The sequence below is a fragment of the Engystomops pustulosus genome, chromosome 9 (genome assembly GCF_040894005.1).
Source record: "Engystomops pustulosus chromosome 9, aEngPut4.maternal, whole genome shotgun sequence".
NCBI classification, from domain to species: domain Eukaryota; kingdom Metazoa; phylum Chordata; class Amphibia; order Anura; family Leptodactylidae; genus Engystomops; species Engystomops pustulosus.
The window spans coordinates 16,040,298-16,112,386 of record NC_092419.1 but is presented as its reverse complement, the minus strand read 5'-3'; the positions used below and the strand labels follow the sequence as shown (position 1 = coordinate 16,112,386).

The 72,089-nt window shown below is 44.1% G+C and overlaps 2 protein-coding genes across 2 annotated transcripts in view; one reads left to right on the top strand and one right to left on the bottom strand.

The window, feature by feature from the left end:
* CLIC1 (chloride intracellular channel 1) overlaps nucleotides 1–13,512 on the bottom strand; it is a 24,387-nt gene extending 10,875 nt beyond the window's left edge. The window contains exons 1-2 of the mRNA XM_072125848.1: nucleotides 13,313–13,512; nucleotides 815–924 (exon numbers count right to left, since the gene is read on the bottom strand). Coding sequence (XP_071981949.1) covers nucleotides 815–924; nucleotides 13,313–13,348 — 146 coding nt within the window. The 5' untranslated portion in view covers nucleotides 13,349–13,512. The remainder of the gene's footprint in view (nucleotides 1–814; nucleotides 925–13,312) is intronic.
* A 15,818-nt stretch (nucleotides 13,513–29,330) lies between these two features.
* Nucleotides 29,331–59,880, top strand: MSH5 (mutS homolog 5). Its single transcript, XM_072123222.1, has 25 exons — nucleotides 29,331–29,409; nucleotides 32,911–32,989; nucleotides 34,321–34,444; nucleotides 36,572–36,652; nucleotides 37,361–37,432; nucleotides 38,144–38,265; nucleotides 41,339–41,448; nucleotides 42,027–42,062; nucleotides 43,000–43,082; nucleotides 43,981–44,026; nucleotides 44,189–44,327; nucleotides 45,509–45,571; nucleotides 45,656–45,784; nucleotides 46,554–46,626; nucleotides 47,348–47,457; nucleotides 47,628–47,708; nucleotides 49,034–49,121; nucleotides 50,869–51,055; nucleotides 51,132–51,258; nucleotides 52,255–52,404; nucleotides 53,228–53,302; nucleotides 53,394–53,537; nucleotides 57,800–57,937; nucleotides 58,015–58,088; nucleotides 59,772–59,880. The coding sequence occupies exons 1-25, from the start codon at nucleotides 29,393–29,395 to the stop codon at nucleotides 59,875–59,877; spliced, it is 2,454 nt and encodes an 817-aa protein (XP_071979323.1). The 5' UTR covers nucleotides 29,331–29,392; the 3' UTR covers nucleotides 59,878–59,880.
* The last annotated feature ends 12,209 nt before the right edge of the window (nucleotides 59,881–72,089 follow it).

Genomic DNA, 72,089 nt, shown 5'->3' with positions numbered 1-72,089 from the left:
GAGCAGAACTGTTGCACATGGCAACCAATCAGAGCTCAGCTTTCATTTTCCCACAGCTGTTTATAAAATTAAAGCTGAGCTCTGATTGGTTTCCATGAGCAACTAGAACATTTTTACCTCAGAAACGTAATGATAAATCTCGACCTGTGTATGTATATTACAAAACACAACAATTGTGATTAGATCAGCAGACCAAAATGTGTGTGGTGGTCTCCCAACAGCTTCCCAAGCAGGAATTTTATATTTACATATATTTTATTAATAATAATTTATTTATATAGTACCTATATTATTTCTGTGGCGTTTTTACCTCGTGTTTTTATCAGTGATACATTATCGGGGTAGGACAATTTTTCTGGCCCCCCAATTAACTTGTCCTATCAATGACGCCTTAGAGATGGCCGCCATAGTACACATTTTACATTGAGGCCTAGTAGCTTCACGTTGACGCCTCTTTCCTCAATGGAGAAAGTTATGTGTAATCTTTGCCTCGTGTTTTTATCAGTGTTACATTATCGGGGGTAGGACAATTTTGCTGCCCCCCCCCCCCTTCTACTTGTCCCATCAATGATGGCAGCCATGGTTCAGATTTTACATTGAGGCCTAGTAGCTTCATGTTGACGCCTCTTTCCTCAATGGTGAAAGTTATGCGTAATCTTTGCCTCTGAGTCAAATCACCAAATTGCCATTGGTGATCCTCATTACGGGATCAAAAAAACTAGCCATGGGTAGGAAGGTGAGTGGACATGACCTCTTAGGTCCACAACAATATAAATAATATAGGACGTCCATAAGGATACGGACAGTTTCTCACTTTTTCATATCGACCGTCGTGACGTTGAACGTGACTCCTTTCAACCAGAGGACCATGAAGAGACGCTGGCAAAAGGGGCAATTTCCAATGGTCTGTCCATCAGAGCCCGCCTAAAAAAGAGAAATGAAAAAAGTGGGGTTTACAATAGGTATATATATATATATATATATATATATATATATATATATATATATAGAGCACATCATGGACATCTCAGCTTTACCTTACATCAATGACAATAACCCCCGTTGTGGAGAAGAGGAAAGGAGCCAAAGACAAAGCAAATAACGTATAGGATTCATGAAGAATAAGGAGCGGAGAAGTGGATTATTAAGTGGTGCTGAGATGTCAGGAGGGGCTATGGAGGATGAAGGGGGTGACGTGGAGGAGTAGGTGAGCTCTAGTCCCGTCTCCATTTCTTGGCACATCCATTTAGTGAATTCCGTAGTTTTAATGGGGGCACACCCATGTCTTACTAAGCCTGGCACGGAGAATACAATGTGTGTACTGTGAGTATTGGTAGAGGCCCCCGGGCTCCATCGGACAGTGAGAAGAAGAGGTAGGAAGGTGTTAATTCAGTTAGCGTGTAGAGCAAAGAGGAGCTGCAGGATCTAGGCAGAGCAGGACTAAACAGAGAATAACACCATGGGTGTGGAGAGGCAGGAGAGAATACACATTCATTGGACAAACATTAACCCGAGAGAGAATAAACCTGAGACGCCCGACAGGTCAAGACTGCGTCTTTGTTAGGTTTAATTCACACATTGCATTTGGGGAGGGTTAAAAATTGCATAAAATTCACAATGGGATCAAAGAACATAACTTTTTGTCATGGTTCCTAAACGAAAAAACTTTATTAAAATAAACAACGCCCACACACAAACACAAAAAAAATTTAAAACAATAATCAATCACCAACATCCACAATCGGCACAACAAAACAAAAAGGAAAATACAGAAATAATACTGGGGGGAAAAAAAAACTTTTTTAATTTGAAGACAAATTAGATTACTAAGCGGAAATGGAATATTCTTAAGAAATGCATAAAAAAAAGGAATATTTCAGCACATTGTAAGGAGAACCCTTGTGTGTCCGGGTCAATAATCTCCTAGGAAGGAATGTTATTTTTAGATGGCCACACCTGTGGTAAATGACGGGATTAGGTTTTGTTGCGTGACACACACAGTGGTGACCTAAGTCGGCCAAAATCACATCCGTCTGTCGGAGATCTGTGAAGCCATGGGTGATGGGGAGGAGGGGTGTTAGAAGTGATGGTCATATGATAGATACACGATATCAGTCTCAAACGTGTTGGCCATCAGCAAGTTCAGTCCCATAAACCTGGAGCATGTCCATTCAGTTTGGTGTTTCTAGGTTTCATACGGGATATCTGGACTGCGCAGGGAGCAAGGTTTTTGGACCAAATTCAGTGGACAACAGGGTTTACATTAAAAACTACCCATAAATACTTTCCCAAATGGTCTTAGGCCTGGTACCACCATGGCTTTTCCAAATGTACCATTGGTTGCACTTTATAGGTCACTGCACATGTATTACGTGATAAATTTAGGTCCTACGCAGCTATCGAGGTGTGACTGTTGCAGCAGAGGAGAATTAACAACTCTGTACAAATGGCACAAGCTTAGATGTAATATTATATGGCACACGTTTATATGTAATATTATATGGCAAACAAAGGAATTTTAAGAGGACCTTATTATGGCTCCGGGGCATGGAACCTGATTAATTTAGTGTTTATTAGAAAAATCTGTGCACAGAAATAGCTATGAGCAAGAAGGTACACATACACCGCACCCAGACCCTACAAAGAGATGAGGTCATTGAGTAAATCTTGTAAAAGGGTGGCGGCCCACCAAATCACCCGGTTCCTCCCAGAGGAAAAGGCAAGTCAGTGCCAAACGTTTTTTTCTTATAAGGGGCAGGATTACTTGCAAGTATGGCCTTCCCGACAGACAGAGAATTATTACACCTTTCCTGACAAAATTTGGCCTTCAAGCCAAAAACGTGCACCATCGCATTAAGGAGAAGAGAGGAAGGAAAGAAAGAAAAAGATGCTTCTCACAGAACAAGAAGAACGTGGAGAAGAGAGAGGGGTTATGACGGACAGTAGAACATATAGGTCTCATCTCCTTAAACTACGAGTTGGGTCACTGGTCAACTCATCTCAAAATCAGCATCTTTGGATGAAGAAGTCAACATTATCTCAAGATCAAAAGAAAGGGTTTGGAAAAGATTTGGACAGTAGAAATAAGTTATGGATTCTATTCAATTTATTAACAAATGTAGGAACCAAAGATTTCTTCACACAAGTAGTTAAGTCTTTTTCAAGTCCTACAAAGTCACCAAACAACCCATAGGTCATGGAGAAGTCATGTTCTCAGTCTCTGGACCTCAGTTATCATCAATATACGAAAGTTGGGGGATTCTATAAAAGCAAAGGGATTGGAACATTGGAAGCCACCATGATTGATGTCATATTGAGATCCCAAAAATAACATGAAGAAATAAGAGGAACATTCGGTGGAAAAAACCTTTTAAAGAAGAGAAAGTCGTCTGAAGGAACTTGAGAACAGCATCTGCATTCTGTAACGCAACATGTTCCGAAACCACAGACTAAGAAGGCATGGACTACAGTCATAAACCACCAGTATGGCTGTCAGGAAGTGATGAAACCTCACTCATGAAACAGAAGTATAACCAATGGTCAGCTGGACATTAGTTTCTTTGGCTGTCAATACAGGATGACCGGTATGGACCAACAGAGTCAATGGAACCTACTTTCTCCCCAAGGTTCTCATCAAAAACTTGCACCATTTTCTGTGCCATGAATGTTTGGCGACATCCCTACGGTATAACCGTGTCATAGAACTACAACATCACTACTAGAGAAGCCCATTTTAGCTTTCCAAGATCCTACCCTGTCAACCCAGACCCACAAGATTTTGGGGCAACAGTTATACAACCATGGCGGTGCAAGGCACTGAAAGGGTTCCAAAAAAAAAAAAAAAAGAGAATGGGCAAATAATTACCAACAGAAACTGCATCATCCAATAATCACATTGCATTTGACAGTATCAGGAGTTTAAGTAATACAAGTTTCACTTTGAATAATTTTTTGGAGACTTCCCCATCTGACCAATTACTACACAACAATGATGAGTGGTGGAGGATGGGGCAGAGGTATAAGAGTCTAGTGTTCTGCCTGGGCGATGGGTCAGGAAATGAACTGCAGACAGGGAAAGCAGAGCCACTTCACCAAGTAATAACCATACTTTAATATTAAGATAAAATATTAGAATTCTTTAATATTTTAGTTGGCAATATGGTCCAGAACAAACCATGACCTTAAAAGGGTTGAATAATTATTTTCTAAATTAAAAAAAAAAATAATAATGATTTTTCTATGCTTCGGACAGCTGTCTCAGTCTCTGATCTGATGGGTCCCAACTAGAAATGAGCAGATCCAATGGTCAGGTGTGAGTTTGGCCACGTAGCTGGATTGGCGGGCGAACATCAAATTGACGCCCTTAGCAACTAACCATGGCTATGATTGGCCATGGCTAGTTGCTAGGGGTGTCACCCAACCAATCCGGCTATATGTCCGCGTCAGGCGGCTGAGCCCGAGCACTCATCGAGTTCTGACAGCGATTTGAAACAGTAATGCCCATTTTTGGGCGTCACTTCCATGTTTCAGGCCAGTGACCTCATTCATTTTATTCATACTTCAGTAATCTTCATGTTAATGAGCTGCAATACTAAACTCATCCACTATACAACTTAGGGTGCTGTGCTTCATAAACTGAAAAGACTGATTCTTAAGGATGGTGGGTGCCATGCCAGCTCCTTGTTGACTGGATATTGAAAAAGTCCCCTGAGGGTAGGTGTTGAATTTAAAAATCTGAATCTTTGACCAAAATATTTTTAAAAGTAAAAAATAATAAATATATATAAAAAAATATTATTTTTTTTTTTGGGGGGGGGGCAGCATTTGATGCCCCCCCCCCCCCCATAAAATTTGATAATTGACAAGGATGAGGTATGGAAAATTAAAAATCTGAAAGGCTGATATTGGAGCAGGTTTGGCGCCCTGCCCTTATGTGACATTCCTCTAAGTAACCAATGATGAGGTTTAGTAAACATTGGTGCATGGCGGCAGGCGATGGGCCGTTTCTGTGTAAACACAGGGAGCGTTAATATCACCCAAGGGCTTCTTCCTAGACAAGATGCTGGCCACAAGTAGAGAGTTCCAGTTCACGAGAGCAGTTGAAGGTGGCTCAGGAATTTTTTTTTTACAAATTTTTTTTCTCGAAATGTCCTTGAAGAGGGGGATGAAAGCCTTTGCGGCTTTACATTTTATCCGTAAATATAAGGACGGGATCACTCACGTTTATGAATTAAACATATAAGAGAAACTGAAAGTAGCACAACAGTAAACTCACACATGATCGGCCATGTTTGTGTTGTGGTCGTCTCCAACAACCTGGTCTACAGACTTCAATCGGGATTGTTGTAAGTCAGTAAAACCACATGTACACGTGTTATGTGGAAGGGTTACAGCTTTTGTGGAGAACCACAGGCACCGCCAACCTAAGAGAAAAAAGAAAAACCAAGGCCTAAAGGCTTATAACTAGGGCCCCAGTCTTTGTGGAGTATCACAAGTGGGACTCAAACCCCCCCCATGGACACAACATTTTTGGAAAAAACAAACAAAAAGAAAAAAACACTTTATGCAAATTAGTTTCTTGGTACAGAGGGGGATATAGCAATGCCTACTCCTAGTACCAAAAGGGGTGTACCAAACTACACAAAAGAGGCTACAGTTTCCTTCCCTTAATACAAAGAAGAGCGGCCAAAACCACAGAACATTAGTCGTTGAGTCAAGGGGAGTTTCCACATTTCCAAAACCTTGTCACAATGCTGAAGTTATGAAGTTAAATGCGATCATGAAGAGTCCAAATTATGGAGGACCTGGACATCACCCAGCAAGCACATAACTGTTATAAATTCGCAATTGTGTAATACTGAGATTCTCCTGTGGGGGCACTGCTGGGAAATGGAATACCCTAGATCAGTGATGGTGAACCTTTTAGAGGCCGAGTGCCCAAACTGCAACCCAAAACCCCCCTTATTTATTGCGAGGTGCCAACCAAAAATTAAAGCAGTAACTTATTGCTCCCTGTTCTTCAACAATGTTCGATCATATTGGCCTCCTGAGGACAAGATGGAAAATTTGCATCATTTTAGCTTCCTTCCAGTGTCCCTCTGTACATAGAGAATCGTGGGGCCAGCAGGAGGTCTTCCAAAGATAATTCGCCCCTGTCTAATTCTCCCTCTTCCTACAGTCCCAAGTAGCCAAGTAATTATCACTTAAATATATGACTGAAAGCAGCATCTTTTAAGTTGCTTGTAACTGCAGGAAGAGTCTTTGAGTCTTGTCTGGTGTGCTGGGGGTGATGGTCTGGGTGCCCACAGAAAGGGCTCTGAGTGCCGCCTCTGGCACCCGTGCCATAGGTTCACCACCACTGGCCTAGATGGAGGATCGCTTCAATGATCAGCTTGTTTATGAAACATTCTAAAGTCCAAGTCCAACACAGTTGTCTACTGGGTGAAATCCTTGTTGCCAGGTACATGTACTTGGACCACCAGCAGAAGGCTTGTTTGTTAAGTGACCCATGCATGGTAAGACCTCACTCAACAAGTAAAGCGCGGCCCACTATGTGCCTACAAATGCCAATATCTCACAGAGCCATAAAGAGTGTCATAGTAGTCCAAGTAAGAGGGAACTCGGGCGTACGGGTTGAGTCCATCCTCATGAATGCGTCAGGAGTAGACGCCCACACTTACGGTGAGATTAGACTTAAGGCAGGGACTACCCATTAATGGAGGTAAAGTAATTACAGAGGTATTTATGATGGTGCGAGGAATGCGGTTTCTATTTCAATGACAGACACTGATAACGGTTTGTCACAGACATGAGTCAATCAAGTCCATCACAATTACGTATTTAGGGCTTTCACGAGAGAGAGACTTTAAGGACATCTTTAGGCACGGAGATGCTGGAACGAGTGACCAGTCATCAATTTACGATGCAACTAAGGATAATATGTCAGTCAATCATACTGAGGAAGGATCGAAATTTACAGGGTTTGACCACCTAGTACAGCACACAGACTACTTCTATGTTATGTCCTGCACACACAGGAGCCAGCATCTCCAAGGAGACTCCTCGTACCTGGAATTTACGATCAATACGGCAAGAAAATAGCGAGCGTCCCTCTTATCAACCGTCATTAAGTGGATTTTCAGGATCTACAAATAGATTTATCCAAGAGCAGAGGATATTTACAGAAACGTGCCCGGAGGAATTTGCCGTGCAAACACAAAACTGCTCCAAATATGGAGACAAGAAGAAGCTCAACGTCAAAGAGATGTAACACTCCCATAAAGCACCAGGAAAATCTACTGAAATCAGGAGACTAATATACTCACTGGGGGTTTCTGAGTGCTAAATATTACTAAATTATTCATAGAATCGGTCGTCAATATGAAACTTGTGGGTAAGCCCAGCACCCAGACATATCAGCCATGCTCACCAGTCGGGAAAAGAGGAAGGAGACAGCAGATGGGCTCCGATTCATTGGAATGGGAGCTAAGCTGTAGTGGCTTAATTCAGCCACCAAACAGAGAATGGCGCAGTTTGCTTCTCATTTCATTCTCTGTTTATAACCTAAGAACCACTGATCTGAAGGTGCTCCTGGAGTTGGACCACTACCAATCTACTACGTTAAGCCAGAAAACCCTGTTAAAGGCCCAACTATGTTACAAATTCACCCACCCCTGAGGTCTTGTACAAGATAAACTCCAGCCCAAGTTTTGGAACAGCATTAATTGGTCAGCAGTCATTCCAAATAAACCCTCTAGTCAAATTCAGATGCCTATAAGGTGGCTGCAGCTTCATCATCCAGGCAGAATTAAGCCGTCCTTGTATTACATGGATAGTTGTTTATTGAACTAGCCACCATGTAATACCTCATTTATCCTATAGGAGCCACTGAATGGAAAACGTGCGGTTGACTGACGGTGAGCCGATCGCCTCCAGGCATGATCCTTTCAATCATAGGAACATTATGGGATCTTTTGTGATTTTCCATACTGGAAGGTGCCATAGCCAAGCTCAACGTTTACCCGTTTTTCGGTTTACCACGAAGCCCTTCGGAAACCCCCAGATGTTGAACCTGGTTTCAAGCACCACCTATAAAACTCCTGTGGCCTGTGTCCAAAGTAAAATTTATGACTAATATCTAGACTGACATTATTACTGTATCAGTGCAGGCCTGGTGCCAAGAGAAACTCCCAGCTGTCTCTAACAAATCTGGTTGCCATGAATAATAGATAACAAGAACCACAGTTAAGACTGTTACTTCATGGGAGAAGCCGAAGCCTCACAAGAATAACACCAAATTACAGGTGGTCCCCGACTTACGGACACCCGACTTGGTGAAGCCCTCTGCAGGCGTAACTTGATGGGGTGCAGAGGTTGCGGTTGCACCTGGGCCCAAGAGGTTTAGGGGGCCCTTACCGTGTCACTTTCCCATATGAGAAGACTATTACTACAAACCATACATTATAGTCGGGGGCCTGGCACAGACTTTGCACTGGGGCCCATCAGCTTCTAGTTATGTCACTGACTCTCTGGATGCTTTGCTTTAGTCCCAGGCTGCAATCATCAGCTGTAAGGTGTCTGTAATGAAGCTTTTTAGATCATCCATGTTCCCATGACGGCACAAAAGTAAAAAATCCAATTGACAGAGGGACAAAAAAAAATTTATATCTGGAATTACAGCTATAAAATATACCAGCTCCGACTTACATACAAATTTAACTTAAAGATCCTATCTTATACGTAACCTGGGAACTGCCTGTAACCATATCATGCAGTGGTTTTTTTGCTTTTGTTTTTTTTTATTAGCGTCCAACTGTGGTTCCTAAAATTATTCTTTAGGCCAACCTTCTAACAACCCCATTTGAAATATACATTAGTACTTCCCGAATTGGATTCCCTTCGGTTGTGCCTCTGGAATCAAGTAATGGGTTAGAGGAATGGCCCACCGGAGGATTCTCCGATTCTCTGGTGGGCCAGTCCGTCACCTACGGTAAATTAATAATGATATAGTATTTAGTTAAATTTTGTCTGCTTCCTCAACTATGATATTGTATAATCAGAGTTTCCAGCTCTGATGGAAACATCCAACAGGTGGATATAGATGATCTATCAGACAGCCTGACACCACCGCCAGCCTTCCCAATCAGCTGTTCTGATGCCTGTTCTTACTAGTGCTCTGGGGGCAATTTCATCAGGGGGCAAATTTATGAAAACAGGGCCTCCTACCACGGTATGCAGCTATAGGACGGAGGGCTGAGGCTGGAGAATTTAGCGTGGACAGTGGTCTTGGTATGCGAGAGCAGGATGTTTATAGATAAATCTCACTTCCTGCAGGATTCAGGCAGTGGTTCTCACAGGAAGAGCTCCCATTATCTCACTATAGCCCACCATTACTCACGAGACCCCCCCTTACATATAAACTAGTATGTGTCATTCAAGAACAATGGGTCCAGAAGTTCCCCTAACACCCACATTACTTCCATATCAGAACGTAACAGTAACGCCTTGTTGTAATGTATGACAAGGCCGGAACCATCACTAGAGTTGGGCAATAACAAGATTTGGTGACCACAACAGCTCTTATGGAGCAGCCTCTTGTAATGTGACCTTCCCTGCTCTATACGATGCTCTGCCCGTAGGGTTTCTAAGTCAATATTTGATGAAGGGGAGTAGGCCCGATACACAGCGACATATCCTGTGTGCACAGAGCGTGATATTGGTGGGGATACAGAGTCCAAAATCCATGTGCCCTTTGTAACACAGAGAAACTGTGCAAAGCCACGAGCATTGTATATACACACACAAACACAACTGGAACATGTCCATGTTATTTTATGACATGCTGGGAGTTTATCAGGAACAGGAAAGCCAGTAAATAAAAAAAATTAGACTGGGTATCAGGCAGGTCTGCCAAAAATAGGTGGTCATCATCCAGTGATCGACTGTCATCCAGAAAGGATCGTAGCAGCAGGTATTCAATCTCCCCACAGTGCCTCCGGAGGGGAAATTAAGTATTACATGCCGTTTATTCAAATAAATGTGCCCAGTATGTAATGTAAAGACATGGCGGGTCCTCCAGGGTGACAGATGATCATGGTCATCCCCTCTACTCTGGATAACAGATGGAGGTCCATCTATTCACAGTCAACACCCCATGTCACAGGCAGCAGGGTGCACAAAGGGGAATAAACTAAAAACTGCTGCAAAATTTAAATCACTGGGTTTCAAAACCACTTGGATCAGTCGTAGTGCAAAAAAAAAAGTTGCTGAAAAAAAAAACATTTGTGTGAATTCAGCCTTATATGGCCGTGACACAACCTCCGCTGTCAGAAGGGAACGAAGAACATCATGTGGTGGGTTTTACACCCCCTACAATAACATTACAAAGCGTTGAGACTAGAATAGCGATTGGTTTGCAGACATTTACACCGTACGTTGCTATCGGTGCATTCGTATTGCTGCAGAATGATTTTTACGGATTTTGTACTACACTTGTATCCACCCCAAATGATCCTGGAATAATGGGCTCCTCAGATATCAGGAATCTACAGCTCCCTAGCCTGGATATAAATTATTCCCTAGACAGAAAGCAGAGATGTGGATCTCAGATTATATCACTGGACCTTAACAACGTCCCTTTAATTTCATATTAAGTCCCTGACTCACCCTTCTGGGAGATCATACGGATCTCCATCGTGAACCTTGCCTTTCTGGACTGCACGACCTCATCCTTACTCATTTTGCAAAAATGCTTTGTCCGTCATTATTTGCCCCTTCTCTAGTCTGACTCATCGCAGGTCATCTCACAAGTGGGTAAAGCAAAATTCTTAAGCTCTCAAAAAGGAAATTGGAAACATTGGAGACCCAGATGGAAACTACATAAGTCAGCCAAACCCACCAGCCGACTAGCTCATGGGAATGGTGGCCTCAACACTATGCTGACAGGTGAAGAAAAAAGATAAGGTATGATCAATTCTATCAAACCCAATCTTCTGATGCCTTAGGAGATACCTCCAGGTACTTGTCAGCAACTTACTTTCCATGTCCTTCAAAAAAACAAAACAAATTAAATGCTCCTCACACTTCTTGGCCGTTCATCTCACGACCATTACTTTGTTTAGGTTATCAGTACAATCGTTTCGGTGTGCCAGGAGCTATTCTTGCATGGTTGGCCTTAAAGTATGGTTCATGAGGGCTTCAGAGAAGTTCTTTTTTTACCACGAGCATAACCATGGGACCCAGAAGCAAGTTGGAAGAAGGCCCTACTGCATAATGACGACCATCAGCCATGACATAGTTCCCTGCCCTGTGTGCTTATGTACACAGTCTTCTTCTCATGCCCACCATGGACTTCCTTAGTTACTGGACTCTTGTTGGCTACCCTGGTAGATACTAGCTATGTGAAGAATGAGGCTTGGTTGGATCTGTTGCTAGGATTCTGGACTTCAGTCAAGTATTTGAAGAAGTAAGATGGGACAAAAAGTAAGCTGGCTTGGTTCCTGACTGTTGTGACCTACTTGAGGTCCTCCTACAGCACCTTTTTTCTTACCACCATGTTTTTGTGATCTATTAAAAGGGGCGATCCACTAAAATAAAGTGTCCCCACCAGAATTACTGAGCTGCAACTTCCAGACAAAGTTTGTCAACAGGTCATATGTTCAGCAGCTTTCACTGCCCTCCGACATCCATGCATTGGGTCCCCTGGTGCCTCCATACAATACCAAAGCAAGCATGGAGGTAGCCAGCCCCCTACAAGAACGTCATGGATGCAAAGATGGAGGGTTGTAAAGTTCTGTGGTCCTTTGTCAGAACCAGCTAAAAAGTTGCGATTCAGTTTAGATCAAGTCCTGGTCTTGAATTAGGATATTTTGGTTGCCCTTACAACACCAGACACAGTCTGGGGACAATTGTAGCTAGTTCTTCTTCAAGGTCTAGAACTTTTGAGTATGTATGTACAAATCAGTCACAGCAAGACATGCAAACGCCCTGAACATCTGTCTCTGCGCTTCCTAAATTGTCTACTAACCTTTACGACCCATACTATAAAACCTAACAAGGTCCCCTGTAAATCTAGCCAGACAATATGACAGCAGCTCAGTGCACGAGGCCTTCAACCTGACCTTCTAGGTCATCGGTGAAAAAAGTGCACTGTACACCCGAGTCCCTCCATTGGTGACTGTAATCTACATCCCATCCCCCTCCACCAACAACCAAAACCTGTTCTGGTACAGAGCGACTCCTACTAATGCACAGGATCCGTATAGATTGATCCGGCTACTTACATAATACTTTTGACCTGTTTTTGGTTCTATTTTACATAGAAAAGAAATCATTTGCATGTTAGTTTGCTTCTCACCGGAGCGACGGATACAAACACGCATAAAAGTTCTACCAAATATATATGTACTGTTAAATAAAACTACACAAAAACTTTGAAATGGGTATTTTTGGTTTCAACGAACTTCAGGTGCCATCACCAGTGTCGGACTGGCCCACCGGAGAAGCACAGGATCTAGTAAGGAGCCCGAGAAATCCAGAAGAAGACAACCACATTTGGAGATTACAAGGATCTATTTTGGATTTTTTCTTCCAAAAACAGCGCCACACCTGACTGTGGGCAGTAAATGGTATTGCGGCTTAGTTCTATTGCATACCATACAGATGTGTTGCAATACCAGGACAAACCATGGTCAGGTGTGGAGCTGTTTTTGGGGTAAAAACCATATTTCATCTGTCGGAACAAACCCTTAATTTTGGACCTACAGAACTCCAGTCCGACGCTCACACAGCCAAGGTTATTCAGATACAATTTAGGGGCTGAAAATTAAGGATAGGGGTACATTATAGCAAAATCAATGCACAAAAACCTGACGCCAAAGCCTATAGCAACAAGACATGCAGTAAATAGATCTCCGAGATAACATCTCATAGGGAGAGTCACTCCCACACCGGACATACATGACAGAGGATCATTCATCCGAAACGTTATTGGTTGCAATTTAAAAAAATAAAAATAAATAAAAAATAATAATTGGATGCAAAGATATTAATTCGCCTTCCAAAAAGTTTACTACTGCTGGAAAAGCTGGGTGATCAGAAACGCAGCCACCATTACAGCTTCTCCAGATCAGGAGGTTAAGTGGAAAAAAAAAAAAAAAGCAGGAATCTTTTTGGCCCGATCGCCTTGCAGGAGTCTAGGAGAGTTGGGTTGTAACCAGCAACACCGATCGCCACCCAGCTTTCCCCCTAACCTACCACCTGTTGTAGAACAATGACTATAGAAACATCAGATGAGATATTTAGCAGCGCTCACCTTCACAAAGAGCTCCACATCAGCCTGCTCTGACATCTTGGCCGCTTCTTGGGGGGGGTCTCTGGATTTGGGGGTGCGCTCAGTCCAGTAATATAGAAAAGTTTTGTAGCAGGGAAAGATCCAGAGAGTGCGGAGTGAATGGGTGCTGGCTAGTGCTTTAGAGACGGGTGGGGTGGGAAGTGGCTGCGGGAGGCTGGCCCTGGGGCTGAGGCAGGAAGAGACAACAGGGAGGCTGCGGATTGGAGAGGGGGTAGAGCTGGGGGGTGTCTGGGGTGAGGCACAGTCACAGCACAGTTTGGGCTGCGGCTACGCACACACTTTCTGTACAGGCCCATAAGGTTACGCCTCGTTGTACGTACGACTTTCACGCTACTTAGATTACGGTTTAGAGGATCGCTCTTGGTGGTTCAAAAAGTACAAGAGCGGCTTCACATACGAAACGTTTTATTTTATTTTTTTTTTAATTTTTCTGGAATTTTTTTGATGCTATTTATTTTTAGAAAGAAAAAGCAAAGTTTTTCTCCTTCCTGCCGAATCCACGTAGAAAGAAAGCTGCAGTACTTTTCTTGCAAAATTTAAAAAATCAAGAAAAATCTATCAAGACTTATGTTTTTATTGCGTTTTTGCATCCTTGAAAAATGCATCATATTTGCATATTGGCTTTTTCGATGGGTTTTTGGATAAAGTGTCTTAACTTAGCGTTTTCTCCCCTGCGTTTTTTTTTTGTCTGCGTTTTTTGAGGTGCATTTTCATTGTGCTCTGAAAACGCGTGCAATTACTTGTGTTTTTGCAAATACAAGCAAACATTTGAAAAACGCATGTGCAAAAATGCCTCCGTTTTCAATGCGTTTGAAATCACAACAGAAACGCAACAAGAACGCCACGTGTTTCACCGGCCTAATGGCGTTTATACATGCCCCTCACTCATGAAAAATACATGAAAAATACACATTTAGGTTTATTTATAAAGGCTGCGGTCACACATGGTTTTTTGAAAACGTTTTTGCTCCGTTTTTAAGCAGTCCGTTAAAAAAACGCATGCGTAAAAAATAACATTTTTTACTGCGCAAATTCGGAAAATCTGTCAAAAACGGATTCGTTTTGCATTGCTTAAAAATGGACCAAAAACGGTTTCAAAACGCCGTGTGTGGCATCACCCTTCGGCTTATTTATAAAACAGTCTAAGGGTGGTGACACACGTGGCGTTTTTAGTAGTGCGTTTTCAGATTGGGAAAAACGCATGCGTTTACACGTGGCGTTTTTAGGCCATTTTTGGACCGTTTGGACGAAAACGCAGACAAAGCCGCACCCACCAGGGCCTGATCGCATCAATGTTTCTATGTTTCATTGACATTCGCAAACGCAGACAAAGCGTTACGTGTGGCAACAGCCTAAGGCTGCGGTCACACATGGCGTTTTGGACCGATTTTTCGGACGTTTTTAAGCAGTCCGTTAAAAGCAAGCGTTTTCTGAAAAGGCATCCGTTTTTGACCAGTTTTAATTAAGATAATTGGTAAAACCGGTCAAAAACGGACGGCTTTTCAAAAAACCTATGTGTTCAAAACACCACATGTGCTGCCGGCCTCAAACAGCTTATCATAGGCTGCTGACAGGTTTCCTCTGTTCTGATATCATAATGATAGGTCTAGTCCTAGTACATATCAGATAGAGGCGCGTGCGTGTGTTATGCCGCCATATCGTCCCCTGTAATACCGCAGCTTGTGTAGGCAACAATGTATTTGTGTAAGTTCTGGTGATGCCTATAAATGGCGGCTTCCTGTGTGAATAGGAGCCTGGCAGAGGGAAGGAATCCCATCTGTTACATCACATGCCCAGGAATTAGGAGCCAAGCCCTGAATAATAGGGTCCAAGCATCACTCAGGAGGAATGGGAGCTGCAGAGCGGGCGGGGGAGGTGCTGGAGGATCTGTCTAATACACACCTCAGCTGCTGCAGAACCTCATAATACAAACCGCAGCTGCTGCAGAACCTCTTAATACAAAACTCAGCTGGTGCAGAACCTCATATTACACACCTCAGCTGCTGCAGAATCTCTTAATACACACCTCAGCAGCTGCAGAACCTTATAATACACACCTCAGCAGCTGCAGAACCTTATAATACACACCTCAGCAGCTGCAGAACCTTATAATACACACCTCAGCAGCTGCAGAACCTTATAATACACACCTCAGCAGCTGCAGAACCTTATAATACACACCTCAGCAGCTGCAGAACCTTATAATACACACCTCAGAAGTTGCAGAACCTCATATTACACACCTCAGCTGCTGCAGAACCTCATAATACACACCTCAGCTGCTGCAGAACCTCATAATACACACCTCAGCTGCTGCAGAACCTCATAACACACACCTCAGAAGCTGCAGAACCTCATATTACACACCTCAGCTGCTGCAGAACCTCATACTACACACCTCAGCTGCTGCAGAACCTCATACTACACACCTCAGCTGCTGCAGAACCCTATCATACACACCTTAGATACAGCAGAACATTATGATACACGCCTCAGTTGCTGCAGATCCTCATAATACACACCTCAGCTGCTGCAGAACCTCATAATATACACCTCAGCTTCTACAAAACCTCATAATACACACCTCAGCTGCTGCAGAACCTCATAATACACACCTCAGCTGATGCAGAACCTCATGATACATAACTCAGATTCTACAGCTGCTCACCATTCACACCTCAGTTGCTGCAGAACCTCTTAATACATACCTCAGCTCCTGCAGAACTGCAAGATACACCCCTCAACTGCTGCAGAACCTCATGATATACACCTCAGCTGCTGCAGTGCCTCATAATACATACCTCAGTTTCTGCAGAACACTATTCACACTTCAGCTACTACAGAACCTCATAATTCACAGACTGTTGAGTTTATTCAGGAAAAAGAGGCAAACGTTTAAAATCAATCAATAGAATAAAAGAATTTCCCTCTTTCACACCATCAAGAGGTTCTGCAGCAGCCATTGTAGATATTATGAGACATACTGTATCCTCTGCTACAAATTCTGAATAGTATTACGAGTCATCTATGATTCCATGTCCTGGGCTCCCCCTATATGTGACGGTGCGGCCCATGCTCCGTGCTATTATACAGGGAGATTCCAAGTCTCTACAAGAAGCGAGAGGAAGGAAGGAGGGGGGGGGGGGGTATAAGACGGATATAGAAAAAATACCCCTGACATGTGGGAGGGTTAGGAGGGGGTCTCTTCCTCCCCACTTCAATTTGGGCCTTGAGACACTTTCTCTGTATGGAGACAGTTCTGGTGGCACTACAAGTCCCAGCATAGTGTGATCTGCACATACATTACCTTGTGTGATCCGATTACTTCATGTAGTCATTACCATATATACAATATTGCTGGACATAATGGGGAGTGATGTGTCCCTGGTGTCACTCCATATATAACACCTTATGCAAGATCAGTATACATCATCACTGTATGGATCTATAGGTCATCACTATATGGAGATATAGGCCTTGACTATATGGACCTGTAGGCCATCCCTGTAAGGATCTATACATCATCAGTATATGGAACCATTGTCCATCATTATATGGAGCTATAGGTCATCACTATATGGATCTACAAATTACCACTATATAGGGCCATTGTTTACCACTATCTGTACTTATAGGCCATCACTATATGGATTTACAAGTCACCACTATATGGAGCTATAGGTCATCACTATATAAGAACTATAGGTTATCACTATATGGAGCTATAGGTTTACCACTATATAAGAACGATATGTTATCACTATATGGAGCTATAGGTTATCACTATATAGAGCTATAGGTTATCACTATATAGAACTATAGGTCATCACTAAATAAGAACTATAGGTTATCACTATATGGAGCTATAGGTTATCACTATTTAAGAACTATATGTTATCGCTATATGGAGCTACAGGTCATCACTATATGGAGCTATAGGTCATCACTATATGGAGCTATAGGTCATCACTATATAGAGCTATAGGTCATCACTATATGGAGCTATAGGTTATCACTATATGGAGCTACAGGTCATCACTATATGGAGCTATAGGTCATCACTATATGGAGCTATAGGTTATCACTATATAGAGCTATAGTTCATCACTATAGAGAGCTATAGGTCACCACTATATCGAGCTATATGTCATCACTATATGGAGCTATAGGTTATCACTACATGGAGCTATAGGTCACCACTATATGGAGCTATAGGTCATCACTATATGGAGCTATAGGTCACCACTATATGAGGCTATAGGTCATCACTATATGGAGCTATATGTCATCACTATATGGAGCTATAGGTTATCACTACATGGAGCTATAGGTCACCACTATATGGAGCTATAGGTCATCACTATATGGAGCTATAGGTCACCATTATATGGAGCTATGGGTCATCACTATATGGAGCTATAGTAATCACTATATGGAGCTATAGGTCATCACTATATGAAGCTATAGGTCATCACTATATGGAGCTATAGTAATCACTATATGGAGCTATAGTAATCACTATATGGAGCTATAGGTCACCATTATATGGATCTATAGGCCCTGTAGTTCTCTGTGCCATGTGTGGTCACCATCCACATTATCCTCACCTCCACAATCAGGGTTTTGCCTGTGAAAATCGATGCTCAGGAGGTTACGGTGACCAAAGTCTGAAGGTCTGAAGCCTATCGAGAGGTCATTAGCTTCTCCTCTGCTTGTGCACAAATTATTCATGAAATCGCTTACACCTCTTCTATCCCATGAAATTTTCAATAATTAAAATGTGACTGGATGCACATACAATGGTCACAAAAAATATCTAAAAATGAGCAGAGACGAGTCATATTTTGTTTGAAATGAGTCAAGTTTAGAGGCTTCAGGGTGGTGTCACTTGGGACGCCCCTATCTCTGGTTCTATAGTGAGCTGCATAACTGTAAATACAGGCAGTTAAAATGTAATTGGAAATCCAAGCTGCAGATACACATCCGATTCCTGCCTTTTTATTAACTGTCTGCATCTCCGATTCTGTAGCTCAGAGTCCGATGGAACTCCAAAAGATGAAAGCATGTTTCGAGTTACTAAAAAAAACGAAGATATTGGCAGTTGACCCTCTGAAGCCTCGAAAAGTGACTCATCTTAGGAAAAATATGACTCTTTTCTGATCGTTTTCACTTGACTTTGGAGGTTTCAATAGGTGAATGGTTGAGATTTCACATAAAAGAGGGAATTCTAGAAATGACATTTCATACCCTACCTGAGGGTACTAGTAGATGAATGAGATAAAATCAGGTGACATGCTTCTTTTCATGCCTATAAGGAAATATCTTCAGAAACATCCTTGAGTCAAGAACAAATTAACATTCTGTTGCACTGTGCAGCAGCACTTCCCCTCAGGCAGCAGGGTGGAAGGGCAGACAATGTAACAGCTTGTGAAGCTACAGTACGGAGGAGCTCTGGTAACACCCTAGAGCCCTTCTGGTACATTAGCATAATTGTAAAAGTTGATTTTAGAAGGAAGGAGGCCATTGATAACAAAAATAAGAAGATTCCCACAGTCATGGTGCTGGTAAGTGTCCCTGGTTTATCATGATCGAATGTGCTGGTTGATTTCTTCAAATGCCAATTCAGGAGACGTTACTTCAATTTCCAAAATTGTTGAGCATCCCCGGCCTCAACCCCTGCAAAATTAAATGGAATAGATGTACCAATATTAGAAGATGGGTGGAGCGGCTCTATAATTCTGTGTGATTGTGGCCTCCGCCCTTTGGCATCACTGCTGGACCTTGCATCATATTATCCGTGTCATCTGCACCATCAATAGCCGGAGACTTTCCAGTTATGCCCCAAACACATGAATGAACCAAAAGTTTCTTGGAATCTCTACCTAAACTTTATGTGAGTGCCAGGCAAACTTAATCAGAACAGAACCAAGTCAAGCTGGTGGATTTTGTCAGCATTCTGAATGATTTCAGTACTTTATACAAGTTTATTTCATATTACCGGGCTCCCTGCCAGCTGCGTGTGGTGAGTTCCCGGGGAGGGGCAGCTACAGCCTGTATCTCCTCATGCATTCTTCTTCTCCTCCTCTCTATCCCCCGTTACCCCCTGCTTGCTCAATGCACATGACAGGAAGTGGGGAGGGAGTTGGATGAGTGTAAAGGAGAGGAGACTGACACAGGCACACACAGGCTGCAGCTGCTCACCCCCCATCTCAGGAACTCACCGCACGCTGCTGGCGGGGATCCAGGTTATGTGAATTAAACTTATATTAACTACTTGAATGATGCAGAATGCTGACAAGGGCATCACGGCTATCAGAACCTGTCAGCAGCTAAAAGCGAATTCCTGCTATCAGGTTCACTTTAAGCCTAAATTGTGTGATAAATATCTGAGGGTTTTTTACTTGGGAGGGAGCCGGAAGCAGAAGGCTCTGTTGAAAGTATATCAGGGGTACCGGGAAACTGCTTCTATAGGGGATGAGCTGACTCTGCATGCTGTGACCATATAGTAGAAGAAGCAACAAGAGGCTTCCGAAATAGCTGAAAGTTTTTTCACTTTTATGTTAATACCACGGGTTTTAGGTTGTGTGCACATGTGGCGTTTACATTGTGTTTTGAAACTCAATACAGCAAATGTTTACAAAATGCAACTGTTATCACACTGTTGACACACGTTAGTGATTTGTTAACTAAATACATATGCATTAACATTGCGTTAACAGTGTGTTTTCTAAACTCAAATGTTAACAGCAATTATGTTTTAACTTTTTAAAACGCCACTTGTGATCGCAGCCTTAGGGCACATTCACGCAATGCGTTGCTTCACGTTTTTTGTTGCGTTTTTGTTACTGGGGTTACATTCCGTTTTAGCAAAACGCATTGTAGCCAAACACATTGCAAAATGTAAAAATGCATGCGTTTCAATGCACTTGTTTTGACGCAACCGAAACGCCACATGTAAACGCACCCTTAGCATGTGATCAAGGCTGAAGCCTTTAGAATGCTTAGAGAACTCAAAAACCGTGATGCAACGCATGGTGTGAACACGCCCTTAAGTAGCCAGGAACACTACTATATTATAGTGATATAAGATGCAAGGAGGCCCTTCTTTTCTGCAGATCAGCAGCGCCATTCACTAATCATGATTACAGTTAGGCCCTGCATTTTCGCAGGGAAGCAGGGACTCCTTGCATCAGATATACAGTCACCGGCCATTTTATTAGGTACCCCATGCTAGTAACGGGTTGGACCCCCTTTTGCCTTCAGAACTGCCTCAATTCTTCATGGCATAGATACAACAAGGTGCTGGAAGCTCCTCAGAGATTTTGGTCCATATTGACATGATGGCATCACACAGTTGCCGCAGATTTGTCGGCTGCACGTCCATGATGCGAATCTCCCGTTCCACCACATCCCAAAGATGCTTCTATTGGATTGAGATCTGGTGACTGTGGAGGCCATTTGAGTCCAGTGACCTCATTGTCATGTTCAAGAAACCAGTCTGAGATGATTCCAGCTTTATGACATGGCGCATTATCCTGCTGAAAGTAGCCATCAGATGTTACAGGGTACATTGTGCTCATAAAGGGATGGACATGGTCAGCAACAATACTCAGGTAGGCTGTGGCGTTGTACCAAGGGGCCCAAAGAGTGCCAAGAAAATATTCCCCACACCATGACACCACCACCACCAGCCTGAGCCGCTGATACAAGGCAGGATGGATCCATGCTTTCATGTTGTTGACGCCAAATTCTGACCCTACCATCCGAATGTCGCAGCAGAAATCGAGACTCTTCAGACCAGGCTAAGTTTTTCCAATCTTCTACTGTCCAATTTCGATGAGCTTGTGCAAATTGTAGCCTCAGTTTCCTGTTCTTAGCTGAAAGGAGTGGCACCCGGTGTGGTCTTCTGCTGCTGTAGCCCATCTGCCTCAAAGTTCGACGTACTGTGCGTTCAGAGATGCTCTTCTGCCTACCTTGGTTGTAACGGGTGGCGATTTGAGTCAATGTTGCCTTTCTATCAGCTCGAACCAGTCTGCCCATTCTCCTCTGACCTCTGGCATCAACAAGGCATTTCCGCCCACAGAACTGCCGCTCACTGGATGTTTTTTCTTTTTTTTCGGACCATTCTCTGTAAACCCTAGAGATGGTTGTGTGTGAAAATCCCAGTAGATCAGCAGTTTCTGAAATACTCAGACCAGCCCTTCTGGCACCTACAACGATGCCACGTTCAAAGGCCTCAAATCACCTTTCTTCCCCATACTGATGCTCGGTTTGAACTGCAGGAGATTGTCTTGACCATGTCTACATGCCTAAATGCACTGAGTTGCCGCCATGTGATTGGCTGATTAGAAATTAAGTGTTAACGAGCAGTTGGACAGGTGTACCTAATAAAGTGGCCGGTGAGTGTAACTATAAAGACTTCGGGGGACATTAATCATAGTCTGTTAGACTGTTTTGAGCGTCTTTTAGCGCAAAAATCTGGCGCATCTCATTAATTAGGCACATTTATGCACCATTTTCTGGTGCACAGCAAAGTTCTGCACTTAGTGGTTTTGAGTCCTTGCGCCTTATCTGACATAGTGAGCGGCTGCTATACAGATGTTTGCACGGGATCTATCACTATTTTGCGCCTAAAAAGGCACAAAATAGGCGCAGAAAATGCACCTCCTCTGAGTAGGTGCACTTCCCTTTTCATTGCTAAAAACATACATTTTAGGTTCCCAAATGAAGAATTCCCTCTATACAACATGGAAAATTCTTCGGAGCAGTTTTAAAATGTAAAATTTCCCCAGTAACGACTCCATCATTGTCTATGGGATCATCTCTGGGAGTGATTATTGTCTTATTGTACAGATCTGAGAATATTATCCGTCTCCATTTACTGTAAATTATAATAAAAAAGGCAAAGACTCATTTCAGCAAGAATTTTTTTTTTTTTTTACATCTCTGTAACTTTTAGTCCCTGCAGTTACATCACAATGATAGTTTTTTAGAGCAGAGATGACGCCCTGAACATTCTCAGTCTCCTTTCATTATTGCTCACAAATGAGATCTAACAATTGCGCCAAATTTGGCGCTAATTTAGGCGCAAATGAATGGGACATGCGACAAATCCAAAGTGCATTTACTAAGGCAGAACTAGATCCATCATAGATCAGGAGCCAAAAAGAAGAGCAAACCAGGCGCAAAAATAGGCGAATCTGAGACCCCACTATTATTAATGTCCCCCTTCAAGTTCTTGTGCGCAGGGGCGTCACTCCTATTGTTCCATATGACTGTTTATACTCTGCAGTGTCTTATTTTATTTGTTGTATGTTCTCTCCGTGTTTGCATGGGTTTCCTCCGGGTCCTCCGGTTTCCTCCCGCAGTCCGAAACATACTGGTAGGTTGATTAGATTGTGAGCCCCATGAGGACAGGGACCGAAATGGCAAGCTCTGTGCAGCGCTGCGTCATCTGTGTGCACTATATACATAAAGAATTATTATTATATGTCCCCTATGACTTGTAAAACGTAACGGAATATGATGGCGCCATATAGATAAAGATTATTATTATGAAGCAAGGAGTCCCATCCTTGACTCATGGACTCTTGGTTCATGAAACATCGAACTGCATTGTCTGAAATGCACGGACCAACCACAGCAGTGTAAAACAGCCCTCTCTCTGCTGATTGCTTCAGTGTATGCTCCGTGAGTGTATGCTCCATGAGTGTATGCTCCGTGAGTGCTCGCTCAGGTTATCAGTAACCACTGGTGACTATGTGTAGGGCAGAGCAGCTGCACAAGAGGCTGACGTCTCAGCGCGCTCCTTATATACAGCTATAACATACCTCCCAACCGTCCCGTTTTGGGCGGGACAGTCCCGTTTTTTAACCCTTGTCCCGCCTGCACGGACTGTTAAGTGAAAGTCCCGGTTTTTTTGCGGTTTCACGGATTTTTCCGTTTTGTCCCGCCCCCGAGTCCCGCCCCCCCGAGTCCCGCCCCCGAGTCCCGCCCCCGAGTCCCGCCCCCGTCCTGCTCAGGATACAGAGAAGCCAGGGGGCGGGGTGCAGCGTCCTCCTCCTCTCCAGCTCCCGGCTGTCTGCTGCAGAGCCGGCACCTCCCCCATCCCCTCCCCTGGGAGGCAGAGCCCTCCCTGTCCTCAGGCTGCCACTTGCAGGCACATGGATGGATGGATGGATGGAGCAGTGCAGAGTGTCATGTTCTCTGCACTGCCCCTGCACAGCAGCCCCAGGGGATCATCCTCCGTGCAGGCAGGAACTCTCCAGCTCTGCTACATCAATGGCTCCCTGCCCCCACCTCCTCCTCCTGCTCCTCACTGAAGTTCCTCTGATGAAGCAGAGCCGAGTGTGTGCAGCTGCTGCAGTGTGATAACAGGTACTCTACAGTGACTGCAGGCAGCAGCTAAAGGGTTAAACACTTCACTTTCCTCCATAGACCCCCTGCCCCCATCCCTAACCCCCCCAGTGCCCTTCTATTCTGCTTTTATTGTACCATATACTTAATCCCTTAACCCCTTAAGGACACAGGGTTTTTCCTCTCATTTCTCGCTCTCCAACTTCAAAAATCCATAACTTTTTCATGTTTCCGTGTACAGACCTGTGTGAGGGCTTATTTTGTGCGTAACAAATTTTACTTTCCCGTAATGTTATTTATTTTAACATGCCGTGTACTGCGAAGCTGCAAAAAATTCCAAATGTGGAAATTTTTTTTTAAAAAACCGCACGTGTCACGTTCTTGTGGGCTCAGTTTTTTCGACTTTGACTGTGCACTCAAAATAACACCTCATCTTTATTCTTTGGTTTGGTGCGATCGCGGTGATACCGGATTTATAGGTTTTATTGTGTTTTAATACATTTTCAAAAATTAAACGAATGTGTGCAAAAAAAAAAATAAAAAAATTTTGCCATCTTCTGACGCTAATAACTTTTTCATATTTCGGTGCACGGAGCTGGGGGTGGGGTCATTTTTGGCGAAATGAGCCGACGTTTTCATTGCTACCATTTTGAGGTCTGTGCAACATTTTGATCATTTTTAATTTCATTTTTTATGTGATGTAAAAAGGTGTAAAAGTCGCATTTCGGACATTTGGGCGCCATTTCCCGCCTCGGAGGTCACCGCCGCCCGTAACCGTTTTTATATTTTGATAGATCGGGCATTTTGGGACGCGGCGATACCTAATGTGTTTGTGATTTTTACTGTTCATTATGTTTTATATCCGTTCTAGGGAAAGGGAGGTGATTAGAATTTTTAATATTTTATAAATTTTTTTTATTTTTAAAACCTGTTTTTTCTTTTTTTTCCACTATTTCTTAGACCATCTACGGTACATTAACCCTAGATGGTCAGATCGCTCCTACCATATACTGCAATACTTCTGGCTCATTGTAACGAACCTGCAGAAGCCATGTAGCCTCGTGTCAAAAGAAGACCCGAGGCTACCACGGCAAACGATCGCCGCCCCCGATGACGTTCGGGGGCACAGCGATCGTAAAAAAGACTTTGCCGGCGACAATGACCGACTGCGGTTATTAGCGGTGGGGGTTTTCTGCAACATGCAAAACCCCCCACCTTGTATGAAGAGGACTCAGCCCGTGAGCTATACTCCTTATACTCTCTGCGTCGTAGAGCTACGGCGCAGAGCGTTAAGGGGTTAAAGGGGTTTTCCCACAAATACAAGTTAGGCTCTATCCATAGGACAGGGCTTAACCTGCTGATGTGTGGGGGTTTCAGTGATGTGACCCCCATAGATCATGAAAACGAGGGGTCTGTTGGGGTCCACATAAGGTCCATGTCATCGCTCTATGACAGTAATGGAGCAGAATGGTCATACACGGCCGTCTGCTCCATTACTCTGACGGAACGATTTTTGCGTTTCCATATTTCACTCCCCACTTTCAAAAATCAATAACTTTTTTATTTTTCCATGTACAGAGCTGTGTGCGGCCTGTTTCTGCGTAACAAATTATACTTCCTAGTGACAGTATTAAATATTCCAGGCCCTGTACTGGGAAGCGGGAAGGAAAATATCAAATGTGTTTTTTATGGCTTTCACTGCGCGCTCAATAGGACTCCTCCCCTTTACTGCGCTCCATAGGACCCCTCCCCTTTACTGCGCTCCATAGGACCCCTCCCCTTTACTGCGCTCCATAGGACCCCTCCCCTTTACTGCGCTCCATAGGACCCCTCCCCTTTACTGCGCTCCATAGGACCCCTCCCCTTTACTGCGCTCCATAGGACCCCTACCCTTTACTGCGACAACGAGCATGTCTCCCCCCCCTAGACAACAAGCATGTCCCCCCCCTAGACAACGAGGATTTCCCCCCCTAGACAACGAGCATTTCCCCCTGCTAGACAACGAGCATGTCTCCCCCTGACCCCTAGACAACGAGCATGTCCCCCCCCAAGACAACGAGCATGCCCCCCCCTAGACAACGAGCATGTCCCCCCCCCCAGACAACGAGCATTCCCCCCCCCCCTAGACAACGAGCATGTCTCCCCCCGACTCCTAGACAACGAGCATGTCCCCCCCCTAGACAACTAGCATTTCCCCCCCCCCCTAGACAACGAGCATGTCTACCCCTGACCCCTAGACAACGAGCATGTCCTCCCCTGTGGCTGCGTGCCCTTTTTTGTGTGTTTGTGTTATTTTTGTCTTCCAGGACCGTGCCTGCTGTGGACTGCTTCGGATTCGAAGGATTACGTCTATGACCGACATTTCTAACAAATAAAATGGTCAACGAGGGTGTGTCTGCGTCTTTTGTTCAATAAAATTTTCTGAAAACGGTGTGATTATTTATTTTTTTGCGACACTCTTCATAGTTTGCCGTAGTAGTGGTGCCGGCTAGGTGACGGTGCTCATTACTAAGGGCTGGCCTTAGTGTTTGCCTTAATTTTTTTGGCAAATTTACACTAACGCCCATACCATTACCCTGGTACCCACCGCCACCAGGGGTGCCGGGAGGAGCCGGGTACAAACCAGTACCTGACCGTCTATAGATGGTCAGGTGTTGGGGCGGCTGCAGGCTGTTATTGTTGCGCTGGGATAGCCCCCTAACAGTGGCCTATCCCAGCTCAGTAATGGCGGCTGCTGCTGCTTTTTTGTATCAGGCTGATTTGAACAATAGGGGCACCCCATGCCGTTTTTCCCCCCCATTTTTTTGTAAAAATGGGGGAAACAGCCTGGGAGCCCCCTTTAAAGGGGGGACCCCACGCATATTTTTGTCAAAAATTTGAAGAAAAAACGGCATGGGGTGCCCCCTATTTTTCAAATCAGCCTGATACAAAAAAGCAGCAGCAGCCTGCCATTACTGAGCTGGGATAGGCCACTGTTAGGGGGCTATTCCAGCGCAACAATAACAGCCTGCAGCCGCCCCAGCACCTGACCATCTATAGACGGTCAGGTACTGGTTTGTACCCGGCTCTTCCCGGCACCCCTGGTGGCGGTGGGTACCGGGGTAATGGTATGGGCGTTAGTGTGAATTTGCCAAAAAAATTAAGGCAAACACTAAGGCCAGCCCTTAGTAATGAGCACCGTCATCTAGCCGGCACCACCACTACGGCAAACTATGAAGAGTGTCGCAAAAAAATAAATAATCACACCGTTTTCAGAAAATTTTATTGAACAAAAAACGCAGACACACCCTCGTTGACCATTTTATTTGTTAGAACTGTCGGTCATCGATGTAATCCTTCGAATCCGAAGCAGTCCACAGCAGGCACGGTCCTGGAAGACAAAAATAACACAAACACACAAAAAAGGGCACGCAGGGGGGGACAGGCTTGTTGTCTAGGTGGGGGACATGCTCGTTGTCTAGGGGGGGGGACATGCTCGTTGTCTAGGGGGGGACATGGTCGTTGTCTAGGTGGGGGTACATTCTCGTTGTCTAGGTGGGGGTACATGCTCGTTGTCTAGGGGGGGTACATGCTCGTTGTCTAGGGGGGGTACATGCTCGTTGTCTAGGGGGGGGCATGCTCGTTGTCTAGGGGACATGCTCGTTGTCTAGGGGGGGCATGCTTGTTGTCTAGGGGGGGCATGCTTGTTGTCTAGGGGGGGCATGCTTGTTGTCTAGGGGGGGCATGCTCGTTGTCTAGGGGGGGGCATGCTCGTTGTCTGGGGGCGGACATGCCCGTTGTCTGGGGGGGACATGCTCGTTGTCTAGGGGGGGACATGCTCGTTGTCTAGGGGGGGACATGCTCGTTGTCTAGGGGAGGACATGCCCGTTGTCTGGGGGGGCATGCTCGTTGTCTAGGGGAGGACATGCTCGTTGTCTAGGGGAGGACATGCTCGTTGTCTGGGGGGGCATGCTTGTTGTCTAGGGGGGGCATGCTCGTTGTCTGGGGGGGACATGCTCGTTGTCTAGGGGGGGGCATGCTCGTTGTCTGGGGGCGGACATGCCCGTTGTCTGGGGGGGACATGCTCGTTGTCTAGGGGGGGACATGCTCGTTGTCTAGGGGAGGACATGCTCGTTGTCTGGGGGGGCATGCTCGTTGTCTAGGGGAGGACATGCTCGTTGTCTAGGAGGGCATGCTCGTTGTCTGGGGGGGGCATGCTCGTTGTCTAGGGGGAGTGGAATATGCCCCCCAATTATATACATAAATATACATTGGTGCCAGTGGATGCGTTGAAGGTATGAGCAGTGGCGTGGCCAGGGGGTGTGGTTAGGGGGCGTGGCTAGGGTGTGGCTTCTGTGGGTAAAAAAATCGCCGCGGCGCGCTTCGCGCGCCGCCATTTTGTCCCTCTTTCTCCTCCACAAAAGTTGGGAGGTATGCTATAAATAGGCACATCCTTCACGCATACGTCACATCTGGCCAACATCATCGCCCCATCTGATAGGGAGATAAGCAGAACTCCATTACTAAGGTGCACGGCACAAGAAGACGTACTAGACTCTGCCTTCTATGTAGTGAATGAAGTATATAAGATCTAACAGAACTTCTTCTTCTTCTCAATGAACAATATCAGATGACATATGGCCGATTTGATGTTTGAAGAGACTCCTTCAGCATCGTAGTCTCTTACAGTTTACGGAGCAGCACAGCGCCATACACTGTACAGTGGCTATGTTTGGTATTGCATTCATTTGGATGGCACATGACGGACAGACGCTATCCAACAAGAATTCCGATCCAGCGAAAGTGGTAGAAAATCTTTTCCGACTTTGACTGACTCCAATGAAGACAGTACAACATCACATACGCAAGAGCGCTGCGTCCACAGCGAGGGCTACAGATCTACGCATTTCGAGCGCGTTATATGCTCTTACTCATGGACAGGTGCGATGCCACAGACCTATGAACTGCTGGACCCCCCCACAAATCTGATTATCATGGTCTATTTTAAGTTCTTTGAAACCCCATTTATATCTTCAGGATATTTGTTGCCCGTAACAACAATTACAAATGCGTCGTATAGTTCATATTCTTTGACTGGAAAATGAAAGCTGTGCCGTGATTGCTGGCTATTGGTTTTTGTAACTCTGCTTCAAAATATTTAGTTTAAGAATAGGACATCAAAAAATTTTTTTTAATATCCGTGTAATTAAAATATACCAGTGCAGTCCCTCCCCCCCTTAACACAGTATAATGGTACGGTCCTGTGTAGTTTATATATGACTAGAAGAACATGCCCCAAACTGTGTCAGTCACATGACCTCCCTCCTATGTCATGTGACCTCTGTCAGTCAGCCACAGTTTTTTTTTACACAGGATTTGGGCTGTTTGGTCATGTGACCTGAGCCATCTTAGCAGAAGTTATATAAGGTATATATTATATCTTCTCTGGGAATGTGTGGTATTTTTTTTTCTTCTTCAATTAACTTTATTAGCAACATTTTTTCAGAGACAGACAGCCATGTTACATAGATTTGGGGTAACATATATCAAAAGTTTCTGAGAGGAGAACTGTTATAGAGCATTCAGAGCTCAGCTTTCATTTTATAAACAGCTGTGGGAAAATGAAAGCTGAGCTCTGATTGGTTGCCACGGGCAGCTATAACAGTTCTGCTCTCAGACACTTCTTGATGAATCCCCCCATAATAAATGAAGACTGTATTTGGGTCAGTGAGAAAAGAAGGGACATAGGGGGAGGAAGCCATCTGCTCTGTTACAGTAAGTGTGTGAATATCTGTCAGTTTGTATATGACTCAGTTTCATCCCTTTAAGACTCTGCTGCCTTAAAGGGGTTCTCCAGAAAGTCTACGGTATGAAAATAATCGAGAAAATTCATTTCCTCTAAATGTATTCAGCGATGGATGAAGGATATCATGGGTCCAGGCTGCCCCTACATGTCACCTGCACCTATAGTAATAACAATGATGCCCCCAGTGTGACCCGCATAGGCAATAGTACAATGTCTAGTGTCACCCTCATAGCTAACGGTGCCCCCAGTGTGACCTTCATTGTCATTAGTGACCCCACAGTAATATTGATCCTCAAGTATTAGCTGAGTAATAGCGCCCCCTGTAATAACAATGCAGTGCAGTGTGACCCTCCATGATAATAGTGCCCCCTGTAATAACAATGCAGTGTAGTGTGACCCCCCATGATAATAGTGCCCCCTGTAATAACAATGCATTGTAGTGTGACCCTCCATGATAATAGTGCCCCCTGTAATAACAATGCATTGTAGTGTGACCCTCCATGATAATAGCGCCCCCTGTAATAACAATGCATTGTATTGTGACCCTCCATGATAATAGTGCCCCCTGTAATAACAATGCATTGTAGTGTGACCCTCCATGATAATAGTGCCCCCTGTAATAACAATACATTGTAGTGTGACCCTCCATGATAATAGTGCCCCCTGTAATAACAATGCAGTGTAGTGTGACCCTCCATGATAATAGTGCCCCCTGTAATAACAATGCATTGTAGTGTGACCCTCCATGATAATAGCGCCCCCTGTAATAACAATGCATTGTAGCGTGACCCTCCATGATAATAGCGCCCCCTGTAATAACAATGCAGTGTAGTGTGACCCATGATAATAGTGCCCCCTGTAATAACAATGCAGTGTAGCGTGACCCTCCATGATAATAGTGCCCCCTGTAATAACAATGCAGTGTAGCGTGACCCTCCATGATAATAGTGCCCCCTGTAATAACAATGCATTGTAGTGTGACCCCCCATGATAATAGTGCCCCCTGTAATAACAATGCATTGTAGTGTGACCCCCCATGATAATAGTGCCCCCTGTAATAACAATGCAGTGTAGTGTGACCCCCCATGATAATAGTGCCCCCTGTAATAACAATGCAGTGTAGTGTGACCCTCCATGATAATAGGGCCCCCTGTAATAGCAATGCATTGTAGTGTGACCCTCCATGATAATAGCGCCCCCTGTAATAGCAATGCATTGTAGTGTGACCCTCCATGATAATAGTGCCCCCTGTAATAACAATGCATTGTAGTGTGACCCCCCATGATAATAGTGCCCCCTGTAATAACAATGCAGTGTAGTGTGACCCTCCATGATAATAGTGCCCCCTGTAATAACAATGCATTGTAGTGTGACCCCCCATGATAATAGTGCCCCCTGTAATAACAATGCAGTGTAGTGTGACCCTCCATGATAATAGCGCCCCCTGTAATAGCAATGCATTGTAGTGTGACCCTCCATGATAATAGTGCCCCCTGTAATAACAATGCATTGTAGTGTGACCCTTCATGATAATAGTGCCCCCTGTAATAACAATGCATTGTAGTGTGACCCCCCATGATAATAGTGCCCCCTGTAATAACAATGCAGTGTAGTGTGACCCTCCATGATAATAGTGCCCCCTGTAATAACAATGCATTGTAGTGTGACCCCCCATGATAATAGTGCCCCCTGTAATAACAATGCAGTGTAGTGTGACCCTCCATGATAATAGTGCCCCCTGTAATAACAATGCAGTGTAGTGTGACCCTCCATGATAATAGTGCCCCCTGTAATAACAATGCATTGTAGTGTGACCCCCCATGATAATAGTGCCCCCTGTAATAACAATGCATTGTAGTGTGACCCCCCATGATAATAGTGCCCCCTGTAATAACAATGCAGTGTAGTGTGACCCTCCATGATAATAGTGCCCCCTGTAATAACAATGCATTGTAGTGTGACCCTCCATGATAATAGCGCCCCCTGTAATAACAATGCATTGTAGCGTGACCCTCCATGATAATAGCGCCCCCTGTAATAACAATGCAGTGTAGTGTGACCCTCCATGATAATAGTGCCCCCTGTAATAACAATGCATTGTAGTGTGACCCCCCATGATAATAGTGCCCCCTGTAATAACAATGCAGTGTAGTGTGACCCTCCATGATAATAGTGCCCCCTGTAATAACAATGCATTGTAGTGTGACCCCCCATGATAATAGTGCCCCCTGTAATAACAATGCAGTGTAGTGTGACCCTCCATGATAATAGTGCCCCCTGTAATAACAATGCAGTGTAGTGTGACCCTCCATGATAATAGTGCCCCCTGTAATAACAATGCATTGTAGTGTGACCCCCCATGATAATAGTGCCCCCTGTAATAACAATGCAGTGTAGTGTGACCCTCCATGATAATAGCGCCCCCTGTAATAGCAATGCAGACCCAGTCTGAGTCTCCATGATAATAGCGCCCATTTTAATGACAAAGTGCCCCATAGTTTGCTCCTTATTGCTAATAGTGCCCCCAATATGATAAAACCAAGAAGTAAAGAAAAAAACACTCATAGATCCAGGCACCAGGACTGTGATATCTTCTTATATTTGTTATCCATGGCCTCATTCCTTCTAAAATCAACTGTTATAATTATGCTAATGAGCATCAAGGCCTCTGGGGGTGTAATCAGAGACCCTCCCTCTTTAGATGCTGTTACACTGTGCAGGAGGATTTCCCCTTCGAGCATGGAGGGGGTCTGGTAACACCCCCACCAGAGGAGCGCTCCTGGATCATTAGCATCATTTTCAAAGTTGATATTAGAAGGAAGATGGCCATGGATAACCAATATAAGAAGATGCCGCAGTCACACTACCTGGATCTATGAGCAATGTCCCTGGTTTATCCATTCTTGATCTAGATGGTAGATTTTGTACATTGTGTATTACATAAACGCCAGGTTGTTGCCTAATTTTAGGTAGGGCTGCCCGGGGGTGATGTGCAGTACAGTTGTAAAACTTTAATAGTATGAAATGTAGAGAGAAATTATATATTTTATACTTTAATGACATTTTATGTAAAGTCTGATGACCGTGTAGTGAATTAATGCAGGAAATATTAGGAAATCTAAGGGAAGGGAGCCTAAGATTAGGTCATGTCTCCAGCACTAATGGTCCCCAGCAGTGTTACACAGTGTACTCTGTGCTCCAGTTCCAACAGAGCCCCTTGGGTCTGGAGAGTAGTCCCGAGAGTCACATGACCATTTTCAGCCAATCAGTGGCCTCCTTGGACCACCGGACGTTATCTCCCTGATGCAAATACGCGATGATTTGGGGAATATCTGATAAGATTTAATAAATTTACGACCCCCTTGAAGTCCTCCTGGTCACACTTTTTACTATTTCATATATTTTTTTTATTCTTCAGGCGACACATGGATCCCCTGCAGACGCCGCAGGAGATTATCATTGCTGATTCCCAAGAAGATGAGGAGTCCCCAACAGAGGTTCCTAACTATATATCATTTTTTTCCTCTTTTACTTCCATAGTTAAGTAATAGGAGTTGAATGGAGTATGACTGCAAAATCAGACTACACAGGATTCCTTTGTTGCCATGGAGACACATAAGTTTTGCAAAAATGCTATTTGTTTTTTAATAACTATATCAGTGGTAGTGCGGTGTCCCAGTCATTAAATCAAATAAGCCTGTGATGCTTGGACTCGTGTCCCTGGCATAGTGCTCAGTCCGTGAATCACAGACCGCGTAGTGACCTGGGGTTCAATGACCAAACACAGTGTCGGGGATGGGACTCCAAGCGTCATAGTGATATATGATACAAGGCGTCCCTGTAACCCCTGCCCTATTGAGAACAGAATTACAGTACTGCGGTAGTGCAGGGTTTCCTTGTGTCATATATCACTATGATGCTTGGATCCACATGGTCTGAGATTCATGAACTGAGCACAGTCAAGGGTTTAAGCACCTAAAACAGGATCATTCTTCTCTTAGTGACTCTGGTAATCTGGAGGGGGTCACTGGCTGCTGTTATACAGTGAGATCCTTCACATTATTACATTTTTGCTAACCTTGCCCTAGTGTAAGCCTCATCCACGTCTGTCAGGGGCAGCAGGATGAAGCAGGTAGAGGGAGAGGACGAGGAAAGTTCCCCCTGGGGCACTCCCACTGTAGGTGACTAGTCACTGGCAGATGATAAGAGCGAGGCTCCTGATGGTAGCAGCAGGCAAGGGACGCACACAGCAAATGGAGATCTTGTAAATTCATGGTTCCTCTTTTAGGAGAACTTCTCATGGAACGGTCTAGCAGAAGCGGGTAACAGGCTGGTTATAACTTAAGGCTGTGGTAGGATAATAGTCATCTGGGCAGCAGGAACCAGTAGTACATCAGCCTGGACCAGTGGTCAGCTAAGCTGGCAGCAATCTCCAGTGAGTCGACTCGGCTCTGCTGCATTAGTCGCTTTGTCGTTCGGTAGTATCAAGAGACCAAGCTGAGCTTATATTTATAGACTTTGTTCAGTTTTGGGACTGCCAACCAATCACAACCTGCTCTGCCTCAGGAAAGTTACCAAAAATTACATTTATAACATAAATACAAAGCATTAACTCTTTGGTGCCAAATATATTGAAATGCACGTGCAAATACTCTCTTCAGACAGTAGGTGACAGCAGTATATTAATATTTGATAGCTGAGCAGGTAGATAATGGGGACAATGGCTCTTAAAGGGGTGACACAGTCTTAAAGGAGCTAGTAGCAGGGGTCCGTCCATTGGAACATCACCTACCTCCTGCACATTGAGCTCATGTGATCTCCTCCCTAGATCTACCTGTCTGTGTTATGGCAGTCCGGACAGCTTGCTGCTGCGTTTTACAACACCGGGGACTGCTCCGTCCACTTTATGCCGGATACTCCAGAGTCGGAACAGCTCCGTCTTCTGGCCAGAGGTGAGTGGTATAACCAGCACTGCCGCGGACCACCCCCCGTGCAACTCTGTATGAGGGTCACACAAATTTACTGCTCCTTTATACACAGGAAGGAGATATTGGCATTCTGTTGCCATTGTGTTGGGCCCCCCTGATCATGGGGCCCCATAACAGATGCATGAGTTGTGGCCCTGGAATTCATACAATCCTTCTGTAAGGGGAATATCAGCAGCGGCCATTCCTGTGGGGACATTCCCTTAAAGTTATGTATAGAATTTGTCTCGTATAGGACACAGCACCCGTGAGTAGATATTCACATGACAGGAACTCATTCTTGTGGTTATGACCATGTAGAACATAGAAGGAAGAGGCTTGTGGATGTTTCAGTACATTAGATACAGTGCCCCCTCCTTACCTGCCACAATAGATGGGGGTCAGTGACATCCCAGGACGAGGAGAAGAGGTGTAACCCGAGGACACGGGCCGCATCAATGACCTCCTTGTCCGCTCAGGACACATCCCTGCACATACTCCTTACTTGTAGGAAATTTTGTTTACTTAATAAAAGAATAATGAATTGTGTCATGGAACTAAAAGTTAGGACCAAATTCCGACCCCAACTGCTTGGAGCAACATAAACTTCTGTCACCTACATATCTGATATCTATCTATCTATCTCATATCTATCTATCTATCTATCTATCTATCTATCTATCTCATATCTATATATCTATCTATCTCATATCTATCTATCTATCTATCTATCTATCTATCTATCTATCTATCTATCTACATATCATCTATCTATCTATCTCATACCTATCTATCTATCTATCTATCTCATATCTATCTATCTATCTATCTATCTATCTCTCTCATTATTATCTATCTATCTATCTACATATCATCCACCTATCTATCTCCTATCTATCTCATATCTAACTATCTATCATCTATCTATCTATCTATCTATCTATCTATCTATCTATCTATCTATCTGTCTATCTATCTATCTCATATCTATCTATCTATCTATCTATCTATCTATCTATCTATCTATCTCCTATCTATCTATCTACATATCATCTATCTATCTATCTATCTATCTATCTATCTATCTATCTATCTATCTATCTATCTCATATCTATCTATCTATCTCATATCTATCTATCTATCTCATATCTATCTATCTATCTATCTCATATCTATCTATCTATCTATCTATCTATCTATCTATCTATCTCATATCTATCTATCTGTCTATCTATCTATCTCATATCTATCTATCTATCTATCTATCTATCTATCTACATATCATCTATCTATCTATCTATCTCATATCTATCTATCTCCTATCTACCTACCTCATATCTACCAACCTTAACCCTCTAAGGACCATGCCCCTTTAAGCGAAATGACGACACACACCACAGCTGAAGTTTTAATTTGTGGTATGGTGACAGGGAGTCGGCCACAGCTGTAGTAAAGATAATTAACATTAAACTCCTACTCCTAGAGAAGCAACCTACCTAAAGGGCATGTAGGTACAAAGCCACTAACATAACTTCCCGCTGTGACCATAGAAAACCAAAGAAGCAGATATAAAATGGGGAGGGAGGGCGGGTAGATTTCCAGAAAGAGGGCGAGTAACACCACCAACCCCTAAAGCTCTTCCCCAGGCGGGACCACCGTTAAAGGACATCTACCACCAGGATGAAGGATTGTAAACCCAGCACACTGACATACTGGTGTGTGCCCCCTCTGGCAGCATCTGCTCTTCTTCTAGCTTATGTCATGGTTTGCAGAAAAAAGGCTTTAAAAATTATGAAAATGAGCCTTTTTGGGCTCATTTGCATAATTTTAAAAGCCTTTTTTATAAAAAAAAAAATGGAATAAGAAGCTAAAAGAAGAGCAGATCCTACCAGATGGGGCGCACACCAGTTTGTCAGTGTGCTGGGTTTACAATCCTTTATCCTGGTGGTAGATGTCCTTTGAGCACTAGCCCACTGTCACGTAGTCCACATCCTGCCCTTGCATCCATCCTAGACCTTAAAGGGGCCTAACCCCTCTATCCTCTGCTACGACCTACGGGCCATCAGGTTTATAGGATGCAATTCACTACTGATAACCTTTCATATCTTCTCCAGTGATCGCGGATCTGCAGCCCAGATGTTTGGTGACGAGCGCAAAGCAGGACCAGAATCTCAGCGACTTCCTCCGGACTCTCAGTAATGTCCCTTCCTTCTTACCGTACATTGTCTCCTGTCATTCCTCAGCATTCGGCCTCACACAGGAAGGGGACATATGTTACTGGAGGCTTCTGTACCCCTATACACATATCTGGCCTACATTACTGTATTGATGGGTATGACCAGTATATAGACACAAACAATGGGAGGCTGTCCCCCCCCCCCCAATTTCTAAGAATAAATAATCCTTTTTCTTCACCCATATCATAACCTTGGCTTAAGCACCCCCCCTCTCTCAGACCACCTCATATGTAGGGCACTTCCACATGTACCTTTTCTGTTTCCCAGGGATCTGCCATCATATAGAAATTTCCATTTTTCTATAATTGAAAAATGAGTTTATAAGTGCCCTGGGGGCGGGGCTTACCGGCCAGTGCACTTGTTGTTATCTTTCTTACACAGTTTTTGACATCATCCATTAATAATAATGCAGAGAAGTGAGAGAATGGAACAGCCCCGCCCCCATTGCACCAAGGAGCTCATTTGCATACATCTAAAAAAAATGTATTTACTCTTAAATGATGTATCTTTGGAAAACGGAAAAGATCGGCCTGGGAGGCTTAGACAGCGCCCTACATGATTATGTTTTTACATGTGCGGTGATCTGGGGGGTGGGAGACCCCCTTTAAAGGGGTTGTCCCACACATTTATAGTGAAGTGCATTACCTCCCTGTTCTCTTATTCCAGACCCCGGTCCAGATGGAGCAGCCGATGGGAGATTCACAGCCGAGATCTGCCTCTTCCCACGTGTGGACTTTGGTAATCAGTCCTAACATTGTGCGTCCTGTCCCGGAGCTGCTCATGCTCAGTCACCTACACCCTACCCCTCTGTGTACCCCGCGGTCATGGCTGGCCACTCTTAAAGGGGCATCATAACTAGAACGCATCCCCTATCTAACAGCATCATTAACCCCTTAATGACGAGGCCTAAGAAGGCTTCACTGACTGGCTCGTATTTCGTGACACATAGGGCTAGTCAAAAGTTCACAAAGGTTAAAGGATTTTTATTTTTTTTTTAGTTTTTTGGAGGTTTAAAGTTATAAAAATTGGATAATAAGGCTTTATTTGTATTGTACGTTACATTTTTTTAAATGAATTCCTTATTGTGTGAAGGTCAGTTTTATATATAATACAGGCGGTCCCCTACTTAAGGACACTCGACTTACAGACGACCCCTAGTTACAAACAGAACTCTGGATGATGGAAATTTACTGTAGTTTAGCCCCAGGCTTCAATGATCAGCCGTAACAGCTATCACAGGTGTCTACAACTAAGATTTATTGTTGATCCTGGTTCTTGTAACAACCAAAAAGTTTTAAAATCCAATTGTCACAGAGACTAACAAAAATTCTGTTCACTGATCGTCAGTCTTAGCGGGTTTGGGACCCCTTCGTGGCGTACCAGCAATCACTGATGGAGGTCGGACCCTTCTGTGCTCCTGATGTTTTTTGGTGTTTTTCTCTCGCTTAGCGCTCCCCATCTGTAAGCAGAGGGTCCTATCCGGGAATTTCTCCTTCCTGCCATCCAACCTGAGCGATCCCGAGAAGATCCTGCATCTCTCCTCTATAATACCCTTTGACTGCCCTCTAATGGTGAGAACTGAAATTACACTTCATTTTCTAATTCTCCCAATTATTCTCGCTTTATAGAAGTCATTTGTCGCTCTGTTTTCAACCCGATCCAGATCACAGGCTATTCACAGGCCAGGATTAGACATGAAATCCCAGTCCTAGGTTCCTGGATGACCTACATAGCTAGTAATGTCACCGGCGGGGGACGTGCCAGGCGCTGAACTAGTGAATTTTTTTATAAATCCAGACAGATTTGTAGGTCATGGACTTTGTAAAAGGCACAAAGTGGGCAAGAAGCCACAACGAAAATACTACTTATTAGATGTAGATCAGAAATGATCATTCAGTCCTGTTGGGATTATGAGCCTAAAGGGGTGTCCAGGGTTAGGAGTCGAAGTTAATAATCTATAGGATATCAAGTTACCAACCGATGAGGGTCTCACTGATCACGAGGACAGGGGTCTTGTGCTGCTGTATAAATGGAGTGGCTGAGGGGCACTCAGGTCTCTCAATCCATGAGACAATCCATGTATCTGTGTCTTTGCCTCCTTTAAGATCTTCAGCCTATCCCTGCTCTCACCATGCTGCCCTCTGCATATATACACAGCTCCTTTCTCACTGCTTCAGCCTGTTTTCATGGATTCTCCCACTGTAATCATGTCCCTGTCCATTCCCACTGACAAAGACAGGAAGAGGGGAGGGGCAGGGAGCAGGATAAGTCATACCTCTCCTGCTACAGCTCCTCCTGTTCATCAGAGCTCAGGCATGTAAAGATAGAAGAATGGAGGGTCTGCACACCGAACAAAAGTAAGCAACAGGACTGCTGAATCAATTGATGAACCTTCAGGGATTATCCACAAGGCAGTAAAGGCACATGGGGAACTAAGAACATTCTGACTTTTAGACAGCTTGATAAATCTGCCTCATTGCTAAAACCAGGAGTATCGGAGCGATGCAGGAACCAGGATTTGATCCAAATGTTGAGAAATCTGCAATATTTTAAATGCACATCAGTAACGAGGTAATAAGATAACGCAGCTCCGGCTTCACCTTATATCATCATCATCCTGCAGTCACATAAAACATCCTGCGTCTTCAGTAAGAGACATAAAAATGAAAACAGAGAGGCTGCCTCTAAATCCTGGAAGGGTTAATCAGCGGATTTGTAGCTCGTTCTTCGCTTCCACATATTTCAATAATCCTGTTTTTCTGGTTTTTCCATCACCTTACTTGGTTTAATTGTTTGAGGATCGGTAAACAATTAAGGCAGCGTTTGTTTTTTTTGCATTTTGAAAAACAATTTCAGTGGGGAGGAGTTACTCCTGTATACAGATGGTTTGGTGCTTTTAGACCTAAATGTTTGCATTCGGGAACTAGCAACAAGTTTTTTTTTTCTCGTTGTTAAAGGGGTTGGACACTCTTTTACATAATGTGCCTTTACTGCCTTGTAGATAATCCCTGAATGTTCATCAAGTGAATCTGGGTGCAGATTCTCCATGATTCTTTGTTTACATGTCTGAGCACTAATGAATAGGAGGAGCTGTAGCTGGAGGTCTTGACTCATCCTGCTCCCTTCCCCTCCCCTCATCCTGTCTCTGTCTTTGAGGACGGACTGTGAGGAGAGAGAAACACAGTGGAAGATGCCATGAGAACTTCCAAGAGCAGTGAGGGAGTGAAAGCTGTATATATATATATATATATATATATATATATATATATATATATATATATATATATATATGTTGGTGGCAGATTCGGACCCTTAGTAAATGTGCCCCTCTGTGTTTGCGTGGGTTTCCTCCGGGTCCTCTGGTTTTCTCCCACACTCCAAAACATACTGTTACTTTCTAACGCTCAGAATGGGACCAAAAAGGGAATTTTATTGAGTTGGCGGCTCCTATCACTATATATGGGGGACACGGTGGTTCTTATATACTCGAGACAATGTGGCTGTTAGTGATTTTAGGGTCACTTAAAATTTGTTTAGTCGAGTGGAGACAATTTCAAGTGTGCAGGTAATTGACCCATGCTGCATGCTGAATGAGATCCCTGTATGAGCAGTATTTGTAGGGTATTATTTAGTGCAGGGGAGAGGCCGCGTGTCCTCAGATGGATAATAAGAGGATTAACCACCGGACCATGACCCAAAGTATTCACCTCACTGGTATGAGGAAACAAGCCCCACATTGTTGTAGGATTTACATGTCACCCTTTGAACTCACTACTTACTAGTTTTCCTTGAAGAGATTTAGACTCAGTAGAATATCTTACAGGCAATGCCCTCTGGGAAAAAGTATGCAAATTAGCTCATCTCCAGCAAATTCTCTCTCTAGTGCCCCCTATATGTAGCTACCATATACACAGGCAAGGGGCAAATTTTTTTCTGTATGTTATAAATATATTTTTTACAGTGTAAGATGGGGAAGTGCTTCCATCAGAGGAATATATATAGGCGTTCCCCTACTTAAGGACACCCGACTTACTGACGACCCCTAGTTACAGACGGACCCCTCCGCCCACTGTGACCTCTGGTGACCTCTCTGGATGTTACTATAGTCCCAGGCTGCAATGATCAGCTGTAAGGTGTCTGTAATGAAGCTTTATGGATAATCCTTGGTCTCATTACAGCAAAAAATTTGGAAACTCCAATTGTCACTGGGGCAAAAAAAAAATGTTGTCTGGAGCTACAATTATAAAATAAACAGTTTTGACTTACATACAAACTCAACTTAAGAACAATCCTACAGAACCTATCTTGTATGTAACTCGGGGACTGCCTGTATACATATATTGGTTATTAGTCCTGAAATATGCTGCCAGTGAAAGCGTAAAAAAAACAATACTTTTCACATTAAAAAGCCAAAAAAGTTTAAAGGGGATGTCCGGCTAACAAGACTCTTTGATCATTCTCTCCTCACTGTTCACTTTTCGCTGTTCCTTCCCGGATCGTCTATTGCTTTCTACTTCCTGTTGCCTCTCGACATACAGGAAGTCACTGCCCGGCCAATCACCTCCCTCAGAAAGGAACGATCAGTTATACTGAAGTGTATTGTGATGTAATTGTAATCACACGTGATTTTCTCTTCTTTTTTAGGTCAGTGCATTGGGCGGACTCTTGAAATTTCTTGACCGGAGGCGGATCGGCGTTGAACTGGAGAACAGCAATGTGGCGGTCCCTATCCTAAGCATAAAAAAATATGTCATGTATGAAGTCATATGATATGACTACGCTCCTAAAAATTTATATTATAAATTAGAGGTAGTAATAGTCATACTGACAATGTAGAGGGTGTTATACCCGAATATGAAGTAGAATCAGATGTTGTTTTACTAGATAATGTACATGTATCATGTAAACCACCATCCTATCATTTAAAGGGAGAGAAATATACAATGGTCTATGGCCCTGCTACTTAAAGGGGTAGAGGTTATGTGGAAATAGAAGACTCTATACTTACCCCTCCAGGGGGTGAACCTGCCTCCTGCGGAGACCATCCGCTCCCGATTGCCCATTGGTGATGAGGCTTGTCCAATCCTGGCCCAAAATTACTAGCCCATATGTGTACAGGTGTAAGGGAGCCCTCCGGGGGCGGGGGGGGGGGGATAGTTTTCATTTATCCCCCTCTAAATTTTGCCCCATTAAGTGATTTCTAGGAATCAATTTTCCCCATAGACTATCTAGGGTGGGTTTAGGACTTCAGAATTGGGAACAGGGACCCAAAATACGTTCCTTTTGTGTGACGAAAATGATGTAACTGATTCTGCTAGTTTTCTGTGCCTAGGACCGACATTCTGGATGTGGACAAGGATACATTTAGGTAAGAAAATCATCTCCCACAATGCTGTATTCTGCTTTGTATATAATGGAAGGGTTTTTTTTAACTTTAACTCAAATTGAATTAATAATTAATGAAAAATAATTAAAGATAATTATACAGTGCATGTATAATATACAGGCAGTCCCCGGGTTACATACAATATAGGGTCCGGAGATTTGTTCTTAAGTTGAATTTGTATGTAAGTCGGAACTGTATATTTTATAATTGAAGTTCTAGACAAATTTTTTTCTTTTGCCCCAGTGACAATTGGAGTTTCAAAATTTTTGGTGTAATTGGACCAAAAATCATCAATAAAGCTTCATTACAGACACCTTACAGCTGATCATTGCAGCCTGGGACTATAGTAACATCCAGAGAGGTCACAGGGGGCAGAGGGGTCCGTCTGTAACTATGGGTTGTCTGTAAGTCGGGTGTCCTTAAGTAGGGGACCGCCTGTACTATGGTTTAGGATCATGGGAGGGGGACATGTATCTTTATTTTGATCTTTTTTTCTCTTCTTTTTGCAGTTTTTAAAAAAAAATTTGGGGACTTTTTAGGTGCATTTTTGCGACTATCCCCGGGTCTGAAGATGTTAGCCGGTGGTTGTGTCTGTTGCAGTGTTCCTAAATGTATCTTTCCAGATAAATTCTTTGTTTTGCAACTTTTTAGCTGCAAATTAGAGACTTTTCAGGTGGAAAATGAAGTACAACTGACCCCATGCTTAGCTCCATACATGCACCTAAAAAGTTGGGAAATAAAAGAAAAAAAACTGCAACTCAGAGGCAAAGAAAAAAACAGACATGTATCACAACGGCAAATTTAGAAAGATACATAGCATTGCTAAAGTATCCCGACTGCAGCAAACTTTAAAAAGTCGCTAAGGAAAACAGATGATACATGTGGCCCCATAATGAGACTTTATGATCTTCTTTTTCAGAGTTTTGCAAATATTCAAAAGTGAGAGCCACCCATCTGTGTACAAGATGTGCTCCGGCGGAAAAGAAGGACTGAGTCTTTTTGGTAAGGCTCAACAATATACAAACTTTCCCATCGTCTGTGTTATGTAAAGCAGGGGTCCCCAACTTTTTTGTACTCGGGGACCGGCTGCACCCAAGTTTTTTTTCCAGGGACCGGAACTATGATCCGGAACTATGAAATGAAAAAAATTTGGGTGCCCATCAAATACCCCATAGCTATCCCCAACCAATGTCACCTTTTCTGAAAATTTCCTATTGCTTCAATTCTACTATATAAACTTTGTGTATACATGGTAACAGACAACAAATGTATTCTCTGTAGTCTGATGCAGCATTTTCTGAAAATTTTTCTGTGTCCCCTCGGATTGTGTCGCATCGGCGCCGGCTTTCAAGTGACAGAAATCGGGGGGGCTGCTGTGCCGAGGTCCGCCGGAATTCACCTTCTTCTTCCTGGTGCATGTAAGTGCTTGATCTTGCAACACAAATCGTTTTTTAAATTCATCGGGTTGTCCGAAGGCGACACCCCCGATTTCTGTCGTGTGAAAGCCGGTGCGCCATAATCTGATCGCGTGTGCCAAAAACCCAGGGCAATTCAGCGCAAAACAGAAATATTCTGGAAACCCGACGAAATTGCGGTGTTCGGACCATTAGTAAATGAGCCCCCCTATGTTTAAAATGCACCACAAAAAAGATGGTGAACTCCGGCGGACCTGAGCGGGGAAGCGACACATGCACACGTGCACGATCTTAGTGAATCGCGGCACAGCGCATTATACACGGACAATGCACTTTCTATGAACTCCAGTGACCCTGTAAGTAAATTTGCCCCAATCTTTTTAGTACCTGAATACGCAAAATTTTAGAAAATTTAGTTTAGGGGAGCATTGCATGTGTGTAATATGCAGAAGTCTCATAGTTCTCCATTAATTGTCATATTTTAGGTCTCCTGAACCGCTGCCAGTGTAAGTGGGGAGAAAACCGGATGAGGTAAGTGGCAATTATTGTTATGGAGAATTATAATGCGAAACATAATGCGTTTACGTCTATTTTAAGTTTGTGGCCCTTTAGTTAACTTGCGGACCCTTTGCCAGCTATGGCAGCTTTGCATTTCCCCCAGTTTTATCCATGGCATCTTTCCTTTCTGATAAGGTTGTGGTTCCTGAGGCCGACATGCAACCAGGCGGAGCTAAAATCTCGTCTCGATGTGATCGAGTTCTTTATGGCCCCCCTCAACCAGGAAACAACCGGCAATATTAAAGGCTGCCTCCGGAATATCAAAAACATCCCTGTGAGTGCACACTCCACTACTCACTCATAACATTGGTTTAGACTTGAAATGAGCTGTATCTCCCAATAAACAGATTGTCCAGGTGTGTATGTTTATTTAACCAGGGAGATGAGGTGTTCCCGGGCCTAGAGGACAATGTACAACATCTTGTAATTTAAGCATCGTAAATCCTTCACTCTAACTCTGTGCACTGAGATTTATGACAAAAAAACACCGGATCCACCCCTTCCCTATGGAGATCATCAAGTTTTTAATTTCAGAAGCAGAATACAGTCAAGCAGCTTAGGCTATAGAGAAATATGCAGCTGACGGGTCATAGTCTTCTCATTTTACTCTATGGTACCTACCATAAATAAAGCTGAGATGTTGTATCTAAGAGCTGAGCCAAGGTATCTAAGCAGCCATTATATAGGCATCCACTTTATATAGAGCTGATCTGCTGTATCTAAGTTTCTATTATATAGATATCCAATTCACATAGAGCTGGGCTGCTGTATATAAGTTGCCAATATATAGACTCCATTTCACATAGAGCTGAACTGCTGTATCTAAGCTGCCATTATATAGGTATCCACCTTACATAGATCTGTGCTTCTGTATGTAAGCTGCCATTATATAGGCATCCACCTTACATAGAGCTGAGCTGCAGTTTCTAAGCTGTCATTATATAGGCATCCACCTTACATAGGGCTGAGCTGTTGTATCTAAGCTGTCATTATATAGACATCCACCTTACATAGAGCTGAGCTGCTGTATCTAAGCTGCTATTATACAGGCATCCACCTTACATAGAGCTGAGCTGCTGTATCTAAGCTGCCATTATACAGGCATCCACCTTACATAGAGCTGAGCTGCTGTATCTAAGCTGCCATTATATTGGCATCCACCTTACATAGAGCTGAGCTGCTGTATCTAAGCTGCCATTATATAGGCATCCACCTTACATAGAGCTGAGCTGCTGTATCTAAGCTGCCATTATATTGGCATCCACCTTACATAGAGCTGAGCTGCTGTATCTAAGCTGCCATTATATAGGCATCCACCTTACATAGAGCTGAGCTGCTGTATCTAAGCTGCCTTGTTAGACAAGATGTATTATTTTATGGTCTGGATCGTGGTTCCGTCCTATGGATAATGGGTCTTCAGAACAATGTGACCTGACCCGGTGACTTTCTCCTCAGCTAATACTGAAACACATGACCCTGTTTAACACCAAAGTGTCTGATTGGCAGTCGCTGTACAAGGTAAGTGGCTCCCATTGCTGGTGTATATCCATCTCGGCTGTACGTCTTCTTCACGTCTCTCCCTCCGCCCCTTTGTGTCCGCAGACTGTCTACAATGCGGTTTGCATAGGAGAAATTTGTCGCTTACTTCCGCAGAGCGTGACGCTGTTCAGCCGCATCGCGTCCGCCTTCAGCAGTGACTTGCACTACATCGCCTGCATCATCAGTAAAGTGGTTTGTATCCCAACTTTCTAGATCATTGATGACATTGAAAGCCTTTACTTATCCACATCAGATAAATGGGGGCCTGACATCTGTCACCCCGACAATCAGCTGCTGATAGTAGCAGAAGTAAAGCTCCATCATCAACATCAAAGAGAGTTGAGCCTCTTGCCTCAGACAGCACCACCTGCACCAAGATGGGGGAGCAGCATCAGGGTCACAGTTATCCGCTACAAAGCAGGACCTGCCTCTTAAAAATAGTGTCTCTCCACACCTGATATCAGCATGGGTGCGAAACACTGCATGGAGAACCCACAAAAAAAAAAAACTGATGCATTACTATCGTATGGGGCAGAGAGGGCGCCGTTCTATAGCTCGCCTGTAGGTTCACCTCTGGTCAGGGGATCCATAGCAGTAGCCAATATAAGGTTTATATTTAGGGGGTAGGTTCTGGAGATAATCAGTCTCCTTCTCCATCTGGCAGCTGACATTATAATGAGCATCTATATTACCTGTTCCATGTATTATTTTTTTTTATCAAAATACCAAAATATTCACTATAAACTATCTAGCTGCCAGAGAGGGGAAGGAGACTGATTCTTTCTAAAGCCTGTCCCTACATATACACCTTATATATCCTCCTGCTGCTATGGATCCCCTGGCCTACGACATTCAGACACTGACCTGCTCTTCACTCTCCAGGCAAAGTTTTTTTTCTTATTGTTATAGTTATGCCAGTTTTATGTTACAGTTTTTCTTTCTCATTTATTTGTTTTCGCAGGTGGATTTTGAAGAAAGCGTCCGAGAGAAGCGATTCAGTATCAAGCCACAAGTAGATCCAACCGTAGATGACAGTAAGTGATGTTCAACCATGTGTACAGCTCTCAGAAGGGGCTGAAGCATCAATATGGGATCTAATTGATTTTACCTTGTTGTGAAATAGAGGTAAAGTGAATACATCCTCACCCATAGAATTCTAGGGTCAAAAAGTTGCAAAAGTTTTATTATTTTTAAAAAAGTTGCAAACAAATATGTAGCAGTCTCTTCCCAGTGGTGTAGGAAGTTGAGTCATATCTCAGTACACAAGTGTTAACTTAAAAAATAGGACAAATGTATCAAATGTTCAATATGTGATAACATGGGCACAAATTACAGCAACATAAAATTTCCATTGTGCTCCGCCTCTTTCCCTGCAGCCATGCCTATGCATGATCATCTGCACAACGTATTGGATGCACGAAATCCGTCTCCATCCGCTTCTGGCAGCTGCCAATGTAGTTTCTTTTTAGTTCCTTACAGAAGAAGTCCAGATTATGAAATGAGCCTCAGGGGCTCTATAGATGTAAATGAAGCCTGGAGCCCCTCAGGCTAATTTACATATTTTTAAAGCCTTTTTTTTCTTATAAACAAGGTCCTAAGAGGCTTAAAGATGAGTTGATCCTACCAGAGGGGGCACACACCAGTATGTCAGTGCTTGGTTTACAATCCTGCACACTGGTGGTAGACGTCCTTTAAGGTATTGCTAAATTCCACCATCATGTGACATTGTGACTCGTTTTGTGTCCACCCTGATAGAGAAACGTCGGATGCAGGGACTGTCAGACCTACTAACAGAGGTCGCCCGTAGGGAATTGGAGACCTTGGACTCTCAGATACCGTCCTGCTCTGTGGTCTACATCCCACTGGTGAGAAAGATAGATGGCACCAATGCAATAGATAAGGAAGCCTGATGGCATGGGACGGGCACAGAGTAGCGGAGGGGAAGAGGAACCCAGGGGCAGTAACAGGCACAGTAATAAGTTCTGCCTTTATACCATGAGAAATGTCTATAACACACCAATCCCTCCCGCCCTAGATAGGATACCTGCTGTCTATAGAGCGCCTCCCTTACATGCACGACAAGAAGGACTTTGAGATTGAAGGTCTGGATTTTATGGTGAGCAATTTATCCCTTAATTTTTTTTTTTTTACTAATCCATGATCTCCTGTTTTAGTAGTTTATATTTAGTAGATGCCTTGCTGTATTTTTTGGACTATAAGGCGCACAAAAAATCCTTCGATTTTCTCAGAAATAAAAGGTGTGCCTTATAGTCCAGTGCGCCTTATATACGAACCGCACTTACAGACACCAGATGCCTTGAACTGTGCACAGGTCTGCCACCTGCTGGTCATTCATCATTATAATCAGGTGCACCTTATATATGAATCTAGATGTTTTAGCAGGCATTTATTGATGGTGCGCCTTATAGTCTGAAAAATACGGTATTAGGATGATCCAACTGTGCCTGGGTATAAAGCCTTCATATTATGAGAACACCCACCTTACATGACTATTGCTGGAGAGAAGTGATGTGTTAGCAAGAATCACCCCGACGCATCATGTATACAAAAGGATCTGGCAATTGGGACTGAGCTACTGAGCATGTGCGACCACCCACACTGGACACGTATGCCCACATTTATGAAAGCGTTTGCGCCCGTTATCTGTCCGACTTTGCACTAAAAAGGACGTGCGACTCAAAAGAATTGTGCCACATGCTCCATATCAAAGGTGCACCAAAAAAAAAGTTGGTGCCCACTTCCTGAGCAGTGCAGGGGGTGCCAAATTCATGGAGACCGTGCCCCACTTTTCATGAAACTGGTCCACCCTGCACACTACTCAGGTAACTGCACATAGCACAGACAGCACTAGTTTCTGTAAATGTGGCCCATAGAGTTGTTATTTCCAGCGGGAAACAAAATCACAGCAGGGGGTGCTATATCATGAATGTAACCCCAATAATTAGAGAAAGAAGCCTCTTTGATACATAATCCCTATTAAAAAAGTCTTACATTTTGTGTGACCTACCAAAGTGAGTTAATAGATATTTCTGCTACTGAGCATGTGCGACCACCAGCACCGGACACATAAGGTGGATATTTTCAGAGGGAATCAAAATCACAGCAGGGGACGCTGTGATTTTCCTAAATTTATAGAAGCTTCTCACATTTTGTGTGATCTAACAGAGTAAATGAATAGATACTAACTTCTTTAACCAGTTTCTGTATTAATACGGTCCCTGCTCCACATCTTCCAGGACAGAGATTCCAAATCTTTTGAGCGTTTCTTATTTGTAAAAAGTTTCAAAACTTTTCCACTTACCTCTTAAATAGAGATCCCCTTTATTACACTTGCAGGTTGGATCCACATTCGATGTGTTGTAGACTTTGTGATAGATTTTTATTACACTCTAGATTATTTATGTCTATTTTTTTGAGCAGTTCCTGTCAAATAATCGACTCCATTACAGAAGTGAAAGGACCAAAGAACTGGACGCAGTCCTGGGGGATCTTCTATGTGAGATAAGAGGTCAGACATGTCATCAACATTTACATGGTTCTCAATGTTCACATGGTATTAGGATTCCAGTGAAACTTCCACAGAAGCCCGCCCCTTAGAGAAGCCCTGCCCCTTAGAGAAGCCCTGCCCCCTTTTCAAGACCGTTGTTATTTCCGTCTACTGTCTTATCCAACCATGGTGAATATATAAGCACCGCCTTCCAAAATGTTGTTTTTAAAAACTTTTGGAGGCCATTTTAACTAACCCACACTAACCCCCAAACATATCTTTGGGATGTTCTATTATACAGCAGTACAACTATCCCTATATTGTTTCACCCCATGCCTGAACAATGTCAATCTGTTTGTAACTCACCATCTATGCATATTCATGTTGTTCTAGCTCAGCCACGCCTCCAGCTTTGTGATTGACAAGGAGCATGCTTTCTCTTTAGCTCAGTGAACTCAGCTTTTCTACATCATTCATGCTGGCGGTGTGACTCACTGAAGAGAATTCCTATGGGAGCGGTGTATGAGGGAGTTAAAAGAGATGCTGGCTGATTGACTCACTGAAGAGAATTCCAGAGGGAGGGTTGAATGAGGGAGTTAAGAGAGATGCTGGCTGACTCACTGAAGAGAATTCCTGAGGGAGGGATAAATGCGGGGGTTCATAGAGATGCTGGCTGTATGTGACTCGCTAAAGAGAGAATTCCTGAGGCAGGAGTGAATGAGGGAGTTGAGAGAGATACTGGCTGACTCACTGAAGATCATTTTTGAGGTAAGAGTGAATGCGGGGGTTAAGAGAGATGCTGGCTGTATGTGACTCTCTGCAGAGAATTCCTTAGGGATGGGTGAATGAGGGGGTTCAAAGAGATGCTGGCTGTATGTGACTCACTGAAGAGAATTCCTGAGGGAGCAGTTAGTGAGGGTTGAGAGACACTTTCTGTATGTGACTGGCTGAACAGAAATCAGCTCACCCATCCCTGGGGAATTCTCTTCAGCATGGGGACTGAAGCGGAGACGGGAATGACATGAATATGCTGGACACAGCTCAGAGGAAAGACGATATTGGATAGATAGTGGGGCAGATTTACTTACCCGGCCCATTCGCGATCCAGTGGCGTGTTCTATGCGATGGATTCGGGTCTTCCAGCGATTCACTAAGGTAGTTCCTCCGCCGTACACCAGATGTCGCTGCTGCGCTGAAGTTCCCCGAGGTCCGCCGGAATATGCACGAGCCTATACCTGGTGAAGCTAAAGCGCGAGTCCCGCGACACAATTTTTTAAAAAAATGCGGCGGTTTTTCCTAATCCGTCGGGTTTTCGTTCGACCACGCCCCCCCCCCATTTCCGTCGCGTGCATGCCGGCGCCGATGCACCACAATCCGATCGCGTGCGCCAATCATGGGGCAATACAGGGAAAATCGGCGCAAATCGGAAATATTCGGGTAACACGTTGGGAAAACGCGAATCGGGCCCTTAGTAAATGACCCCCAGTTAGTCAACTTTACAAACAGGCTGTGGAACTTTGCAGGCATGGGGAAGCACAATATAGGGATAGTTGTACTACTGTATAATAGCAGTTTTCAAAGATATTTTTAGTTAGTGTGGGTAAGTTTAACTGACTGGTTCCCTTTAAGGCACACCTTTTATATAGCGTTACCTGACAACTACCTGATGGTCTCTAGTGACGCGCAGCAGAATTGTGCTGCCAGTGTCAGTATGTAAAGAGCACAAGCCATTAAATAACTGAGGCTAATGTGTATCAGTCCTCCACAGACCATGAGATCATAATTATGCATGAGCTGCAGAAGACCATCCTGGAGAAATCACCCGTCTTACACGAGGTCATCGAGTACATCGGGCAGCTGGACGCTCTCCTTGCCATGGCCATCTCTGCACGGGAGAACGGGTACGTGCGCCCGTGTTACACGTCCAACAACATCATTCGGATACAGGAGGGCAGGTGAGGAGGGGACAGACCCATCATATCTCACATTCCTTATGTCCCGCACGCCTTTATGCTATATTTTCTCTTCCAGACACCCCCTTATGGTATTTTGCTCTGCAACTTTTGTTCCTAACTCTGCCACGACCGAAGAGCAAGAGAAGAGGATAAAAATTCTGACCGGGCCCAACTCATGCGGGAAGAGCTTATATCTGAAACAGGTAATGGCTACTACATACTCAGGTCAGATCATGGATACCAGAGGGTACCACCGGGGGGCAGTATTGAGCCTTGGTCCTTCTGATGTACGATTATTATTTCATTCATCTGTAAAATATCACAGTATCTCATACTCAAACAAGTAATGGGTGACAGGTCGATCTTTTAGGCTCACTCCAGAACATGACCGCCAAGTTTTTGCAATAGGAAGTGGGTTATGTAGCAGATGAAAGCAGAGACCAGAAATGTATAAGAACTCGATCGCTGCAATCACAGCCGTAAGATGGTTAAAAAGTTACGAATAGTGAAAGTTGCAACAACGACCGGGAATGTTCCCTGTGATGCACAGCTACGTGATATGAAAACAAAGCTGAAGGCGCTGGATCCAGTCTCGAGATATCGATTTTGGCTCTTTGATCTGCTACATGAACACCTTCCCATTGGTAAAAAAAAACTTGCCCTTAGTCCAAGATGGCGACTTTCAAGATCCTGTACATATAAGATCTCATAAAAGATCGTCCCCTCAACCATAACTTGCGGGAGATGTGTCATTGTTACTTTTGTTTTCGAGATTTCATGATAACCCAGAGGCACTAACTCATAGATCTAGGCAGCAGGACTGTGGGAATGCCTTCCTCTTATATTTGTTATCCTCGGACTCCTTCTTTCTAAAAAAAAATCAACTTTTAAAATTATTGTAATGAGCCTCAAGCTCTGTGCTTCGTCTTCACAGGCTGTTACACTGTCTCACCCTTCCCCCTGCAACCCTCAGCACTTCCCCCTCCCACTGTGTTCTGCAGTGGGATTACATCAGGCTGAGGGAGCAGGGGGAGAGATTGTGAGGACAAAGCTCAGGTAAGTGTCCCCGGTTTTGATGGTAGGTTTCCTTTGAGAAGTTTATGAAGGATCTTCAGGATGACAGGTTATAGTTAGAGAAGTCTGGAGGTTGGTTGCGCCTCTATGGCCTCTATGGCTCTGATTGTCTCCTCCGTCCTCAGGTGGGCCTCATTGTCTTCATGGCCATGATTGGAAGCTATGTCCCCGCCTCCTATGCCGAAATCGGACCCATCGATGGAATCTTCACCCGCCTGCAGACACAGGAATCCGTCTCTCTCGGCCTGTCCACTTTTATGATCGACTTGAACCAGGTTTGTGCATCTTATTTTACATCTGATACCCAAAAGCCGAATATTATATTACAGTCTTTATCCAAGTCTGAGGAACTCGACAAATCCTTGTATATAGTTCCCTTGTGTTTTGTGTATACAGCACTTATGCAGAATTCTCACAGTATTAAAGGGAATCTGTCAGCAGATTTTACCCCAATAAACTATTCCTATACTATAGCTAGGATATGAAATGTCCTTTCTAGAATTTTCTAGAAATCTCTTATGTTTACCGATTAAAAAAAAAACCCTTCCAACATTATGAGCTGAGAAGAGTCATGTTGTGTCTTAGATGAGTCAAGTTTAGTGGTTGCAGAAGTCCCTATTTCTGGGTCTATAGCACCTAGAAACATGCTGTTTGGGTCACTTTAAAGATACCACAGGCGTGTGGTTCTGTGAGCGTCAGAAATACAGACAGTTAAAGACATAGCTGGCAATGTGAGCTGCACCTAAAAATCCATTCCCTGCCTTCATCTCCAGTTCCGTAGCTCAAACACAAGCCTGAAAGATGAGATTCTTATCTTTAAAACAACACCAGCAGCATGTTTCTAAATCCTATATAACAAAAGATAGGGGTAGTCTAAATTCACAATACCTGTGCATCATCTAAACTTGACTCGTCTAAGGCAAAATATGACTCTTCTATGCTTTTTATCACGTGACTTTGGAGGAGATATTTTTTTCTGTAAGTAAATTCTAAAAAAGGACAGTTCATCCCCAACCTAAGGGGGCTGTTAGTAAGTTAATGTGGTAAAATGTGGTGACAGGTTTCCTTTAACTTTTCTTCAATGTTTCCTCTCTGCAGGTATCGAGAGCAGTGAATAATGCTACTAGCAATTCACTGATTTTAATAGATGAATTTGGAAAAGGAACCAATACGGTAAGAAGGTCCCTGATGCTCCAGTCTCCTACACCGTCCATACATAATATATATGTATATGTAGTATAAGTCCTGTGTTACATCCCTCTAGGTGGACGGCCTTTCCCTTTTAGCTTCCCTTCTCCGACACTGGATCCAGCAAGGCTCGTCCTGCCCCCATATTTTCCTCTCTACTAACTTCCACAGTCTGATACAGATGAAAATACTTCCGGAAAGTCCCATATTACATTATCAGGTGAGAAGGTCCTTCCATGTAGACCTGACATCTACAGACATGTAGGGGAGGTGTTGGTTGGTCCTGCATGTGGTCTGTAGAGACAGATGAACCTTCAGGGCCTCTGTATATGGTGCGGACCCTCGCAGTCACACACAATAGAGCACTGAGCACTGTTCAGGGCCAACACCAGCACTGGGCATACGCGGGCAAGTGCCGGGGCCCATAGCTGCTGGAGGACCCACATAAAGAATCCATGGGAGTGAGGGAGGCTGTATCTAATAAATCCATAGTGAGTAAGGGGGGGCTGTATTTAAAATAACCATGAGGGTCTGTATATAAAATAACCATGAGGGGGCTATATATAAAATAACCATGAGGGGGGCGCTATATATAAAATAACCATGAGGGTCTGTATATAAAATACCCATGAGGGGCTGTATATAAAATAACCATGAGGGGGCTGTATATAAAATAACCATGAGGGGCTGTATATAAAATAACCATGAGGGGGCTATATATAAAATAACCATGAGGGGGGCGCTATATATAAAATAACCATGAGGGTCTGTATATAAAATACCCATGAGGGGCTGTATATAAAATAACCATGAGGGGGCTGTATATAAAATAACCATGAGGGGCTGTATATAAAATAACCATGAGGGGCTGTATATAAAATAACCATGAGGGGCTGTATATAAAATAACCATGAGGGGCTGTATATAAAATAACCATGAGGGGCTGTATATAAAATAACCATGAGGGGCTGTATATAATATAACCATGAGGGGCTGTATATAAAATAACCATGAGGGGGGCTGTATATAAAATAACCATGAGGGTCTGTATTTAAAATAACCATGAGGGTCTGTATATAAAATAACCATGAGGAGGCTATATATAAAATAACCATGAGGGGCTGTATATAAAATAACCATGAGGGGGGCTGTATATAAAATAACCATGAGGGTCTGTATTTAAAATAACCATGAGGGTCTGTATATAAAATAACCATGAGGGTCTGTATTTAAAATAACCATGAGGGTCTGTATATAAAATAACCATGAGGGGGCTGTATATAAAATAACCATGAGGGGGCTGTATATAAAATAACCATGAGGGGGGCGCTATATATAAAATAACCATGAGGGTCTGTATATAAAATAACCATGAGGGGGGGCTGTATATAAAATAACAATGAGAGGCTATATATAATATTACCATGAAGGGCTGTATATAATATAACCATGAGGAGGCTGTATATAAAATAACCATGAGGGGGCTGTGTATAAAATACCCATGAGGGGGCTGTATATAAAATAACCATGGGGGGGGGGGCTGTATATAAAATACCCATGAGGGGGCTGTATATAAAATACCCATGAGGGGGCTGTATATAAAATAACCATGAGGGGCTATATATAAAATAACAATGAGAGGCTATATATAATATTACCATGAAGGGCTGTATATAATATAACCATGAGAGGCTATATATAATATTACCATGAAGGGCTGTATATAATATAACCATGAGGGGGCTGTATATAATATAACCATGAGGAGGCTGTATATAAAATAACCATGAGGGGGCTGTATATAAAATAACCATGAGGGGGCTGTATATAATATAACCATGAGGAGGCTGTATATAAAATAACCATGAGGGGGCTGTGTATAAAATACCCATGAGGGGGCTGTATATAATATAACCATGAGGGGGCTGTATATAAAATAACCATGAGGGGGCTGTATATAATATAACCATGAGGAGGCTGTATATAAAATAACCATGAGGGGGCTGTATATAAAATAACCATGAGGGGGCTGTGTATAAAATACCCATGAGGGGGCTGTATATAATATAACCATGAGGGGGCTGTATATAAAATACCCATGAGGAGGCTGTATATAAAATACCCATGAGGGGGCTGTATATAAAATACCCATGAGGGGGCTGTATATAAAATACCCATGAGGGGGCTGTATATAAAATAACCATAAGGGGGGCTGTATATAAAATAACCATAAGGGGGGCTGTATATAAAATACCCATGAGGGGGCTGTATATAAAATACCCATGAGAGGGCTGTATATAAAATAACCATGAGGGGGGGCTGTATATAAAATAACCATGAGGGGCTATATATAAAATAACAATGAGAGGCTATATATAATATTACCATGAAGGGCTGTATATAATATAACCATGAGGGGGCTGTATATAAAATAACCATGAGGGGGCTGTGTATAAAATACCCATGAGGGGGCTGTATATAATATAACCATGAGGGGGCTGTATATAAAATACCCATGAGGGGGCTGTATATAATATAACCATGAGGGGGCTGTATATAAAATAACCATGAGGGGCTGTATATAAAATAACCATGAGGGGCTATATATAAAATAACAATGAGAGGCTGTATATAAAATAACCATGAGGGGGCTGTATATAATATAACCATGAGGGGGCTGTATATAAAATACCCATGAGGGGGCTGTATATAATATTACCATGAAGGGATGTATATAATATAACCATGAGGGGGCTGTATATAATATAACCATGAGGGGGCTGTATATAAAATAACCATGAGGGGGCTGTGTATAAAATACCCATGAGGGGGATGTATATAATATAACCATGAGGGGGCTGTGTATAATATAACCATGAGGGGGCTGTATATAAAATAACCATGAAGGGCTGTATATAATATAACCATGAGGGGGCAGTATATAATATAACCATGAAGGGCTGTATATAATATAACCATGAGGGGCTGTATATAATATAATCATGAGGGGGATGTATATAATATAACCATGAGGGGGCTGTATATAAAGTAACCATGAGGGGCTGTATATAATATAACCATGAGGGGCTGTATATAAAATACCCATGAGGGGGCTGTATATAAAATACCCATGAGGGGGCTGTATATAAAATATCCATGAGGGGGCTGTATATAAAATAACCATGAGGGGGCTATATATAAAATATCCATGAGGGGGCTGTATATATAATAACCATGAGAAGGCAGTATATAAAATAACGATGAGGGGCTATATATAATATAACCATGAGGGGCTGTATATAAAATAACCATGAGGGGGCTGTATATAAAATAACCATGAGGGGGCTATATATAAAATACCCATGAGGGGCTGTATATAAAATAACCATGAGGGGGCTGTATATAATATAACCATGAGGGGGCTGTATATAATATAACCATGAGGGGGCTGTATATAATATAACCATGAGGGGGCTGTATATAATATAACCATGAGGGGGCTGTATATAATATAACCATGAGGGGGCTGTATATAATATAACCATGAGGGGGCTGTATATAATATAACCATGAGGGGGCTGTATATAATATAACCATGAGGGGGCTGTATATAAAATAACCATGAGGGGGCTGTATATAAAATAACCATGAGGGGCTGTATATAAAATAACCATGAGGGGCTGTATATAATATAACCATGAGGGGCTGTATATAATATAACCATGAGGGGCTGTATATAATATAACCATGAGGGGCTGTATATAATATAACCATGAGGGGCTGTATATAATATAACCATGAGGGGGCTGTATATAATATAACCATGAGGGGCTGTATATAATATAACCATTAGGGGGCTGTATATAATATAACCATGAGGGGGCTGTATATAATATAACCATGAGGGGGCTGTATATAATATAACCATTAGGGGGCTGTATATAATATAACCATGAGGGGGCTGTATATAATATAACCATGAGGGGGCTGTAAATACAATAACCATGAGGGGGCTGTATATAATACAACCATGAGGAGGCTGTATATAATATAACCATGAGGAGGCTGTATATAATATAACCATGAGGGGGCTGTATATAATATAACCATGAGGGGCTGTATATAATATAACCATGAGGGGCTGTATATAATATAACCATGAGGGGCTGTATATAATATAACCATGAGGGGCTGTATATAATATAACCATGAGGGGGCTGTATATAATATAACCATGAGGGGCTGTTTGGGATGATAAACTAGGGAATATTTTCGGGAACATGAGACTGTTTTAGTTTGTGAGTTTTTAATGGCGCCACGTGAGTTCACTGCAGAGCGGCCCACTAAGGCTCTGTCACCCAGTGGCCTACTGATACCTGGAGTCGACCCTGGCACAGTTTTTGTGGTGCTTGGAAAATCAGAGATGGCATCTTACATGATTTTCTCACATGGTTTTCATGAATCTCCTTCTTTTCTGTGCAGACATTTGAGTGGTGCTTGGACGGCGAGGAGCTCATCTTCTTCTACCAGCTCAAAGATGGCGATTCCGAAGTCAGCCAGGCAGCCCGGGTGGCATCCATGGCCGGCATGCCAGAGGAGATCATCAAGAGAGGAGTGGAGGTAAAGCACTTGCTGTGTCGTGTGCAGGAGGATTTAGTATTAGATCATGACAGATTCTATGCTTTTTGCTTTTCAAGGTTTCGGAGCTGTTTCGGAGAGGATATGCCATACAGTGTCTTGATGAGGCGACGAGACAAGAGAAATTGGATGAGTAAGGGACATATTTGAGTACATAGCCATCAGCCATATGTTTCCCATTTACTTTTTGTATCAATTCCTCGCGGTTTGCTAGATCTCTGCTTGTGTCATTCTATAGGAAGCTTAATTGTTTATTTCCTGTGAATAAACGCCCCTGGTCATGTGATGTCACACAGGTGCAAGACTAATTATATCCCTGGTCATGTGATGTCACACAGGTGCAAGACTAATTATATCCCTGGTCATGTGATGTCACACGGGTGCACGGTTCATTATGTCCCTGGTCATGTGATGATACACAGGTTCCCCACACATTATATCCCTGGTCATGTGATTTCACACAGGTGCACGGCTTGTTATATCCCTGGTCATGTGATGTCACACAGGTGCACAACTCGTTATATCCCTGGTCATGTGATGTCACACAGGTGCATGCCTCGTTATATCCCTTGTCATGTGATGTCACACAGGTGCACAACTCGTTATATCCCTGGTCATGTGAAGTCACACAGGTGCAAGACTAATTATATCCCTGGTCATGTGATGTCACACAGGTGCAAGACTAATTATATCCCTGGTCATGTGAAGTCACACAGTTGCAAGACTAATTATATCCCTGGTCATGTGATGTCACACAGGTGCAAGACTAATTATATCCCTGGTCATGTGATGTCACACAGGTGCACGGTTCATTATGTCCCTGGTCATGTGATGTCACACAGGTTCCCCACACATTATATCCCTGGTCATGTGATTTCACACAGGTGCACGGCTGGTTATATCCCTGGTCATGTGATGTCACACAGGTGCACAACTCGTTATATCCCTGGTCATGTGATGTCACACAGGTTCACGCCTCGTTATATCCCTTGTCATGTGATGTCACACAGGTGCACAACTCGTTATATCCCTGGTCATGTGAAGTCACACAGGTGCACAACTCGTTATATCCCTGGTCATGTGATGTCACACAGGTGCACAACTCGTTATATCCCTGGTCATGTGATGTCAAACAGGTGCACGGCTCATTAAATCCCTGGTCATGTGATGTCACACAGGTGCAAGGCTCGTTATATCCCCGGTCTTGCGATGTCACACAGGTGCACAGTTCACACCTGACATATCTGAAAATAATATAGCCTAAAATATAGGCCCCCCCCCCTCACCCATCACTACTGAGGTGTCACAAATGTCATTTCAGAATTGAAAAGGACTTGTGATCCAATATTTTGGCCTAGAGGAAGGTGTCACCTATTTAGGACGGGGTAGAGGGAGTTTCCCAATATAGAGGACCCCACACATCCCTGCATTATGGGAGAGCCCACAGTCTTGTAATACCACATAGTAGTGCTGCGCGTAGATGACATCACTGGGGATCATAGCAGCAATTCTTATATGTTATATTAGCAAAATAAACCAGAATAATAAGACAGATGGACCTGACGCCTCTAGTATAGATTCCATGCAGATCACGGATTTCCCAATGAACTGGGGCGTAATTTTAGGGGGTGCAGAGGTTGCGGTCGCACCTGGGCCCAAGAGGTTTAGGGGGCCCCTATGGTGTCACTTTCCCATATGAGAAGACTATTACTATAAACCATACATTATAGTCGGGGCCCGGCACAGACTTTGCTCTGGGGCCCATCAGCTTCTAGTTACATCACTTCTCATCTGTGTTGTTTCCCTCCTTTCTCAGGTGTCAGAGACTGGTCTCCACTTTCCTTAGTCTGGACCTTGATGACCCTCAGATCGATCTGCAGAAATACTTATCTGATGAAGTTTCACCCTTTTCATCACTATAGTGGACAGGAACGGACAGGAACCAGCATCATAAATGAGCACCCGGCAGGTGAAAAATCTGATTAATAAGTCCGGCTGAGATGGTAGCGGTGCGCTGTGACTGCTGCACTCCGGCTATAAAGGTGAGGTTGTCCCTGATGCCATGAAAGACTCCAACTACAAACCATGGGAGGTATCGTTATATACGTAGTAGATCCGTTCATTCCTTATTATAGCTGCGATCCAGTAAATGCACTATTGTTTTAGCTTTTATGTCAATTTGAAGTATTAATAAATAATTTTGGCTGAAATTGAAACACAATGCGGCTCATTTACTAAGGGTCCGCGTAGCGCACTTTCGTCGGGTTTCCCAAATATTTCCATTTTGCGGTGAATTGCACCCAGGATTCTGGCGCACGCGATTAGATTGTGGCGCATCGGCACCGGGGTGCACGCGACAGAAATCAGGGGGCGTGGCCGCCTGACAACCTGGCGGATTCGGACAAACCGCGGAATTTAAAAAAGTTTTGTGTCGCAATATCAGCCCTTACAAGCACCGGGAAGAAGCAGGTGAACTCCGGCGGACCTCAGCGCAGCGGCGACGACACAGGAAGGAACTCGGGCGCACGAACTTAGTGAATTGCGCCAGACCCGAATCCTCGTCGGACAAAGCACTGTTGGATCGCGACGGGAGCGGGTAAGTAAATCTGCCCCATAGAATCAAATGTATTAAAGGAAACCTACCATTAGAATTAACCTATTAACCTATCTACCTAGTTACCTGCTAAACCCTAAACTATTTTTATCTAATCCAAAAATACTTCCTAAAGCGCAGAGGTCATTGGGGCGGGGAATAACCTTTTCTCCCACTGCCTGGAAAGGCTCCTCTAAGGGTGATGCCACACATGGCGTTTTGAACCCGTTTTCTGGTCTGTTTTAAGCAGTCTGTTAAAAAACGCAAGCCTTTTTTTGAAAATGCATCCGTTTTTCACCATTTTCAATCAAGATAATTGGTAAAACCTGTAAAAAACGCTTCCGTTTTTTAACGGACTGCTTAAAAACTGACCAAAAACGGGATCAAAACCCCATGTGTGGCATCACCCTAAGGCTACATGGACACTGCTGTGTGCCCACCGCACCGTAGCACGGCAGGCACACGGCAGCGCGGGGAGAGGAGGAGGAGGTGAGCGCCGCTCACCCCCGCCCCTCTCCATAGGAAGTTATGGCGCATGGCGCCGTAATACGGGAAAAGATAGGACATGTCCTATCTTTCCTCGGGCTACGGAGCGGTATGGTGCCGCACGTGTGCTGCACCGTACCGCTCCCATACAGGGCCGTGAGTCCATAGAAGTGTATGGGGACGTATATCGGCCGTATATACATCGGCCGTATATACGTCCCCCATACATGTGTGTGAATGCAGCCTAAGCCCCAGTAGCCTCTGCCAATAATGAGCATATTAACTAATTAAAGTGTAGTTTAGATTAGGAAGCATTTTTTTGTATTATGTAAAAATAGATTGGGGTTTAAGCAGGTTACTAGCCACCTACCATCAGATCTACCTTAAGGGTGCGGTCACACGTACCGCTAGCGAAGATTTGACAAATGACATCGCTGTTAACATTTGTGTTTGCACAACACCACCGTTAACGTAATGTTAACATATTTATTTTGTAAATGCCCATGTAAACATTATGGTTTGTAAACACCAATGTTAACAGCAATGTCATTAGGAACGTCTCCTCTCCTCAGCTTTTGTGTTGCGTTTCAAAACGCTATTTAAACGCCACATGTGAATGAAGCCTGGACCAGAACAGACAAACAGATTATGGATCCGCTGCAGATGAGACGGTTCAGATTTCACAGATAAAGGGATCCCAGATGTTCTAGAAGATATTCATGTCTTATAATCCCTATGTCTGTAGGGGCTGTTCACTCCAGGACATAATAATGGGCCTATAATAAAGTATCTTACCAAAGACTATATTTAACCCCACGGTGGCTATGCAGGCACTGAAAAACTACAACTCCCAGCATGTTAGCCATCAGTGCATGCTGGGAGTTGTAGTTTTGCACCAGTACGGACCATTGTTACATAACCTTTGTTCCATTTTGTTTGTGTTTCCATGTCCTGATCCTTTACGGTCACCCACCTGGTAGGTAAGTGTCTATAGGTAGCGCTGTGCCTTTGTTCTGCAGCAGCTGATTGTCAATTATCGCTAATGGGAAGCCGGTTTTCCGGAGTACGTCATGGCGATTATCATGCATTTGCGCCTAAGGGCAGGTTCCATCTCATTGTCTGCAAGAAAAAACCAATCCCTACACATCAAGCACCTGTCAGCGGCATGTCAGGCAGTGATAATCTCCACAATGTGACCTGACAAGCAGGTACCTCCACGGCCCGGCTGTATATACTGTATATACTGTATACTTTAGGGGGGGGGGAGGCTGTATGGCTGCCCCTACTTAGCTACAGAGCTACTACTAGCAAAGGAATATAATCTACATAATCTCTATTCTGTCATTAATAGAGAAATATGTAGACACAATCAGGATTTGGAGTGAATGGGGTCCTGGGAACAGGTTCAGATACTGGTTAAGGTTCCAGAATAGATTGCAAATTGGGTTACTAGATCAGGATGACGTTCAGGGTTCTGGATCAGGAAGGATACAAGATTCAGGGATTCTGGGTTCCGGATCAAACAGGATACAAGGTTTAGGGGTTCCGGATCAGGTTGGGGTTCTGAATCAGACAGGATACAAGGTTCAGGGGTTCTGGATCAGGTTGAGCTTCTGGTTTTGGATCAGAAAGGATAGAAGGTTTAGGGGTTCTGGATCAGGTTAGGGTTCTGAATCAGACAGGATACGAGGTTCAGTGGTTCTGGAGCAGGTTGGGTTTCTGGGTTCTTGATAAGGCAGGATACAAGGTTGTTGATAAAGCAGGATACAGGTTAATGTTCAGGGTTCCTAATCAGACTGGGTCCAGGCTCAGGTACAGGTTCTGGGTTTCTGATCAGGGTAGTGTCTCTAGTACAGGTTCAGGGTTTCAGGCTCAGACAAAAGTACTGCAGATCACAGAAGAAAGTATAAGCAGAACTGAGTGAACTGGGGATTATCTCTTTATCTAGTTCCTGGATGCCACCCCCAGCCGCTGACTGACCAGTCCCAGCATCACTCAAACCACAGCTAAATCGAAACACAGAGCTCCAGAATGAAATCACCCAGCTCTCCAGAGATACTGGAAGGCAGATGTCAATCAAAACTCCCAGAAAAGCAGCTGTGGGTGTTTGCTCCGAAGTCATTCAGAAGGTGTATGCATGAGCAGTGATACTATATGGGTCCATTTTATGACTAGTATTGCAGATTGTTTAGCAGTTTTCCCCTCTTTGGGATTTATCTGTTAATCTCAGATGTCTCTGAGCCGGAGGATGTCTCCCATACACTGCTCATAGATAGTGAAGGAGACTCTGCCCCATGACTCGTCTCATGGATTCATGGTATCCATCTCTTTCCATGTCTCTGTATCACAGCGCTTTGTATTGGGTTGAACTCTTCACCTATTAAACCTTTCAGTGTTTCAGCCGGAGCGACGGTCTCACCCGGGGCGAGCGTTGTAGAGCGCGGCGCTGATAGCTAATCCCTTCTCTGCTGACGGCTGCACAACCCTCTGTCCTGTCACAGATTAACATCTCTGCTGGCAGATGCCACAGATACTGGGCACAGCTAACAAACAGGCGGCATTATATCATGGACATTGATATTATAATCGCCTGGGGGAAGAGAGATGACAATAGACAGAAGACCCCCATAATAGTGGGCACCTGTACTGAGAGGACCCCCATTAATAGTCATAGGTAGAGGTTTCCCCACAAACAATACCCGTGTCCGTATTACATGTCCCTTGCTAATGGCGCTTTCCAGGGGTTCTTCAAAAACAACACACGCAAAAAAATAAGTGCCAACCAGGAGATCCCCATAACAGTGCAATACCCAACAACACCAGGATTGTTTCCCCCAGTAACAGCGGCTAGAAAGGACCACTACAACTGTGATGACAAATAATGGGGCACATTTATTTACCCGTCCCTCGGAGTTCACAGAATCCGATTGCGTGCAACACAAGGGTCCCTCCTTACTATTAATGGTAAATTAGAAGGTCCCTCCTATCGGTGGCAGCCAGAGTGTCTCTATTACCAGTGGTACACTAGAGGGTCCCTACTATCAGTGCCTGACAGAGGGTCCGTACAATCAGTGGTACACTACAGTCATGGCCAAAAGTTCTGAGAATGACACAAATATTATATTGTCACATGATGTGTTGCCCTCTGGTTTGTCAGATGTTTTTATCACATACAGAGATACAAGTGCAATCATATTATGAGTAACAGAAGCTTTTATTGTCAGGTAGGAGGAGTTACTGCAGCGACTCAGTATTTGCAGTGTTGTCCCTTCTTCTTCAGGACCTCTGCAATTCTCCCTGGCAGCTCCCAATCACCTCCTGCACCCAATCCTGACTGATAGCCGTCCATTCCTGCACAATCACTGCTTGCATTCTGTCACAATTTGTTGGTTTTTGTTTGTCCCCCGTCTCCTGATGATTGACCACAAGTTCTCAATGGGATAAGATCTGGGGAGTTTCCAGGCCATGGACCCAAAATCTCTATGTTTTGTTCCCTGAGCCATTTAGTTCTCCCCTTTGCTTTATGGCAGGTGCTCCATCATGCTGGAGGATGCATTGCTCATCACCATCTGCTCCTGGAGGGTTGGGAGAAGTTGCTCTTGGAGGACATTCTGGTCCCATTCTTTATTCATGAATGTGTTTTTAGGCAAGACTGTGAGAGAGCCGATTCCCTTGGCTGAGAAGCCGCCCCACACATGAATGGCTGCAGGAGGCTTTACAGGTGGCACGAGACAAGACTGGTGGCATCGCTCACCTTGTGTTCTCCAGACAAGCTGTTCTCCAGATGTTCCAAACAATCGGAAAGGGGATTCATCAGAGACAATGGTTTTCCCCCAGTCCTCAGCCGTCCACTCCCTGTACCTTCTGCAGAATATTAGTCTGTCCCTGATGTTTTTCTGGAGAGAAGCGGCTTCTTTGCTGCCCTCCCGGACACCAGGCCTTGCTCCAGGAGTCTCCGCAGTGTCACAGTGCGTGCAGATGCCACACACCTGCCTGCTGCCATTCCTGAGCTCTGCACTGCTGGGACACTTGGTGACTGAGGTGCAATCTTTCTAGCTGCGATACTCTTCCCTGTTCGGACAGTTTTGTGCAGTGCAATGATGACTGCACGTGTTTCTTTAGAGATAACCATGGTTAACAGAAGAGAAACAATGATGCCAAGCACCGGCCTCCTTGTAAAGTGTCCAGTGGTGAGATTCTTACTTAATCCTGACAGATTGATCTCCAGCCCTGTCCTCATCAGCCCCCGCACCTGTGTTACTGGAGCCATCACTGAAACGATGTTTGCTGCTCCTTTTAAGGCACCTGCAATGAAGTTGAAATGTGTTTTGGGGGAAAAAGTTCATTTTTGTGCAATTGACTGTGCAATTAATTGCTGTTAAGCTGATCCTTCTTTTTAACATTCTGGAGTATATGCAAATTGCCATTATAAAACCTGATGCAGTAGATACATTTGTATAATTGTCAAAACTTATGGCCTTGACTGTAGAGGGTCCCTTCTAGTAGTGGCTGCCAGAGTGTCCCTATTACCAGTGATACACTAGAGGGTCCCTTCTATTAGTGAGCGCCACAGGATCCCTCCTATCAGTGGTGCACTAGAGAGTCCCTATTAGCACTGGCCACCAGAAGATCACAATAACAGGATTGGACCATAAGGGTGAAGACACACATGGCGTTTTTGGGACGTTTTTGGGCCGTTTTTACTAAGTGCATTTTCAGATCGTTAAAAACGCATGCGTTAAAAACCGCATCCGTTTTTTAAAAACGCATGCGTTTTTTGAAAACGCATGTGTTTTTGTCCGTTTTTCATTGCGCATTTTCGGAAAAACGGACAAAAACGGACGCGTTTTCAAAAAACGCATGCGTTTTTAAAAAACGGATGCGTTTTTTAACGCATGCGTTTTTAACGATCTGAAAACGCACTTAGTAAAAACGGCCCAAAAACGCCATTGACACGGGTGAGGGGCTCAGGCTATCCCCCTGGTGATCTTCAGGAATATCCCCAGACATTGTCCCCCCACAGTCACGGTAGCCATAGTGTGTGCCATGTATTGTGCTTTCAGATGGGTCTACAGAAATACATTTTTATTCTGGTGAATTATAACTTATATGAAAAGAACTTTTATTTTCTTGTAATCTTAACCAAATATCCGTGAGGACTGATAACCGGACACTTCCCCTGCCGGGCGATCCCTGGAGCAGTTTTGTCCCTCCGGCTTGGGGGATCATTAATCCTCGCTGTGCTGACATTGCCTGTTCCCTCCCCATAGTTTTGTTGAATAGATTAGATATCCACAATACTGTGTACATAGCAGAGCCGAGCGTGTATGGGTATAGCAGGGAGTCCTGCACACAGCCGCCTGCCTCTATAGAGGTGTATGTGTATAGCAGGGAGTCCTGTGCACAGCCGCCTGCCTCTATACATCAGGGTTTTGGGGAAAAAAAAAGAAAAATCACCATTTACGTCAAATTTTGAGCAGAAAGATTACAAAAAGTAAAGCTCAGTTCACACCTACGTTCGCTAAGTTTAGTAGGTGTTTGGGATCTAAGGGTCACTAGTCAAAGTGTTACCTAAAAGGTGGACATGTCATCTACTGTAATATCGGCAGAAATACTGCGGGGAGATACAATTGTCACAGAAGACGCATCTTATCTGGGATGTAGCACTTGTCTGTCCTGGGAAGGCCAGGCCGCCCGGCGTGGGAAGGAAAACTCTCAATATATAGGCCGGAGAACAGGCGGAAGTGTTGTACTAACTTGTATTTCATTTATTATCTCGATACTTTGTTGCAGGAATCTGAGGCTTCCGTGAAATATTTCTGAGTTCCCACTATCAGTAATCTGCAGGGACCCTCTTAGTCTTCTAACTACCAAATATTACTCTATAGTCTCATCTACCGGGGAAAACTGTATGAATATGCATTCATATGAGAGGGGCTGTTACTAGAGCCCTTCCATGCTGTAGCTTCAGAGGCTGTTACACTGTGCAGGAGTACTTCCCCCTCCTCATGTGTGAGAGTACGGAGGTAGTGTACCTTCTGCACCCTGATGAGCACTAGCTCAGCCATATACAATAACCAGATCACACGTGACTACCTCTTTAAATCCCTTGGCCCGTCCTCACGATGGTTTTGGGCTGGCGCCGGTGACGCCTCAGTTGCAATCTGCACTGGTGACTTTCTGCTGTCAATGTGGTAGTGATGGGAAACAGCTGTTTTCTGAGTTTTTGGACTGTTTTTACAGGAGCGTACATGTGTAATAAGGTGTGCACGGAAAATATTCCGATAACTACTGTTGGGGGATTTCAGGAGAGATTGGAAATATTCGAGCAGATGTTCCAAATTCCTCCCCTGTCTCTCTCTGGAGTCGGTGCAGTTGGACGGCTCTGGTATCCTGGAGAGTCCACATTTACTGTGAATCTGGCCATATTGTACTCTATTATTTGTTACTGATCTTTTACTCATTGCGCTATGGCGGTTTTATCTGTGCACTATATGGGGGTTTTATTAGAGATATCGGTGGTGATATTAGGGTTACCTCCATATCATTCACCCGGACAGAGGTTAGAACCATCATACACCATGTATACGGCATCTCATTACATATGACGTAAGTTAAGAAATACAATTAATAGTAAGATGCCAAATATCCGCTGCACCGTAAACCTTTTCTGCTCTCCCTGTATCACCAGTGGACCCCATATTCCTAAATATCACCTCCACTGAGAGGCATCTTAGCTGCATCTCCTTGATGGCCCATAGGCCATTGAGCCTTTAGGCCAATGACTGTGTGCAGGTGTAGGTGGTCATAGCGGAGGATAGAGGGGTTAGGTGGCGTCACTCACCCTTTTTCTGGAAATCTTCCTCCGGTAAGAACCATGGCCTCCGACAATTCTGTGCGTCTGCGGCTCGATGCTGATGTCTCGGCCTGGCTCTCCTCCCTGCTAGCAGAGGCATAGGCTACAAGTACCAACCCTCCTTCGCCCCCCCCCCCCCCCTTCGTTATCAAAAAGTGTGTGGCCAATCTGGGACCATCCTGGGTAAAGAGCGGGGAAGTTCAGAGCCGAACACTATAGCAAGGACTCGGTATGGTTGACGACACAACAACTCATGGAAATAGCGGACCCACGCCTACTAGGAGCGTGGAAAGCTCAACAAGTACGTCAATACTTGATCTCCCTTCCTCCATGCTCCCAATTCTCTAAAAGCCTTTGCTCCAACACGGGGAATATACGTCACACACTTTCTTCTACCTACTCGTGTCTCCAACTCCAATCCATCCCTGACGACTCTGGCCCACAATACTTGACGCAATGGGAATCTGACTTAAATATATCTCTCACGCCTGAACAGAAATCACACATTTTCGAACTCTGTCACGGCACCTCAGTAAGCTCAAGATATCAGGAGGCAAACTCGTGGCCAGGTGGTATAGGGTCCCTACCCGAATATACACCATCTTCCCACTGGTACCCTCTACGTGCTGGGGATCTTTTTTTCATATGTTTTGGTCGTGCCGGGTTCCTTACACCATTTTGGCATCTTATCTCCTCAGTCTGTGGCGATTCTGTGAGACTAGATCCTCCTCTTCCCCTTCTTTCATCATTGTGATGTCTCGGCACGGACATACAAAAGATCACTACTGCGTTTCTTAATAATAGCGGCCCGATCCTGCATTCCCATACTTTGGAAGCAGACCACCCCTTCAACAACTGCTATGTGGATCGCCAAAAGTAAATGACATTATGCATATGGAAGACCTCGCATCCTCTTTGCACGGCACTTACGCTAAATTTAACAAAACCTGGCAACCGTGGATCCTCTTTCAACAATCGGCCGAATACAGGCAATCCATCTAACATATTCAAATGGCTTCTTTTTTCAGCCCTTTCTGGTTGTCGCTCTACACCCCCCCCGGCCTGGATGTCCTTATTCCCTTATCTACCCCTCCCACCCCTCCCTCCATTCCTTTCTCCCATTATTCCACTACCCTCTTACCCTTTTATAATTTACCTTCCTGTTTCTACAGTTAGTGTTTGCCCTGGGGATCCCTCGATGGATACTCTCCCGTGTCCGGGGACTCCCTCATGGACTTGTTTCTTAAAATAATATAAAAAAAAGGCGAGAGTCCAGGAGAGGATGGAATGGGAACTTGTGAAAGTCATACCTGAGCGGATTTTATGCAATGTGTGTCATTTTATGTGACTTCTGTTTGAATTGTCTATTTAAAATGTGATAAGGACTGCGCTCCTGTTCTTTCTTCAATACTTTGGCTATTAATAAAACGAATTAAAAAAAAAGTTTCTCGCTATCCGGTATGCAGTCGCGGCCGTTTCAGCGAGTTTGTCTTCTGTCCCCACTGCTCCTGAAGCACAGAAGCCGCTGTGCTCCTCTGGTCATTGCGATGGTGCGATTGGCATTTTCCGAGTTTATACCCCCCCCCCCCACGCCTGTGCCGGCTGCTTCATCAGGCGCCAGCTATGGGCAGCCTGCGCACCGCAGCTAAGGCTAATACCCTTCCCTCTCATGGTTCCCACACTCTGGTTCCCCTAGCAGTTCCGCCAGATGTGGGCAAAGCTTTTAGTGCCCCTCCTTCCTCCGCCCTCGGGGATGAAGATTTTGTGATGATGCCTCTGAGGATGACCTTCTGAGTGCTGATCTCACCCCGCTGGATGCAGGCTCTATGGTCGTTCCCTCTCCCTTGGTGGCTCTGAGGTCTGGCAACCTCGGTCCCTGGTATGTGCTACCACAGGACTTCCGTTGAACTCTCTCTGTGTAGTCAGATACCTATTTTTGCTCCTTGGTGTCTGTGGATTCAGTGATAGGGAATGTCGCTTTGAACGGAAGCCTAAGGTTGCCTTTAATAATTGGATTCAGGCTTTTTTGTTGTTGGGTTGTGTCTTGACTCAGAAATCGCCTGAAAAAGCCCCTCAACTTTTTGTATATCTTGACACCAAATTTTAATTACGGCAAAAATGGAGTAAAATTGAGGCCCTGCTGCTGTACTAGAAGGTGCAAGTAGCAGGGCGGGGGTCGGCGGGCCACGGGTTTTGCACCCCTGTTGTAAAGCATTGGAAGAAAGATTCACTACGGAGAGACGCGTGCCGCCCGGTTTCTTTCTCTGTCCTGTTACGACTCTTGCCCCTACTGGCCTCTGTGTGTTCGGACTCATTTAAAGTTCCTTTGTTTCATGCAGCTTTTGTGTTGCCGTTCTTTGGGGACCTTTGGGTGTCAGAAATAGTTCCACCCAGCGCTGCGTGCTCTAGTTGGTTGCAGTATGAGGAAGTGTCGTTTTCTGCTGGGGGCCTGTGTTTCTGCATTGGGCGCTCTCTGACTGATGCGCTGTTGGCGGCTGGCCTCCTTTCGTATTGGTGCAGCGACTACTGCCAGTGAAATAGGTCTCTCGGATCCCAATGTATAAAGCAAAGGATTCCCGCCCTACGGTTTGGATGTTGGGTCATTCTTCAATGCCGACGTCCGTTGGCGTTAGATCCGTGGCCTGCGGTGGCTGCAGGCTCTTCCTGAATTGGTGGATATCAGCTGTTATTCGGAGTCTCCTTCTGTTCTTGTTTAACTTTTAGGAGGCAATGATACTTAGTGCGGTTGGGTGAATTGGTCCCCCTGATCCAATCGGGCCTGGAGAGGTTCTCCTCCTCTTCTCCAGGTTCATACTGGTCTGGTCCGAGATTATCCCTCGGGCCTCGGGACAAGGCGGCGCTTGAGAGAGCAGGTGGTTATTTGGCACTAGAGAGGGCTTTGGTTTTTTCTGGCTGGGGGTCGGAGTGACATGTAGTGGGTAGATGTTCTCCTCCATGGCAGTTATGTAGGTGGGTTTGTACCTACATGCCCTTTAGGTAGGTTGGCATTCAGGTGCCCGTACTAATCTCTTTCAAAGTTGCTTCTCTAGGAGCAGGAGTTTAATGGTAATTATCTTTAATAAAGCCGTGGCAGACTCCCTGTCGTCACAAATTAAAACTTCAGCTGTGGTGTGTGTCGTCATTTTGCTTGGAGGGTTAAGGTTGGTTCATGTTGTGCATGCAGTCTTGATGGCCCGTAGGCGTATAGGTGTTGGGCCAATGACTATGTGCAGGTGCAGGTGGTCATAGCAGAAGATAGTGGGGTTAGGCCCCTTTTAAGGTTTGGGCTAGTTGCAAGGGCAGGACGTGGGTTACATGACCATGGGCTAGTGCTTAACAGTGGTCACACCTGGGGAGGAGCTTTAGGTCATAAAAGCGAGTTGGTGGCGTCACTCGCCCTCTTTCTGGAAATCTTCCCGCCCTCCCTCCCCGTTTTATATCTGCTTCTTTGGTTTTCTATGGTCACAGCTGGCAGTTATATAAGTGGGTATCAGGTGCCCAGCCTTATATAAAGTGATTCAAAGTTGCTTCTCCATGAGTAGGAGTTTAATGTTAATTATCCTTAATAAAGCTGTGGCCGACTCCCTGTCATCATACCACAAATTAAAACTGTTGTGTTTGTCGTCATTTCGCTTAAATGGGTTTTCCCACGAAAGAAAATTCTCGCATCTCAATCCCCTAGTGATGTTAACATAATAAAGATCATTTTAACCCCTTACGTTACCATTTTACTCAGTGTTATTGCTCTTTTAGCTCCTATCTCTCCCTCAAGGCAAAATCCCAGGGTGTGGGCGGGGCCTCTCTGAGCAGACACATCATAATCCATCTAGTTCTGTGGGTGACAATGTGGTTACGTTATCAGTGTACAGGTGTATATACACTTTCATCTGCCTATTGACATTGTACTAACATATGGACACATAGAGAAAGATGGACAGATCAGAGATGATGCGATGCATGATGCCTACTACACAGAGGCTGACAGACTTTTACACTGTTACAGACATGTGCCTGCCTTCTCCTTCCCCCTTGTCACTTATCTCCTTGTAGCTTGTAGTTTGCAGCCTCTCTCTCTGCTCAACATGTGCTGACAGGATGTAATCAGCGTCTGTGTCTCTGAGCTCCGTGCAGGGGGCGGGGCTACACCCACACAGCAGACAGACAGAAATCTCATCTGCACGATCTCATCCAAGATGGCC

What these genes read in the sequence shown, in the direction of transcription:
- MSH5 (XM_072123222.1), top strand. An exon ending in GTGGACAAGGATACATTTAG is followed by an intron (nt 42,063 to 42,999) that starts GTAAGAAAATCA and finishes CTTCTTTTTCAG; the next exon opens with AGTTTTGCAAATATTCAAAA. An exon ending in CTGTGGTCTACATCCCACTG is followed by an intron (nt 47,458 to 47,627) that starts GTGAGAAAGATA and finishes CTCCCGCCCTAG; the next exon opens with ATAGGATACCTGCTGTCTAT.